This window comes from Apium graveolens, chromosome 4 (assembly GCF_009905375.1).
Source record: "Apium graveolens cultivar Ventura chromosome 4, ASM990537v1, whole genome shotgun sequence".
Classification (NCBI taxonomy): domain Eukaryota; kingdom Viridiplantae; phylum Streptophyta; class Magnoliopsida; order Apiales; family Apiaceae; genus Apium; species Apium graveolens.
This window is the reverse complement of record NC_133650.1, coordinates 302606820-302662664: the sequence shown is the minus strand read 5'-3', so window position 1 is coordinate 302662664 and position 55845 is coordinate 302606820. Positions and strand designations below refer to the sequence as shown.

At 33.1% G+C, this 55845-nt stretch overlaps 2 protein-coding genes and 2 pseudogenes across 2 annotated transcripts; 3 read left to right on the top strand and 1 right to left on the bottom strand.

Moving 5' to 3' along the window:
• Nucleotides 1-5461: 5461 nt before the first annotated feature.
• On the bottom strand, nt 5462-9355 carry LOC141717272 (protein DETOXIFICATION 21-like). The gene is made up of 9 exons (XM_074519363.1): nt 9265-9355; nt 8382-8661; nt 7226-7767; nt 6990-7076; nt 6851-6907; nt 6531-6769; nt 6252-6370; nt 5908-5994; nt 5462-5820 (listed from the first exon to the last, which is right to left on the bottom strand). Exons 2-9 carry the CDS (start codon nt 8643-8645, stop codon nt 5743-5745), a joined length of 1473 nt encoding a protein of 490 aa, XP_074375464.1. The 5' UTR covers nt 8646-8661; nt 9265-9355; the 3' UTR covers nt 5462-5742.
• A 16001-nt stretch (nt 9356-25356) lies between these two features.
• Nucleotides 25357-27427, top strand: LOC141717271 (3,9-dihydroxypterocarpan 6A-monooxygenase-like; annotated as a pseudogene).
• Nucleotides 27428-30738: 3311 nt separating this feature from the next.
• Nucleotides 30739-32986, top strand: LOC141717270 (cytochrome P450 93A3-like; annotated as a pseudogene).
• Nucleotides 32987-37376: 4390 nt separating this feature from the next.
• On the top strand, nt 37377-53964 carry LOC141719977 (uncharacterized). Its single transcript, XM_074522339.1, has 4 exons — nt 37377-37434; nt 41364-41533; nt 41610-41909; nt 53893-53964. Exons 1-4 carry the CDS (start codon nt 37377-37379, stop codon nt 53962-53964), a joined length of 600 nt encoding a protein of 199 aa, XP_074378440.1.
• Nucleotides 53965-55845: the final 1881 nt, after the last annotated feature.

The window sequence follows — 55845 nt, the reverse complement described above, 5'->3', positions numbered from 1 at the left end:
GTGCCTTGGAGTGAAACTCCTGCAGGACAGGAGTGGACTAAGGAATGGAACTCAGTTTCCTGTGTTCCAAATGCACAGCATCTTGCTGAGCACTTGACAAAAGCTGATGAAATATTAAATACTGATGATTTCAAAACACAGCTTAGAGTCACTGTATTGAGTACTAAACATCTTCAAGGTCTCCATTCAACTACTCATGCAGAGCTACACAAGATTCAGGAAGAATTCATCAAACAGGAACAAGTTCAAAAGATTGATAAGAAAAAGTTCTTTGACATGATTGCTTATATTGAGAAGACTCAAGAGACACAACAAGCTCAGATTGATGATATTCTGAAAAATCAAGCTTCTCAGCAATCTCAACTTACTGAAATCCAAGCCTCAGTGGAATTGCTTGTCTCTCTTCTACTACCTGTTGATGCCAAAAAGGGGGAGAAAGTAATTAAGTCCAAATGAAAGACTAGCAAGATACTGAAAGGGAAGGATGATGAAAAGGATGATCAAGGAAACCCTGGAATGGGTAGAGGTCATAGTCAAGGTAGAGGTTTCTCATCAAGAACAGCTGAAATTACAAGTCAAAGGACAAGTTCTGATACTGGGAAAAGAATTAGTTCTTCTACTGGTAAAAGGATAAGTTCTGATGAACTTTTAGATCTTGATGAAGAAATGTCAAGACAGTTATTTCTTCAGGAAAATCCAGGAATGGACTTGGAGAGTTTAATGGAAGAAGAAGCCAGACTTAAATCAGAAAAAGTCACATCTAAATTTGAAGCTTCTAATAAAAAGACACTTCCAAAACTCAAAGGCATTGTGATAAAAGAAAGGGAAAATACTGAAGCAACATTGGCTAAATCACAACCGCAGATAGATCCAAGATTCAAGGGTAAAGAAAAGGTTGGTAAACCTATCAAGGTTTATGTGCCTCCTCAGAATGAAGAAATCACTGATGAAAAGGATGATCTTGCTCTGACTTCGAGAAAAGTTCTTAAAACAACCTCTGACATGGCTCAAGTTGTTCAGAGTCAAGAGACTGTAAGTTCTGATATTCCAAAGAAGCAAGTAACCTCTGACATGGCTCAAGTTAACTTGATATCAGAAGACAGACCAAAGACACTCTTACCAGGATTCACTAAAGCAAAACAGACTCAACCTTTGAAGACTGCTGCAAGTGGCTTTGAAGTAAGAGTAGTTACAGGAAAGGAAGCAAGAGATAAAACTGGATTGGGAAGTGCTGATGAAAGAAGAATACAAAACACTACCAATGATCCAACTTCCTTGATTGAACCAGGTATTGGAGCAACTCCTGAGAGATTGAATCAACTGGAATCTGTACAAATGGTTTACCATACCTACTTGAAAGAACACATCTTGTTGTACTTTATGACAGATGGTAGGGTTTATCATATAAGGCAAAATGTCATTCCTTTGAAAGTATTTTGAAGAATTGGAGCATGTACTATTCTTACTTCAAGTGGATGACAGATTGACAGGAAGTGCTGCAAACTATTTGAAGGATCAGATTCTGAGACAGAAAATGCTTTATTCTGTTAAGTCTGACAGCACATATGTTCCAAAGTACAGAGATCATAAGGGTGATATAGTTGAAATGTAGCCCAACACTGCTCAAATTATAATTACCTTTCTGGGTTACAGGGCTGTGGAATTCAATCTTGAGTCTGATAAAGCTTATTTGATCAGACTGGATCAGGATATAAGAAAAGCAAAGATTAATGATCTCAGGGCTGCAATCTTTCAAATTGGTGAAGATGATGCAGAGCTTAAAGATGCTAAAATGAGAATGATTGATGAACTTAGATATGCTGAGAGATGTTTGTTGAAGAACTATCTCAGAACAACTCCTGACATCAGAGAGATCAGAAGATGAAGCCCAGTCAAGATCTACAACTACTTAAATTCTGATATTTGTACAGACTGAAGTTTTTATCAGAAAAGGACTGTAAGTTGTAGTTATCTAGTCTAATTCTCATGCATTTGTACTTAATGTTTTTGACATCATCAAATATCTGTTAAATTTGTATATTTTGCTAATTTACAAGTTGGGGGAGATTGTTAGATATATTTGATAATGTCATGGCTAATATGATTTATGTTTAGTTTTCAGATCTTACTTAAACAGGATAAATCAGTACTTACTGAAAGTCAGGACTTAAAGGATATCAGTACTTAAATTATCAGGAGATAATCATCAGAAGATGGATATCAGAACTTAAGTGCTGAAGGACGTTCAGATAAGGATAATAGCTGATTAAAGGAAAGAAGATCGAGATAAACATAAGAAGAGATATGCATGAAGAAGGAGTTCTATGAAGAATAGAATACTTGGAAGAAAAGATATCTGATTGATATATTTTAGGAAGCAGAATTATATTCCATATCAATTAGCGATTATCTTGTAACTGTGTAGTATATAAACACAGACATAGGGTTTACACTAAAAGTGTTATCATATTCGAGAAGATTATTCATTGTAACCCTAGCAGCTCTCGTGATAATTATTCATCACTGAGAGGTAACAGTTCCATACTGTAACAGAGTTTATTGTTTCAATAAAGTTTGTTTTCTGTTACTTGAAATATTAAAAGTTCGATTTGATTGTATTTATACATTGTATTCACCCCCTCTACAGTGTGTGTGACCTAACATTATCAAACATATCTCTATCAAGACCATTGAACATAATGTTCATAGCCTTTTTATCGTTGTGCACTTGCTCAATGTCTTCATCTGTCCATTTTTTATTGTGGCTTTGGAATGCTTTGCTCATTGCATACAGCTCCTTCAGCATCTGTAGCAGTTATTCGAGGAACATGAGGGTCTTTCTCAATGCAATCAACATACCTTTCATCTTGAGAGAAAAAGAGAGATATAGGTGCATTTTCACCTTCCAATGGTGATAGTTGTCTTTATCCAGAAATGGGATCTTCACTCCAACGTCCTTCCTACTCATATTGTTAGTTGTTTTGATTTTTAAACTCTTAGTGTGTCAAGAGCTTGCTCTGATACCAACTGTTATTCCCAAACAATCTAATAATAGAATTACAGAAGAGGGAGGGGTTGAATGTAATTCTTGGTTTCTTTTGGAAATTAAGAAAATTCTTTTCCAAAAAGATATCATTGTTTGAATATGCAAGTGTGCGGAATAATGAAATATAAATGTATTCAAAACACAAAGTAATTAAACACAAAGATTTAAAAACTTTCTGGAGGATTGATCTTTTCCACCAGAGATATATATTGATTGAGAACTCTGTGATGCAAGAATGCACACAACTGCTTACAAGTAAAATTACAAAGAACAGAGAAATTCCTAACAAATGTTGCTTTTTCAATTTCTCGGCTCAATTGATTGATAATCTACTTGTTACTCTTATTTTATATATGACCAAGTTACGTATGAAAAAGACAAACATATAAACAAAGTGTCTAGGTCTTCATCCCATGTTTCTTCATTTCTCTATCCAACATTTTTGAATTTCTTCAAGTAAGCATGGAAATGGAAATGCTTCCTTGTTATCAAAAACCTGCAAATAGGCTGCCACATTCCTTTTGTATACAATCAACCCACGTGACTGTCAATTCACTATCAACTCCTATTTGAATTTGTTATCCGTCGAGACTTTGTAGATTATTCGTTGAGTCTCTATTGGATCATATGTTGAGAGTAACTTGGGTCATCCGTCGAAGCCTTGTAGAATCATCCGTTGAAAGTATTTCTATAGCAGTTGACTCCATTTCATTTATGCAAAATTACAAGGCATCTAATATTTACAATTAACCAACCTATTTTACATATCATTCTAATAGTCAACATGATTTAGAATATCCTACAACCTCTAATTCTCTAAGGCATTACATTATACAGGAATGTGCTACAAAAACTTATTCAACCAAAAGCTACTCTTTCAATGAATGACAAAGTAAAATTATCCGTTGAAAATTACAAACACACTTAACTAAATCTACTAAGTTGTTTTGGTGAAATATCATCAAGCCTAGAACATATTCCTAACATATATAATATGTGGGCCCATTCATGTGCTATTGTATATGATTACTTACACTCATAACACATTTCTATTTATTAATTATTATTTTAATATTTAAAAGTTTATGATTGCATCTCAACCCGTTAATATCGTTACATTTTTGCTTATAACTAAAAACCCAACACGCTCTATGATTTTAGAGTGCCATAATTAAAAATTATTTTGACCTTTTACATTTATTTTGTGTTATTATTTGAAAAAACTTCTCATGTAATAACTGATATTGTTTTTAGGCCCAACTGCTACAAGTTCTCACAATAGTCATATAATTATATTGTGAAATTTTGTAATATATGATAACAAATGTGCATACAACGTATAAAATTACGACAAACATTTAAATGTACAAATTTTATAATTACTTCACTAGCCAATTTATTTTATTTTACGTGGATGTACTATCCAGTTAGTTATATGTATTAATTTTAATTTTTTTTATATAAACACATATTCAATTACATGACACATACATGATTTGTCAAGTTTATATTAATGTCTTTTTTTTTTGTCACATTATATTAATGTCTTTGATTGTTAATCGATTTATATTAGGTATTCTTATAATCAAAAAATATAATTATGTGCTGCACAAAAAAATCTAGAAAATGATATGTGCCTCGCACCAGTTTTTATTATGTAAAACTCTGAAATCAGATCTACTCGATTATGTCTTCAAAATCCGAGTAATTACAGCTTAAATCCGAATCAGTTTAACTCCGATTTCCGAGTACTCACCCGAATACTCGTCCGAATTGACTGATTTTTAGAAAACTGATTTTATGTAGTCACTGTTCTTGATTGGTGTTTAGAATTGATCCGTTATTTCCCACATTGTGGAGCTTGTTGCTAATGGAGGTATTTCTAGTTAAAACTCCTCTCCGAAAAAGACCAACATAGCCTGCTCCTTTAAGTTGTACAGTATGAGATTATGAGTAATTTTGACATTTGATGTCTTATTTTTTTGACAGGGCCATTTGAGGCATATGATATCTAGAATGCTTGTTGCATTCTTTTCTTTTCTGAATTTGAAAACACGGTTTCGTTGCTGCTTACAAAAACTCGGAATCTAACAACTAAGAACAATATATAATCTTCAAGTTGTTGGACATTTGTTTTTCATTGTTTTCCATGATACTCTACAATGTGCAGCGAGCCATGTTTTAAAATTTCCAGTATATCGGATCTCCGCAGAGCTTAGATGTCTCAAGTTCGACTCGCTAATGGCCTTCATCTAACAGTTGAACTTGAGACCCGCCGACCAGAGCTCTAGAGCTCTAATACGACGTTCATTAACCAACTCATCTAAAATTTATAAGGCATTATAAAAAGGGTCGATTGTTCTTATATTATATTTTAACAATATAAAACTGCTTTAGTTTCATAGACAATTGAAATATAAATTGTTCATGTAACAAGAGTTGATCTTAATATTAAAACTAACATTTGATCACATGAGTACTTGATACAAAAAATAAAGGGCCAAATCCCTAGCCCCCGGAAGATTTAGAAGCTATAGTTTACTTATATCTTAGTATCAGATTTACTTGTGTCCCAACTGTTACAATAAAATTAAAACTGCAATCTTGCCGGGTCATTTATACTGCTATATCCAAAACAGCTTTTGTTCTGCCAGGAAAGGCTTGCAGATGCAGCTAGTAAGTGATTATCTTGAGTTTCATGCATTTTGCTCATTTTCAGCTCGCTGGTCAGATTCTACAGACCACTTGCTTAACCTTTGTTTAGCAAGCCATACCTGCGGATACATCAAAGTTGTTAGCGCAGACTTAACAATTAACATCTGAAAACATCATAATAGGATAATAAAGGGCAATCACATAACCTGTTTCTCCCAGTCAGTCTTGTAAGTAATTATCATTAGTACAATAGTTTGAGCGAGTGTACCGATCAACATTCCCACCCAAACACCCTACAAAACAAGTTTTTATATAAACAGTTACGTTTACAGAGTGCCTGTGTTGACTATGATCAATAAATTCCGAAGACATAAGACTCAATTATGGTTGCATCCAAGTTACATGAGAGAGGTTCCTCTATGTTAATGTTATTTACCCACATTTCTTGTAGCTGTATTCAAAAACACATTTAATGGACACTTTCTGAACAAGGGCTAGTTTTCTATTCTCACAAATCAAAGAAACTCAGATAAGAAAGGAAGGCACTCACCTTAACCTGAAACTGGAAAACATAACCAAGCACTATTCCAACTGGAATTCCGATCAAGTAATAGCATGTAATGTTCACATATGCCACCGTGCTTTGCCAGCCAGCCCCAACAGCAACACCTATATAGAAAAATAGCAGCGCGAGAATAATATTTTGAAAGCAGTTTTTTTCCTTTTTATGAATCAGAATTTTCCCTACTTCCCTGATAGCTTTTGTAAAAATTTCATGATTTTAAGTACTTGAAAGTTGAAACGAACACAACACTTAATGCAGATTTACCGGAAAGAACTGGCTGAATGCTATTTAGCAGTATGGAGAACGCCAGTAGAGGTGACAAATCAGCAACAGCTGCGGCAACCTCAGTACTCTTCGTAAATATGTAAGCTAGCCGTCCTCGAAAGAACAAGAAAAATATAAATAGCACAAATCCAATAGCTAATGATGTTAGCACAATCTGCACAATGGAGAATACTGCAGCTCTGGAACTGCCTCTTCCAAGCTCATTCGAGACTCGTACACTGGATGTTTCATGCAGAAACAAGAACATACTGGTGAATAAAAAAAGATGCAAAGGATGACATAAAAGAAGTTAGTTCTACCTAGCCGCGGCCAAGAAGCCTACAGATATCATCAGTTCCCAACCATTGATATTAAGGCTGCCAAAAAAAATTAAATGTTTAGAAGATATAGGATCCTACCAATATAAACTGGGACAGATTGATAGTGTTTAAATTTTACCAGATAGAAAGAGCATCAATAGCAACCTCGGAATTTTTCAAGTTTCCTGTTAAAAGAATTAGTATCGTGGTGTACCAGAGTTCGAGGCTGCAAAATAACAGTACTAGGTTCAGTACCCAGAGTTTATAATAAGATCAAAAAACCCAATAAACTATGGCTATGATTCTTAATAAGTTTGATCAATAACAAAGGCCAAGAGAAGCGAAATAAGTTGCAAAGGGGCAAATTAGAATTACCAAAGCATAACAGCAGATGACAAAGAGAGCTTGACAATAGGCAAGAGATCTTTGAAGGCCAACATTGAGAAACCTTTCCACGTCTCTGGGCACCATCCACCAAGAATATAAACAAGTTGACCGATATTCGGGACCCAATATGCCAAATTTGTAGAGACCATGGCACCGCTAAGTCCAAAATTGTATTTCACCGTCAAGAGCCACGAGAGGAAAACATGGATTGCTAGTGAAAATGCTGCTAAGTATGCAATGATCAGATTCTTGCTCTGTGCTTGGAGGAACATTTGGCAGCTGAAAGATGCAATGAAGGAAAATATAACAGGGATTAACCAGAGTGAAACGGTTCCCGCCACTTCTGCAATGGATTCATCCTGACCTAGAGCTATGAGAATTGGGGTGGTGAATATAAATATTGGTAATAGAACTATTGAGCATATAATCAAGATAAGCCATGATCTTTGAAGATATACACCAAGCATCTCATATTGTTTTGCACCACATGACTGCCCACAAAGTGTTTCCAATCCGCTGGCCATGCCCAACTGCATGTTTGAAACAGAATCATGATTACATATTCTATCTTTATTAGTCAATTATTTACTTGACAGTCTGCAAAAACGTTACACTGTATCAGATAATACCTATCTGGTATTCCTCTAACAAGTCTATTTCATTTAGCACAAAAACAAGTCTATTCCACAAAAATAATCATGAACTAATAAACCAAAATAGATTAGCTTGCCCAGGTACAGAAGAATCACTTTCCTGTCATTATTTTCTTCAATGAAGGTCATTAACCTATCAGAAAGTCATATTATACCATACAGTATCTCTTTGATCAACAGAAGAGGTCCAATGTGTTATTACAACATACCTTGCAGTAAGACCTTGGTGCTATGCTTCACCAATTTGGATATTAAAAAATGTACTAGTTGTAAGTCCTTTACGAGAAAGATATGAACCATTTAAGATACTGAATGTGGTGACCGACAGCTCTAATACCAGATTGACAATTATGTCATCACAAACAATACTTGGTTAACTTTTCAATCATCAAAATGGTTGAAATAACAATCATGAAACAAGATATATTCAACAGCGTCCAAGGTAAAAACCATAGTAAAGAAATAAGAGAAATGGCAAATTAAAATGATACCAGTATGCCGATTGAAAATCTCAGCAAAACAGTGGATACCAGAGCATAAGCAGCAAGCTCTGTGGATCCAATGTGACCAATGAATGCTAGGCTAATAACACTAACTCCAAGTGTTGAAAATCTAGTGAATATTGCAGGACCAGCCACAATCCACATTTTCTTGGACTCCATCCATATTCTCTCTTTGAGTGGCCTTTTACCATCAGCAACCTCTTCTGCTCTTCGAGCTTCTCTCAATAAATTTTCATTCAAAGTATCTTCCATGTCTGCTATAGTGAATCTACAAAGTTCATATACTACAGTCAAGGATACCAATAAAACTACTTATCATATACCAAATTCGCTAGTATATCACTGTTTTGGTTTTCATTCATTAGCTAAGATCAAAACATGCTGAATTACCAATTATGTAGCCTTTAGTAAGTTCAAGCTTTAAAAATATAACATCAAAGGATAGCTCACTCAACTGAATGAAAGGTCTACTACTGTATACTAGACTTTGCTACTGAATAAAGTAATTTAACAATCAGAAAGCATCTTCTCGGTTAAGCTGATATGGATATACTATTAAATTTTATCTCGAAACTCAAGTCAAATGTATAATACAAAATTAACAAGGGCACCAACTCTAAGAACCTTAATGTATGTGTTAAGCAAGTGTTAAGAACCTATTGTCCTAAAACCTCGCGGTGTTTCGACAACTATCTGCAAAAGCTAGATACTAGGCAGCATTTTGAACCCCCTAAAACAAGCATCAACTAGTACACAACTACACATACACCTTTAATATACATTTTCTCCGAAAAAGAACTAGAAATCCAATAACAGGAGACTGTGCAAAAACACAGAGATTAGAGAAAACAGAGAATGCATATGAACTTACCAGTCAAGTCCCATTAAGCTAAAACAAAACTGAATACTAGTTTATGCATGCTTGTGCAATACAGTTCACAAACGATAGTAATAAATATTTCACTTAACTCTTACCAAAAAAGGTACATAATAATGAAGACAAAGATGTATGATATCCTTTTGTAGGGCATTCTTACACTTATAATATATTAAAAACCACGGAAAATTCAAAGTGCAAATAGTTAAGAAAATGAGAAATGATGGAGTTAACAAAAATCTGTCCAAAATAGGTGTAAAATAACAAGTAGCAAAATTTGATTGATAATAATTTATATAAAATGATGGAGGCATCGTGCATTAATATGCGCACACAAATCATAATTAGTCATGACTCATTTTAAGAGTTATTTTGAATCCAAATTTGCTACCACTATCATTATTCTAAAAAAATATGTCCAAAAAATATGTCGAATCACGTAGAATGTTTGTTGAACCACTTTGAAACATATCTCCGAGAATAATTTATTTTTAAGTAAATGAAAATGCTACATAGCCGAAAATTTATTTCTATTTTTTTTTCAAATATTGATATGTCAGCCCACAAAAATTGATTCAGTTGGTTAAAAAGATATAATTATCTTCTTGCTCACAGGTTCGAATCCCACGAAAGGAGAATTTATGATTATGTCTCATGAACCAGAATTTGTCGTTTAAGTGCGGTTTGCCTTGGTTTACGTGGTTTACGTGAACCCGTGACATTTACCCATTACGCATCCTTCGGTAGTACACATCCTTCGGTAGCGGCTGCGGTTTCCTACGACAAAAAAATATTGATATATCATTGTTCAAAAATTATAACCTTGTCACGTCATTGTCAGCGGGAGAAAAAAAGAGATAAACATTTATTTTTGGTACAAAGACTTCTTCACCAAAGGACATTTGGGAGGTAAAATAGAAAGAATGCTCAAAACACACCATTTTTCGGCTCCAACTACCCAAAATGCTGATCGGCGATATGTTCCGCCCAAAACACCTGTTTAATTACGCATCTGGGGAATGTGTATACAGGTTTTTAAAATTTTGTGAAGAACACGCATGCGTGATCTCTTTTTGATTTTCAAAGAATACGCATTCTAAAGATGCGTATTCAAGTGAAAACAAAAAAGAAACACGCATGTCTCATCACATAACATAACATGCGTGTTTTTCACAAAATTTTAATAAACTGTATACGCATTCCCCATATATGCGTAATCAACGGGTATTTTGGTTAACGCATCCCGTCAAACTTTATTTTGGGTATTTATCCCCAAATGGTGGGTATTTTAGTTTTTCACGGGTAAAATATTTTAACTTTTTCTCTGTCATAGCATTCAAAATTTAAATATTTTTTCGGTTATATACTATGGAAATGATTTAGTAAATCAACAATTTATAAAATTTTAAAAACTAAAAAACACACCAAATAGCACCACATAATCACAAGAAGCAATTATAACATAAACGAATCTCTAATTTAAAATTTGATTTAATATGAAAATAAAAAAAAAACCCAATTCATGAATAAAATTGACTCGAGAAAACCCTAATTAAAAATAGAGGGGGTGATTTGACCAAACAGAACAAGCGAACAAATAAGAGTTAATTTAATTGTGTACACACACAATTAAAACAAGCAAACAAAACATAAATTAAAGAATGTGTGCTCTTAAAAAGATGATAAATTAAATGCGTACCATAATTTCGTATTTATTACAACAAAATGTGTAATCCCGTTCCAGAAATAACGGATGTGCTGTAGAGGCAGTGCTGTCAGTTGGGGACAGTGAAGGGATAAACTTAAAAATAGAGTGAAGTGTCTTTTTGAGAAAAATGTTGTTTTGACACGTTTTCAAGTACAAATGCCAAAATAACATGCTTTGCTTCTTGTTGATATGTGCTTTTGTGTTGTTGGGGCTTAGGACGAGAGATTATCAAAAAAAATGATCCGAACAAAATTTAGCTTGGTTTAGCCAGGCTAGCAAGTAGGGTTAAAAATGTGGGCGATTTTGGGATGAGCATCTCAAATTTCATTTTGGACCCGTTTAGTATTGTTGTTGCAGAAAATTATAACAACAGTTTTTTGCTAAAAATCTGTAGAATGGTGTTTCGTAAATTTTAAAAACTGATGTCTGGACAAATATTTTTGGTCTAAAAGCTATTGTTGGAAAAAGTATGTCCCCATGTTTTTGGAAAAAAAACTGTTTTCAGCTTTTGTAAGAAATAACTATCAGTTTTATTATCAAACCTTCTTAAAAACATTATTTTTATATATTATATCTCAAAATACGAATAAATTAAAAAAATTACCGAACAGTCATCTAATTTTCCTGATAGCACTTTTTCCACCGGCACTTTTTCTGACACTACAGCAGTTTTCAATAGCACTCCCAAACGGAGCCTCGGTCTCATATAAAAAATATTTATCTCATTCCCGTCCCTTTATTAATTTTTAATCCCTACCTGGTTCCCGGCCGTCTCACCCTATCCTATCTAATAAATATTTTTCTAAAAATAAATATTTACTAATTTTTTATTAAAATTATAATTTATTTAGTGCATTTATATTTATTAAAAATTTGCACTATAAAAGTAACCGTTAATTTATAATATTAGTTTAGAAAACTTATAGTATTCTTTAAAATATTTACGAAATAATTAAAAATTATAAATAAAGAAATATATAATATACTACATAATGGATGAATATTACTATAATATTATCTATAAATTTTTACTTAAAATACACACTTATATGTAAATATATATAAAATAGCTCGTTAAGAGTTTATCTCTTATCGTTTCAGGTTCTGGTTCGATTCTCGCTCACACCCTAGATTTATTAGGACATATAGTCAATTGTAAAACATATAGTCAAATTAATAAAAAAAATATGTAAATATATATAGGCGGAACGGAATTTTCTCACGGATACCAAATAAATATCAAACATGCCCTATATACATATAGGACGAATATTTATCCCTATTACTACCCAATTCGCCATTTTAGAGCCCACTCGCAAGCCTTAATACGGGTTTTCGTATTCTTAAAAGTCAAGGCCGGTATTTGGGTAAATAATTGAATTTCTAAAAGTCGAGAAAAAAAAAATTTGGATTAAAACTTGCTTTTGCCCATATAAAAGTCCGTCCTTGTAAGATAACTTGAATAAAAACCTAGTTTTCTTATATATAAAATTTATAAATGTACAATAATTGGTTTTCTTAACATACTATTTTTTTCTAGATAATAAATAAAAACTTTCATTAAAATATTAAATTATATGATAATGTCTAATGTCTCCGGCAGAGGAGACATAGGACCTGTTTAGGATTTCTTAAAAAAGTTATTTATAGTTTAAAGTTGAAAAGTGTCATGATATGACCACAATAATTTATAAGTTATTTATGTGTTTGGATAATTTTACGTATTACTTATAAGCTGATACTGTGTTTGATAAGTTATAAGTTATAATTTTTTTAAGAAAATATAAAATATTCTATAAATAAAATTTAGCACGTGAATATAAATAAAAAGGAGAAAATTTAAAACAAAGATATTGATCACGAAATAAAATTATATAATATACTTTATTTATCTCGACAAAAATAAAATTATATTATTGATCCAGTTAAAAATTAAAATTAAATATAATTTGATTGATTTAGTTTGGTCGGTATAATAGTATCTGGATAAAATAAAATTATACGATTGTAACAGGCTGAAATAAAATTAAAATTAAAAGATAGTTGATCACCATTTAAAAATTTTAAATAAACAAATTTCATAATTTAAAATTCTCATCAAAATTTTAAAAAATATATATATTATTAAAAATATTTCTTGCAATCACACGGGTATTAAACTTGTACAAGTTTTTTTAAAAAAAATAAGTAAGAAAACGAAATAAGCTGGTACTGAAAATGAAGAATAAAAATTAAATGTTAATTTAGATGTCAGAAAATTAATTACTCCCCACTTTTGTACTCGTTAATGTTGACAATATAGTGTTAGAAAAAATGGGCTATAAATATTGTTAAGTTACTTCCTTTTTTATTTGATAAATTTATATTTATAATATAAATAAAATATAACACATTTAATTATTTAAAATTATAATTTTAAGTTTTAATTAAATGCATGTTAGGTCTTCAAATTTTAGTTTCACCTAAAATTCCCTAAATCTAGGTAGGGATTAATAATGTATGTCGTGAACTTTTTTGTATGTAAGTAGCACCCCATGTGACAATTGACAACCTCTTCTGTGATGACTTGTATACATGAAAAATTATGTTAGTGGTTCTCTTCGTTAAAAAATTAATAAATAGGAGTATTCTACACATTCTTTTCTCTTACATAACTTCAGTTTGTCAATCGAATTGTAAAAATGCTCAACTTATATATATGTAACGTAAGCGGATCTAATTTCAAGTTTTCTTAATATTTTTTTTGAAAAAATTAAATTAAATTTAATAAAATAATTAAAATATATTTTTATAATCAAAGATCAGAAATGTAAATAAAATTGTTGAAAAGTTTATGTGAAAAAGGTGTTAGAACTTAATAATTAAGTAGCATAATAACCCGTGCTAGACACAGATCATTTTCTAGAATTTTTTTATACGTCATGCAATTATAATGTTTTTAGTTGTAATCTTATTTGTAAATGTTGTACAATAATATCTAATGTATATCAAATTGTTTATAAATGTGTATTATTATCATACAACACATTACCAAATTAAACAACATTTCCAGTATAGCTCATTATGCAAAATATATATTCTTATTTGTGTTGTATAATTTGTATTTAATGAATCAATATAAACACGGTAGTCAGAGTACATTTAAAATGAAACAATTAAACTTAATTTGTAGAATGCCGTTAGTATGTTTACAAAGAAAAAACTAAATATTAACATATATGTTGAATACAGAGTTGACCAAAATTTTTAAATTTTATTTATATAAACTATATGTACTGGTCTAATTATTACTCAGTTCACTACTAACTTACAATTAACTTACTCAATTTAAAAAGATAAAAAACGCATAACTAGAGTCATGACTTGCAATTGTAATATACAATAATGTAAAATTTACATTACTGCTAATATAAAAGTTGATTTTATGAAAAATGTTAGTTTTTGAAATTCAACGTATGTATATATGGAAAATTGTTAGTTTTTTATTTACAGTAGTGTTAACAAAGTAAGATTAAGTTGTATGTGTGTGTCAACAGGTAAATTATCGTATGTTACATTTCTTAGTAAATTACGATGGTTTCAATTATTTATATGTTAAATATCTGATTTATGTATATGTATAATCATTATTAACTTCTGTGAGACAATTGATTACTTAAATAACATGCATCTATAATTATTCAAAAATTAAAATTATGTAATAAATAAATTGCGATAATTTATATATGGTATTCAAATTATCACTGACAAATAATTCATATTTATTTTTTACGCAGCCGAGTATCAATCATGGTTGTAACATAAAAATAAATTATATATTGTAAAAACTTATTATTGATATTCATGATTTTTTTTCAAGAATTCGAAGAAAAATTATAAAATATCGTTATTTAAACCGCTTTTATATTTCTTTCATTACGACTCTAATATTTCTCCATATAATAATTTGATAACATTGTATACTATTCTCATAAAATTAAATATTTTTAAATTCGATAAAATTTTATAAATATCAGTTGAACTAGATAATTTCTTCAAATTATTGAACAATATATATTTTCTTTATATAGTATAGAATGCATTGAATCAAATGTTACAATATAGTATAGATATAACTTTTATTTGAATAATTTAAAATATTAAAAATAATTCAAAATATTTGTAAAATATTATCTTGATCAATGAATATTACTTATCTAAAAAAATTCTTCTGAAAAAGCTATTTTTTTAAAATGAAAAATGAAAAATAAATTGATTTAATATATCATCGTAGTTTTAACAAATCTCGTGAGATCTCATATCAAATTTCGAATATTTTTAAAATCAGGACAAATCCCAAAAACAATAATGCGCAAAGAGTGAAATTAATAATTTTAATACAAATAATCAATTGACTTAATCTTATAAAAACCTCAAACACATTAATTTATATTAACATAAAATATTAAAAAAATTCATATTATTGGTAAGATATTCTCGCAGAGTTTTTAATTTAAATTTACTAAACGTAGAATGTGGCGGTGTTTTTCGAGTATTTTTTGAATAATGGGCCAAGTCTTGGTTTCAAATTCGAAATAAAATAAAATGAATTGACTCATTATAATTTGAACTTATCTAAATATGTAATATCAATATAGATTATTTATATATAAGAGATTCTATTATCAATATTTTATTTAAAAATTATATATGTACATTTTGATTATATTTTATAATAAAAATATGTTTAAAATATATGAGTTATATTTTCAAACTATAAGATAATTAATAAATAAAATAAAAATCCATTTATGTACTATGCCTAACTTTATATCCGGAATTCAATTTTTTAAAATTTACTGGACAAATATTCAAGTAACTATCGATTTTTTGTGTGGAATTCAAGTAATTATCTTTAAAGTTAAATAATATATTAATTTAGCACACTTACATATTTATGTATGATAAAAAATAGAATATGGTGTAGTGGTATGAGATTGTACATGTGAATGAAATATGAGGGCAAAAATAGCCGAATTCATGCTATTTGGAGGGCGAAAATAATGACCGCCTAGGGAGCAAACCTTCAAAAGAGCCCAAAATTAGGAGAACCTTAAAAGAAGAGAGTATATATATATATATATTTCATATAAAAATAAAAATAATATATAAATTAATGTGTCCTTGTACTAGATTGTTCATGGATTTTAATACGTGCTATTTTAAAATTTACAAAGTTGGGTCCTTTTTTTATTTTCAATTGACACACTTTTCTAATTTTATAGGTTAAATTTAATAATTTAGCTTTTTTCCATTATTGATGTATTGTTTCAAATAGAGCTATTTAGTCTACGAATGATATATATTTTTTTTCTCAAACGAGTTTAACTTTTTTTATCTTGATTTCGTTAATATTTATGTAATTATAATATTAAATGGAATCACAATATAAGGGCATAATTTTAGCTTTTCTATTTTATTAAATATTAATTAAGTTAAAATTAATATGATATTGTATTTACTAGTAATCTTCATATTCTTATCAGATAATATAACATATATATCAACGAAGAAAAAATTTAAGGCCCATTTTTTTTCGTTCGGGGCCCTGTATATTATAAAACGGCACTGGCCAGACCTGTAAGTGATGCAAATTGTAATTGTCAAAACAAGTCAAACCAGACTTAATATATTTCAAACTAAATGAATGCACTATATATCAATTAAAGAATAAAATAATAAGATGGAGGGGATGCATATTCGGGCTTTAAAATAACTGAAATTAACCGCTTGTATCGCATGCAAGTCTCTAATTTACGAAGAGAGCAATATATGTGTGAGAGCATATTTTGGTTAGCTAAAATAATATAAAATAATAGTTAGCTAAAATTTAGATGATAAAAAATATATTTTGCTCAAATGCTGTTATTAATAATGGTTAGCTGTTCTTTAAAATAATAATAAAATATTAGTTTTAAAATTTATTATTAGATCTATAAAGAGAATATTATTTTAACTTTTTTAATTGGGATGTGGCAATTAAAAATAATGGCTTCCCAATTAACAAATTTGGAGGATCGTTTTTGCTTTATCTAAAAATTTAGTTGATAAGTTATGCATTGGAGAAGCCAAAATCAAAAACATTAGCTAAAATTCTTTATCTATGTAGGATATAGCTAAGAGGTTATGTAGGATATAGCTAAGAGGTGAGTATGAGTCGGAGATCCTAATCCTCGTCACAATTCACAATTCACAATTCATATAATGCAATACTCTTCAAATGTAATAACTCGATTATTAATTTCACAACCACGGAATCACTACTAAAAAAATGTCAATCGACATCGGTTCTAAGTTGATGTAAATATAACTTGCAATGGAGTACGTTGATGATCAATCAAAAATTCGACAAGATGATGAAATAACACACCAATTTTATTTTAGTCACGCACCCAGAGTACACAACAACATAAAGAAATTCAGTTCCTCATGAGAGCAATAAGAGAGAAAATCAAGGAAGTTCCGACGAACGCAGTGGAGACAGCTACAGAAATCCCAGCTGAATCGACTTTGGGTGATGGAGCAGGAGGCATTCCCTGCCCGGAAACGGCGACAGAGGCCACCAGGGCAACCATAAGAGCCTTGAAAATGAAGCTGCTAATCTGAGCCATTTTGTTGTAAATTGTGGAAATTATAGGATAGAAGTAAACTAAGTAGAAGCTAGTTGGTAATGAAGTAGCTAGAGAAATAAAGTGAATGGTTAAGTAGAGGAACGTGGAGTATTTATAGAATTATAAGCCGGAAAGTTGACAAAGTACATGCATAATTCTACTTGGGTGTCCAGCTGTAATTATGCTATAATTTTTTTATTTGGATAAGTTTAACACTAAAATTTTCTGTGAATTCAAGGATCACTTTTTCGAGATTAATTTATCCTTTCTTTTATGTATTGTAAAAAATTTGCAAATAAATTTAACACTAAAATCTTCTGTGAATTCAGCGGTAACATAACATTATGTAAGAATTTTTCCGATTTCTACCATATTTAACCCGATTTTCAACCGATTTTGACTCAATTGATCAACAAATGTTTTTTCCAACAATTTTTCTTTATCAGATCGGTAAGCCTCCAATTACCGATTATTAGGTCAATTAATCGACAATTTATTCAAATTTTTAGAATCATGCATATCGTAAAAAATTATAACGAACAAATGATTACGGACTCTTCCTCTCCGGTTAGGGTTGATTTTTGCCAGGAAAGTGGGAATTGGGAGCAGGGGCTGCTTTTTCGGTTTTTAAGACTAAATCATAAAAAGATTAATGACTTTATTGCCACATAGTAACGTGTTCATTAATTTCTTAAGTGTAAGTTGACAAGTCTTCTCTAATTTGTGTTTGGGGTCGGAGACTTCCTCTTCATTGTTCTTGGTCCTTTTTTCTCTTATCACAACTTTTTTCTTTTCATTTTAGTTAACAAAGTAATAATATGTTCAGTTTTAATATTTGATTTTTACATAGAAATTAATATTCTATGAGAAAAATATTTCCCTGATTTAATTGTTTTAAGTTTTGGCCAACTTAAACAGACTAGTTTAATTAAATATATTTCATTTTAATTTTTTTTTTCTGAATTTTAAAAAAACAAAGAGAACTAGAAGATACCACTACAGTCTTCGCCAAAAGGTGTTACATCAGCATAAAGAATTGTTGACATAGAATATACATGCTTTCCTAATCTATGTTCACCTAATGCATGCCCAGACTACGGAGAACGAAGAATGTGGGTATGTAAGACTTCTAGATTGGGGGCAAAAGTAATTTACACAATTATTTTTAATATTTATATTCAGAAATAAAATTATATTTCAAATATAATACTCCCTCGATCCGTTCTATAGTAATAGTCTTTTTTGAGAGAATTTTCTTTCAATAATATATGTCCATTTTTATTTTTCAATTCAAATATATAGACATTATTCCAAAATTATCCTTATTGAAAGTTAGCGAGGGAGTTAGAGTTTATATTTATGTATTTATGAGGTGTAAATTAACAAATTAATATTTTATTAATATACATATTTTTTTAAAAAATACTTGTAGTACATGATGGAGGGTGGAGGGCGTATAATAAATGTATTGTTTTTTGGGTTATTATCTGTTCTAAAATCGGTGTTTTTGATGTTTTAGAGAACAATATTTTATGGATCAAATGGTGTTTGTAATGTGATACTAAAGACCTTGTAATATCGAGAGCTTTGATATAAAAGTTCCTAAATGGGAATATCATGGTTTTCCTTGCAATATTTCTAAATTGGCATTGACCAAAAACAAGTAAAGCCTAACTATATTCAAACTTATTTCTTTTCCTCCTAAAATAGCCTAACTGTAAAATTGTTCAAAATAAGAAAGATAAATGTGTTTGGAAAAAATATCCGCAACCGGGAATCGAACCGATAACCAAGATGCCACGGGTTAAATTTGACGAGGTCGTGTTAGGACCGTCAAATTCAATTGCTCAAATTTAATGGCTACTGCGGATGCAAAAAGTTTGTGATTAAAATTATATATACATGCTTGTTTCTCTATACAAAAGTTCCCGCCTTGCTGCTTCTCTTCCCCCTAAAGCGTTTCACAAATTTGTTGTATTTTTTAAATACTAGTCGATAATCCGTGCAAAGTACGGGTCGATATCAAAATATCAATATTATATAATGATTAAAGAAATTTATTCTAAATTATAATTAAAATATATAATAAATAAAATTGTACGATTATTGCAATTTTTCTTTTGCAATGATATGTAGTTTTCATTAATTCAAATTTTATCAGAACAACAAACTCAACGTTATTATGTGTCTGTTGTTCAAAATAAATATAACTAATATTTTACATCGAAACTTTAGCCAAGTAATGAGCAACACGATTGGCGTTTAATTTAACAAAATATGAAATCAACATTACTAAGTAATTGCATATTAGATTTCTTATTATTAGCTGGATTTGTGTTTTATATAGTTTGTAATTGCATATTTTTTAATAAAATAATATTTGTTAAAAACCATAAAGGATATTAGACGAATAAGTTAAAAAACATAAATGTTCATAAAATAATCTAGGGGTGAAATCAAAATAAGGTCTATATTTTGTTAAAAAACAACATAGAACTCTACATGAAAGATAAATCTAGGGGTGAAATCAAAATACGGCGTAACCGTACTAAGATTAAACCAAATACCTAACAAGAAATAATCTAGAGTACTTCTACAAAAATAGAATTGTAATCATCTTACGGTTTGAACTATTTTAATATTTTCAAGGGCTAATACTAAAATACAGTTTCTATAATATCTATATCATTTTATTAAAATGTATTTCCACCTACAAATTAAAAAATTCTAAATTAAAATATTCTAATTCAAACACATGACCTATTTACTTGGTCGTGGTTTATATTTTTCGAAAATTATTTAGTTGGGCCAATTTATGAACCTATTTGTTTTAAAACATAACTAAAAATAGGATTTAAATTTATAAAAATAATAAAAAAGCACGGCTTATAAAATTCAAAAAATGGGTAATAATAATATATATATAGAATTATAAGTCATATAGGAATCACATATCATACAATTAGAGTTATAACATGAATCATAAAAGCTCGTGAAACCAAAAAATAAATGAAACAAAAGTATCACTTAAAAATAGGTTTCGCTTATTAATAAGAAAAAAGGTAAAAATAATACATATAAAATTATAAGTCGTATAGGAATTAAAAAGGAAAAGAAACGGGTAAAAATAATACATATTGAATTATAAGTCATATAGGTGCCATAAAGAATAAAAATAATACAGTTAAAGTTATAACATGAATTAAAAGGTGAAACAAAAGGTGATGGAATCAAAAAATAAGTGAAACCAAAATACCACTTAAAAAGAGGTTTCGCTTATTAATAAAGATTATTAATTTAATGTTTTTCCATTTTTTTTATCTAAATTCAAATACTAAAGGCCTTGTAATACTTGATATAAAAGTTCTTATCATAGGTTTGCTTGCAGAATTTCTAAATAGGCATCTACGGAAAACAAGTAGAGTCGCCCTTGGTGTAGCCTAAATTTTCAAATGTAAGACCCCCAATAAGAAATATCTAGAGCTCTAGGAATTATGGTGAGATGTTATGAAATCCCCGTTACAACTTCTCAGCAATGAGCCTAAGTCTAGGCTTTGTACATTCATCTTCTTCAGTTGCTCACTACAAGAAATTCTATTATTGCTAACGGCATATTCCGTTGGCAAGTTAAGGAAATCCGTTGGCAAAATAGGTTCCCAACCGAAAGCCAACTGAACCCTACGGTGAACCCTACGGTTAGAGGAAACGTCGTTGGGAAGTACGTTGCTAACTGAATTGAGTGTTCTAGTTACTAAGTTAATAACAGAATAGTAACAAATTAATAACATACCACATGTTTCGGAAAGTAACCAAAACAAAATATTTGGTTAGTAATTCTAGCAACAAATTACTAACGACTGGTTAGTAATTATAGCAACAAATTCCTAACGAAAAATCTGGTTACTAATTCTAGCAATAAATTCCTAACGAAAAATCTGGTTAATAATTCTAGCAACAAATTCCTAACGAAAAATCTATTGCTAAATTTAGTAACAGAAAATTATCGGAACTTTCAATTTTTAATACTAACAGTTTATTCGGTTGTTAAATTTACTAACAAAGAACTGGTGTCCCAACGAAATTATGGTTAGTTTTAAAAGTTTCTTTCAAATTATAAGATAGCTTTGCTTTTCATTTTTTGAGATGACAGATTTTCTATATCTATTCAAATGCAAATACAAACGTAACAAAGTCATTTTTTTTATATAAATAACATTTCCTTACAAACCAATCCAAAATGGGGTAAGAGCTAAATTATCACTCTAACCCTGTATAGTAGTAAGCCCAGATAAAATATCCAAAAGCAGTCTTTAATTAGTAATAAGGCTTGAACTGGTCATTATATGACCATAGGTTAATGTCCTTACAGCATTATATATTAGTGTCCTACAACAAAATATAGTCAAGAGCAACCTGAACATACTAAAAATACCAAACATACAGAACTAATTACTCGTTAACATTCTCGCTATTTGAATCCGAATTAGGGGTGGCAGGGACTGAGCTTGTGCAGAAGTAGCCTTGAGATTTTTGGCTATTTGATTCTCCCTTTCTTTCATCTTATCCTTCATCACTTTTGCAACTTTTGGTTTTCAGCATCAACAAAGGTTGAACTGCAAGGAATATGATTCTTCGACTTATAAAATAGACTTTGCGAGGAACCAACTCTATACACTCTCTTTTTCCTGTCAACCCCTCTTGCTGCCTCAAGAAATATAGCATTTTATCAACAGGCTCCCCAGCTTTCTCATGCAGCTCACAAAGTTTGAGAAATGTTTCATTGCACCCACCAACAATATTACCAGCCAAAATCAGTAATATTAGCCAAAATCAGTAATATGCTTTTGAAGAACTGTGATGTTTGATCATAACATGTCTCTGACCAATGATGATCAGATTTCAAACTCAACATTTGGGCCATGGCAGACAACTGAGAAGTTTCACAACCTTCATATAACTCTCTCTCTCTGACGACTTTAAAATACCATACAACTTCCGCGCCTCCGCGTTTGAAATCTCCGGATCAAAACTTGGATCAGCAACATCCATCACCATGCTGTAGATTAAGTTGTCATCATTTTTTCCACCTTGGGTATTGGAGTAATTTGTGGACGACTCTTCACCACGTTGTCTAGCAACATATTGCTCTCCATATCGATCCCACACATAATAATCTCTTACAAACCCTTTTTTCAATAAGTGCAATTTCACGGTTTCCGCATTTCAGAATTTACGACATATTGCATAAAATTTTCCAATCCATTTATAAATTGTGAAGTTAAGAATCCTCTATTATCCACCATTTGATACATCCAAATTCGATAATTGTTCATTTTGAGTTTTTTAGTAACCTGCATCAAAAATAAAATATCGTAACTAAAATACCTCGTGATGAGCTAATATCGTACATAATATTTTAACTTGCAGAAAATAAACAAGTCAGTTAGCAAGAGAGATTACTAACATAATGGCAAAAGCAGATGTCTGCATTATGATTTAATTTTATGATAATTTTTTGCTTCATATCCAGCAAAGGTGTCAACTTTACTCATGACATATACAAAAAGAAATTTTATTGTTATCAACAAATGTTCTGGTGACAAGTCTAGGAATTGGTTAGTAAGACAAGAATACTAACAGAATGACCATGAAATTTGCAAGTTAGGTAACAATGCATCTAGCAAACTTTTCGTTCTTTGAAATTTATCACTTGTCATCATTTTATTGGAACTCATAGTGGATTACATATTGAGTCTCATCATTTCACTAGAATTTAAAAAAATATATAATATAAATATATCATCAATACAAAAATTACAAGCTAAATACATCATGTAAAAAGATAACTAAAATTAACGTACCACGAGTTAATTAGTGAAAATTAAGAAAAACTAACCTTAAAATATAGCAATTAAATCGGCTGTGATCCTTTAATTTGTTAGAAATGTTGATAAGCAAGGGAAGTTGCGGTTTGTATTCTAAGACGAGAAGGGAAGAAGAAAATGAATGGAGAAGTAACAATGCATACAAAGTTTGGAAGTACTGGCAGTATTAAATTTATTTATTGCATTTACTAAGGGAACAACAACGGGTATGTTCTCACCGATCTATGTTTATAACGAACGAATTTGTAACGGAGTACTAACGAAAATAATTTATCATTTCCATTGGTAAAGCGTGGCATATTCGTCACAAATTAGTTGCTATTCCGTTAACAAAAATTTGATTCCAATCCATTACCATTTTATTAGCATTTTCGTTGGTAAGTTAGGGCGGGAACTTTTGGCGCCTATTTTGTCAACAAAAAATTTGTTGGTAAATATTCGTCGCTGTTTCATTAGGTTTCTGTTATTTTTTTTTTGACTTTTCAAAAATATGAGTTTGGTGGGCAATTCGTGGTTAACTTACAAACGGAATGTTATCCGTTATTAAATTTTGTTGATTCTTGTAGTTCCAGCAAGTTGGTATAATTAGAATAAAATAAAGTTTTAATTTTACTATATTTTTATGCTATGTTTTCATATAATCACATGATAATTCATATAACTCTATCTCGAAAAAAGTTGAGAGTAATGGGAAAATAGATTAGTGGAAGAATGGATATTGTACAACTATTCATCACATAAGCAAGTAAACATTGCACTTCTTCAAACTACTAAGAGCATCTCCAATGGTCAAAAACTCTTAGCTAAAAATCTAGGTGGCATACCATATATATAATTATAAAGATTGTGTAAAAATAAATTGCTCTAATGGGGCATTCCCATTAGTTACAATTTTAGCTAAGCTCATCATATTGGCTAAATTTGTTGAACCACTAGGGACTGTAAGAGCATCTCCAATGGTGTTAGGTAAAATGATTGACTAAAATAGTTTAAAATAATTGATATGTAAAATTTGCTGAACTTGTAATGCGATTTTCCTCGATGGAGTTGACTATAATGATTAGCTATATTTCAAAAAAAAACATGTTATTATTATTTGAAGTTATTATAAAAAGAAAGTTCTGGCAAAAAAAAGAAAGAAAAAGAAAGTATTATTTTTAAATGGTAACTGATAACATGGAATATCACTACAGGCTAGCAAGGGTTCAACAAATATAACCAAGATAAAATGGTTGGCTAAAATTATAAATAAGGATTTTGTCCCATTGGAATTATAAATTTTTTAGATATTCTCTATAATTTTTATTTTTGATATGCCACCTAGACTTTTAGCTAAGGGTTTCTTATGGTTGGAGATGCTTTAACATAACTCCACATTATCTATTACCATATTGAAATTAAATATTCTATTTATAATAACATAAATTAATATTAACATACCATTTTTAAAAATATAGCCAATTATTATAGTCACTCTCGTTGAAGTACAATCTCTTACAGGTTGAATAAAATTTAGATAATAAGTATTTTATATTATTTTAGCCAATCATTTTAGCCAAGCTAATTGGAGATGCTGTAAGTACCTAATATCAGCATAGACTTGACTGTGCGTTAATCTCGGGTTTTTGGCGGAGACCAGAACTAGATCAAGAGCAACCCAGTTGTATCAAAATCCAGGTTATCGGTATCTCAGCGTAGAGGAAGCCATGTCACATATACAGGCTGGAACTATTAGCTGATGTAAATTATACAGCTGAAGTTGAATGACAATTAACAAATAAAATGCAAGTGAAGGGTCCTGATTTCCTAACCATTACTCCTTTCAGAGCAGCTTCACCAGTTTTCTTGCTTGTGATTGAGCAATCTTCTTTGTCAAAAATAACTTTGAAACCTTTGTCTCCCTCCTTTCTATGACCCTTATTTCAACTTCATTTAACTGCCATCATCTACAATTTGAATGCCCACTTTCTATGACTATGACCCTTCTCTGTGAAATAAGTACAATGCTTATCACTAGGCAGGCAGCCACTGATCATGAAGTATATTTAACTACATCTTGAGCACTCCTTATTCTCCCTTCTTCTACCTTGATAATTTAAGCAAGCCAGAGTTTCAAGTTTATCTACTTTACTTGATCCTTTTGCGCATCCCCACCATTATACTACGAGGAATTTTAAAAAAGCGAACCACCTCTAGTCTTCCACCTAGCCCTCCTAGAATCCCAATCATCGGTCATCTCCACCTTCTTGCTCCTATACCACACCAGGCTCTTCACAAGCTCTCGACGCGTTATGGACCTATAATTCATATCTTCCTTGGCTCCTTTCCTTGTATTGTTGTCTCCTCTCCTGAAATAGCAAAAGAGTTTCTTAAAACGCATGAAGCATCTTGGTCAGACCGGCCTCAAACGGAGGCCACAGATTACCTAACATATGGTTCCCGAGGCTTTGCTTTTGCTCCATACGGACCATATTGGAAATTTGTCAAGAAACTATGCATGTCTGAGCTTCTTGGTGGTCAAACTCTTGATCTTCTCCAACCTGTTAGGCGCCACGAGATTGAGAGCTTGGTGAATGAAATGTTGAAAAAGTCCAAAAGTGGAAAGGCAGTTGATATCAGAGTTGAGCTTATGAGGCTTACCAATAATATAATTTCGAGAATGGTCACGAGGGAGAGGTGTTCAGAGAATGAGGATGAAGCTGCTGTAGTTCAGAACTTGATCAGAGAGGTGTCTGAAATTTTTGGGATGTTTAATGTGTCCGACTACATATGGTTTTGCAAGAATTTGGATTTGCAGGGAATTAAGAAGAGAGCTGTGGATATAAGTGGAAGGTTTGACAAAATGATGGAGAGGCTTATAGAGGAGCAAATGGATGTGAGGTTGAAGAGGAAAGAGAGCGAAAATAGAGAAGACGTAAATAAACACTTGCTTGATATCTTACTCATATATCAGAAGATGAGAGCCTGGACATTAAATTGAGCCGAGAGAACATCAAGGCTTTCATACTGGTAACTTATATCTAATTTACCACACTGCACATTAGTAGTCTTGCCATTTTGTGGAAACACGAAAACAAATAAATAAAATCCAATTTCATACAAAAATAACTAAAAAGGTAGGGAAAATTATAATTTACATTAGCTACAATGTAAATCATCTGTTTCACTTCTATACACTTATATTAAATTGCAGGATTTATATGTAGCTGGAACAGACACTTCTGCTGTCACAATAGAATGGGCACTTGCAGAGCTAATCAACCATCCAGATACTATAAAAAAAGCTATACAAGAAATAGATAACGTCGTTGGAAAGAACAGACTAGTTGAAGAATCTGATACGTGAATCTACGTGAATCTCCCTTACCTTCAAGCCATCGTAAAAGAAACACACAGACTTCACCCCGCTGCTCCACTTACATTAACAGAAACAAGTGAAGATTGCACAGTTGGAAACTACCACATACCCGCAAAGACTAAACTCTACGTTAACATTTGGGCCATTGGCCGAGACCCAAACCACTGGGAAAATGCACTTAAATTTGAGCCCGAAAGATTTTTTATGAGTAGTGAAAAAATACAGAATGGGGCTTCACTTGCATTGCAAGTTGTCCAGACAACTCTTGCTGTACTGATACAATGTTTTAAATGGAAAGTAGGAGGTGAAGGGCAGAATGGTGCGAATACTGTGAACATGGATGAAGGCTTGGGTATAGTACGTCCTAGAGCTCATCGTATGGTTTGTGTACCAGTTGCTAGGCTTGATCCATTTCCATCTATTAGGAGCTTGTCTTCAAATTACAATGATTAAGAGTGCATTGAAGATATAGTAAAAGTGGTCAAACAGTGTTTTCTAAGTGAATTACACTTGTATTTGTGTTTGGCTTGAACATTAAAAGCCTTATATAATTTCTTTTGAAATAAAAAAGTACCATTAGAGCTACTAATTTTGTTTTTCCCCTATTTCAGAGAAGCCAACAGTTCTTATCAGTGTTTTATGTTTTAAGTGTTCCCAAACACCTCTGCATAAGACTTCGGGTTTATTAACTGTTGTTGGAGGAATTTCGTAACAACACGAAATCGGAGGGTTGCTGGAATAATTGAGCGATTTGTGTATAATTGTGAGATTAGGGTTTATGAAAAAGAGAGGCTGGACTTGGGAGGTGTCTCGATTTGTCTCGTTGTATCGGATCCCTTTGCCAAGATGCCTGCGTACCAATTTATATTGGATCAAGCCTACGCAGTTCTGTGAAATTTGGGCTTATCCCTAAGAGACTTTAGGGATAAGTTTCGTTAATGTGGTAATTACCAATTTTATCTGATTTAATCTGAGCGTTGTGATATTTTCCTGATTTGAAGAATATCGTTGAGAGATATTTTCCGTTATTGATTTATTGAGATTGATTATTTCCTCGTTTCGGAGAGAGGATAACTTGGGGTTTAAGCAATTAATTATTAATCGTAATTAATAATTACCAAATTACGGAATTATTAAAAAGTATTTGCCATGCCAAAACGTGGCATAACAACTACCCCCCAGTTCTTCAGTGTAGCTTGCTGCAGTGAAGAACTAAATATTCTTCGATCGCTGAAATAACTAAAAATCAGAGTTTAGTACATAACATAGAGCACCTTCGTGCTCAAAACAATTATGCGAATGCACGTGCGAGACCATGCAAGATCCGAAAAAGATACATATTTCCCTTGTTTGTGGCTGCGCGAGCACAAGTTTAAAAAAACCATTGCGAATATCATTATTAAGTTGGATCTTGGCGTACACACTTCTAAATAGATATAACAGCCGATTGTAAAATTGTATTACTGAGGTGAACTTCTAGTATTATATGAATGTAACAAGATCAACAAACATGCCTTCAGCAAAAGATAAGGTGAAACTCCCGACCTTCAATCTCTTTCTGTACTTAAGATAAGGTGAGCTCACACCTTGAATCTCTTTCCATACTTGAGATAAGGTGAGTTCGTACCTTCAATCTTTCCGTTTGTAATCTTTCTGCCTATCTAGGCGTAAGGTGTCAACAATACAAGTTCACAATCGGTAGTGTATATCGTTCCATGTGGTTGTCTCAGCTACCCAACATAGCAATTCCCATTCACAAGTTTGAAAATATTTTTCGACATATATGTATTATCGCGACAGTATATGCAAAATATTTTAAAACACAATTCAAAAATAATAAATATGTCAATTTAAAATTGCCGCGATATTTATTTTTCCCAAAAATAATGATCTTTCTTAAATATTTTCCCAAAATTATGCATCTCGCATAGATAATTTATATTTCAGAAAGACGCAGCTCGTACGATCTTCTTATATAAAAATAAATCTCCAAAATAAATATTTCGTACGATATTTTCTAAAAAATATGTGTGTCGTCCAAAATTAGGATCTCACAATAACTTTACAATCATAAAAATACGTGGCTCGCACACAAAAAAAATATATATATTTAAAACATGATTTTTATACGCATACTTGAAACAATATATAATTTGTGAAAAATAAAATAAGAAAATAAAACTTATCTTTTTATGTCCGCGTACGTGGCCTGGCCTCCGTAGTAACTTTGTCTTTATTTTTTCGTTTCCTCCATGGTCCAACGTTTCTCCTTTACGCGCTTCTCCGTTTTTTTTTCCGAGCTGCAAGTCCGTGCATGACTTTGGATTCATGTTCCTTTATTTATTTTTTTCCCTCCTATTCAACATCGCATGCTGAGTTGTTTCTTCGACTTCGATCCGATTTACTCCCTTCCGTTTCATTATTTTCCAGTTGCCGAGTTACCACAATTTTTCTTATTTGGTTTGCTGTACATGTAGCCTTTTGTAATTTCTTCTTTAATTCTTTCGTGGGACCATCACAACATAAGCACACATGCTGCTTTCTTTTTTCTTTCGAAGTCATCAAATTAGTAGTTTAATTTTTTGGTTTCCTCTAGTGGTTGCATAGATCACAAAACGCCTCAAATTATTTATGTCATCTCGTTTTTTCCAAGAACAGCTATCGACCCCCCTTGTATGCCACGAATTTTGTAAAATTATTCGTCCTCCTCGAATAATAAGCCCCCTCCTTCTAGCGCCAAATGTTGTTGGAGGAATTTCGTAACAACACGAAATCGGAGGGTTGCTGGAATAATTGAGCGATTTGTGTATAATTGTGAGATTAGGGTTTATGAAAAAGAGAGGCTGGACTTGGGAGGTGTCTCGATTTGTCTCGTTGTATCGGATCCCTTTGCCAAGATGCCTGCGTACCAATTTATATTGGATCAAGCCTACGCAGTTCTGTGAAATTTGGGCTTATCCCTAAGAGACTTTAGGGATAAGTTTCGTTAATGTGGTAATTACCAATTTTATCTGATTTAATCTGAGCCTTGTGATATTTTCCTGATTTGAAGAATATCGTTGAGAGATATTTTCCGTTATTGATTTATTGAGATTGATTATTTCCTCGTTTCGGAGAGAGGATAACTTGGGGTTTAAGCAATTAATTATTAATCGTAATTAATAATTACCAAATTACGGAATTATTAAAAAGTATTTGCCATGCCAAAACGTGGCATAACATTAACAATTTAGAAAGATGAAGAAACAAAAGATTAGGTTTCAGTGTCTTGCTGCAGATGATAACCACTGACAATGACATGATGATTTAAGAATTAGAATGCGCTCTAGCAGAAGTGGAAAGAGCCAAGACCTTATGTGAGATGATGTTCTGGAGCAAAGGCGACCATCTGTTCCAAAATTGATTCCTCTTATATGCATTGTGGTTTTTGGTGCTGGAGGCCAACACTTGGAGACGATCTTCTGAGTTCATTTGGAACTTTTTCATACTCTAGTTTACTATCTTTATCATAGCTTACATGCATATCATGTCAAGCTTCCATAATATTAATTTGCGATCAAAGACCAAATTCTAACTTCAGTAAAAAAAATTATATAAACGTGAAAGGTACACTTAAGCATACATATTTCGAGTCACTTGTTCCAAAATCGGCATTAGTTGTAAGACTTCGTAACCAGATATTTTTTAAATATTTTCCTGGTTAAAATAATTGTTGCTGTCTAGAACAGCTTTACCAGAAGGGCGCTATATTTTAAACAAAACTTTGCAGTTACACTGATACGGTCAAGAGTAGAGTTTTAGTATATATAATCTGCATTCTGCACAATCAACACTGCATTGCCTCAAGTTCGCTAAGTAAATTTTAACATGGCAGATTTTCAAGTTTACTTCTTCATTTGGCTCATTGCAACCATTATGCTACGAGCCATATTCAAAAGTCGCAAAACCTCTAGCCTTCCACCTAGCCCTCTTAAAATTCCTATCATTGGTCATCTCCACCTTCTTGCTCCTATACCACACCAGGCACTTCACAAGCTCTCCACACGTTATGGACCTTTAATCCATATCTACCTTGGCTCTAATCCTTGTTTAGTTGCATCTTCTCCTGAAATGGCAAAAGAGTTTCTTAAAACACATGAGGCCTCTTGGTTGGACCGGCCTCAAACTGAGGCCACGGATTACTTGACCTATGGTTCACAAAACTTTACTTTTGCTCGGTATGGACCATACTGGAAGTTTGTAAAGAAATTATGCATGTCTGAGCTTCTTGGTGGTCGAACTCTTGATCTTCTTCAACCTGTTAGACGCCAAGAGATTGAGAGTTTGGTGAACGTAATGCTGAAAATGTCTAAAGTTGGAAAGGCTGTTGATATCGGAGTTGAGCATATGAGACATACCAACAATGTGATTTCAAGAATGCTTATGAGGGAGAGGTGTTCTGAGAATGAAGATGAAGCTGCTGAAGTAAAGAACTTGATCAAAGAGGTTGCGGAAATTACAGGGAAGTTTAATTTATCTGACTATTTATGAGGGAGAGGTGTTCTGAGAATGAAGATGAAGCTGCTGAAGTAAAGAACTTGATCAAAGAGGTTGCGGAAATTACAGGGAAGTTTAATTTATCTGACTATTTATGGTTCTGCAAGAATATGGATTTGCAGGGCATCAAGAAGAGACTTGTGGACATCCATGAGAGGTTTGACAAAATTATGGAAAGGATTATAGAGGAGCACAGAGAGCTGAGATCAAAGAGGAAAGAAAATGGCAATGGAGGGGACGTAGAGAAGGACTTGCTTGATATCTTACTTGATATTTCAGAAGATGAGAGCCTTGAGATCAAATTGAGCAGAGAGAACATCAAGGCTTTCATACTGGTAACTTGGTTCTTACCTGATACTACACACTAGTTGCCTTGCTATAATCATTCTTTGCTAATGCCTAATTGTGTATAAATCATTAATATTTATTCATTCATTATATTAATTTCTGCAAAAGCATCTTTAAGAACTTAAAATTTAAGACACTAATTGAATTTCACACCATCATATAGATTGTTCTAAGCACACAAAATGACAGTTATGATATAATTGCTTCTTCTTTTTCTTAAGCTGCAAAAACAGAATGCATATGTAAGATGTTCACTACTAAATCTTTTAATGATATTTCTTATTATTTACTCAATTGGAGAGTAGAAATGAGTATCAATACTATAAAGGTAGACGATAACAGTTCACAGTTCTCATACTTGTGATGAATTTGCAGGATGTATATGTAGCTGGTACAGACACTACTGCCGTAACCACAGAATGGGCACTTGCAGAGCTAATCAACCATCCAAACATTATGAAAAAGGCTGTACAGGAAATAGATAATGTCGTTGGACATAACAGATTAGTTGAGGAGTCTGATATCACGAGTCTCCCGTACCTTCAAGCTATTGTAAAAGAAACACTACGACTTCACCCTGCCGTTCCACTTACAGTCAGAGAAACCAGTAAGGATTGCACAATTGCAAACTACCACATACCAGCAAAGACGAGACTCTTTGTTAATATTTGGGCTATTGGCCGAGGCCCAAACCACTGGGAAAATGCACTTACATTCGAGCCCGAAAGATTTTTAATGAGCAGTGAATAATTGCTGAATGGAAGGAGCCAGTTGGATGTTAGAGGACAGCATTTTCATCTGTTGCCATTTGGAAGCGGGCGGAGAGGATGTCCAGGGACTTCACTAGCATTGCAGGTTGTCCTAACAATTCTTGCTGTATTCATACAATGCTTTGAATGGAAAGTAGGAGGTGAAGGGCAGAACTGTAAGAATACTTTGAACATGGAAGAAGGCTTGGGTTTGACACTTCCTAGGGCTCATCCTATGGTTTGTGTTCCAGTTGCTAGGCTTGATCCATTCCCATCCATTTAGGAGCTGTTTTTAAACCATAATGTTTTATTATCGCATTAAATTTGTCTACTAAAGAGGAGAAGATACATTGTAACAAGAGACCACTGTTATATGAAGACGTATATTGGCTCCTTTAGTACGACAACTTTTCAATATATAGCACTGTTAAATTCAAGATATGTTTCACGAGTAACTTATGTATGATTCTGAATTTACGAGTTGTAGTCCTTTTATGTTCCTTATATCCAGGGGGAATAATTGTGTCAATAACCAAGATAGTATTGTTTTCATAATCGGGGAAAAATCCCTCTAAAGCAAGCTATTTTGAAGCAGTTATCTCGAATTATCTGTACCAGTTTATTGTGAAGGATTAGAGGGTCTTCTTGAAACTAACCGATTGTTTTACCTATAGTGTTGAAAGATCATTACTAAACAAAGATGGATATGAAATCTCGCAATGAATCAAGACTTGATAAAACTTGACAGAGTCGATGGCAGCAATTTTCTGTTCTGTAAAAAAGGATATAATGCCTATATGAACAATTTTAACACATGAAACCGCAGTTTTTGTGTTGCCGGATATCTAAATTTCAAAGTGACTCGTGACAAGAAAAAAAATATCCAAGTGCCTGATACCAGGCCTTTGCTGGTGCAAGTGCATGAATTACAAGTTATTGCAACAAAGATTCTAAATGGTTGCCTTTTTGAAACATGAGATGATCTCCTGGGACTATTGATAAGACAAAAGAAGCGTAATCGCGAACCAAAACAAGAGTTAACAAAAAATTTAACCGAACAAGGGAAAAAAACCATTCATGTGTCATTCAATAACATGTCGAAACAATTTTATAATTCAAAAAAATCTTGACCAACTAAAATATAACCAAACTATGTAAACTGTAACCAACAAAAACAAAAACGAAACTGAAATCAAACCAAAATCGAATCCAAATCCACATTATCCAAAACTTAAATCTAACCAAAACTGAATCCAACTCCAAACTATATCCAAACCTAATATCAAAACAAAACAAAATCCAAATCCAAATTGTATCGTTTAACCAGCATATTCGAAAGCAAAAACCCATAATTAATCCAAACAAAACATCAAATCTAAATTAGCAAATTAGATCCATATATAAATAAATTTGTTCTCTATTACGATAGAAGGGAAAGGACAACTATGTAACCAACCACTGAATAATAGTAGAGGAAATTAAACTAACAAAGAAACTGTTATAATAACGTAAATATCCAATGATAATAATATTGTAGTATATGTTAACACTGTCACAGTGTCACAGTGCACTCTTTCTGCAATCCATTGGCCATGAAGAACTTAATTTGGATGACCGCGGCACCTGTTGATAGGACTACAACCTCGATTGTATGGATTTGCCTCCCCTGGACCAGGTTTGGGAAGATCCACTTTTTTGCGAGTGCCCGCAGCTGCTTTTCGAAGTGGACTGTAGTCTATGGTTTTTGGTTGCGCTTCTGAGGTTGTTATCATTGTTGAACAAATAAGAAGTGCTGCTAGAGCGAATACGAGGAACTTTTGTGCCATGGCCATTGGTAGAGATTTTATTATAATACACTTGTTGTCGATTACAATAAAAGAGGTGTTTATATAGCCAATACCTAAACAACAATAAAGGAAATTATTAGCCTAACAATGGAAACTATTGTGACAACGGAACTATCCGGTAATAATAATATTATATATGTTAACATAAACGGGGCGGTTAGTAACTAAAAGATTGCAGAAGACAATCTGCACTGCACCCTGCCTGAAAATCCTATATAATTGAAAATTTGCTGCCATAAGAAAATTTCTAGGCATGTCACGTTAAGCACTTGATGTTATAATGTGATCAAAGACCAAACAGAATATAGAAAGTGATAGACAAAAGGAAAAGGTTTATCTTGGCATTAATGTATCAATATAACTAGTTGGTAACCCGTACTAAGTACGGGCCCGAAATTAAAAAATAATAGTATCACATTATTATTTACATAAAACTGAAACTCATAATCCGTGTAAAATACAGATCTACATATAATATATAAAATACTTTTAAAATATGTAGTTAAAAAAATCAAAGTTAAGTGTAACTCTAAAATTTTACCGTATAGTTATAGTTATTCATACACTTAATTATTTACTTATATAAATCTAATATGTTAACTTACTAATACGATTATTTTAAAGTAAACTGACGCTTGGATGTTCAGCAACAAATAATATAATATTTTTATTGGGATCTATAATACTCCCTCGGTCCCTTCCAATTGTTTACATTTCCGAGGAAGTGTTCGGCACGCATTTTAAGGTGCATAAAAAGTATAGTTATGTAACTTATTTTTACAATTTTCTTTTTCTAAATAAAAGTTGAATATTTTAATTTTTATTCAGAAAAACAAAATTGTAAAAAAAAATTACAGAACTATACTTTATATGCACCTTAAAATGCGTGTCAGACACTCTCTAAAAAATGTAAACAATTGAAAGGGACGGAGGGAGTATTTATTATTTTATTTTAGCCCGATTCTTCAAATCCAACTAACTATATGTAATTTTTTAAATATTTTATTTAAAATTTGATCAATAGTATAATTTTGTTTAGCCCGGCCGGGTGAATTTTACATTTTATTTTTGTTTTAACGAAAATCATTAGACATATTATAATTTTATAATAAATATTTTTCTATTTATGAAAGTGTTTTATTATAAATAATACTATAATTACGGTGATCAGACCGACTACCAACAAAATTTAGATTGTTTCGTCTTTAATATAATAGTATAGACAATATAGAAGATAGATAGATTAATAGATAGATAATTGGCATATATTTAAAAGAATTGTGCATAATATTTTTAGAGAAAGATTTGTTTTATTTGAAGAAAATAGAAAAGACAACATGTTTTATTTAAAAAATGTATAGATTAAAAAGAATTGTCTAAAATATTTGTAGAGAAAGAGCTGTTTTAGTTGGTGAAAATAAAAAAAAGCAACGCATTTTACTTATAAAGGTCTTTGGTTAGATATTAATTAAGTAAAAGCATTTGAGTAAAATATTAAAAAAAAATTAAAAAAATGGAAAGTATGTAATTGAAGGAAGTACCGTAAAGTTTCGTATTTAATATAATAATATAGATAGATAAATAATTCGACTTCAAAAATCAAAAATATTTTTTTCCTATTTTGTTTATGTAATTGAATTGTAAGATAATACTTACTTTAACTATATTTGTCTTTACATTAATACTAAAAATTATATAAAATAAATATTTTTTAATATGGAACCCGTAAAAAATATATATGCGACAGCTACTGGTTAGAGCTGCAGATGATTTTGACTTTTGCATTGTTTCAAGAAGAGAGGGTTTTGCATTATGAGATGAAAATTGTTATTATTATCGAGTAATAGGGATGATGATGCTAAGTTATTTTTGTAAAGCAGTTAAGAATTTATTGATTGTTAAAGTCAAGGAGCTTAATAAAGTCTTTAAGTAAAATAATAATTAAATAAAATAAACAATTAAGTAGTTGAAAGAGGTAATTTATTTTTGAAAGCAAAAGAGGTAATTTTTTAGTTATTGGTGGTTATAATATTATTATTATATTTTATTAAATAAACTTGTCTGTGATATTTACAAGAAAAATGATTAAATTTGACCGAAAATTTTCTATCATATTTAGCTAAATTTGACCAGCGGCGGTCATATTTAGTTAAATTTGACCGAATTGTGTCGGTCTTTTTTAGACTGGTTAAATTTAGCAAAATCGGTCAAATTTAACATAAATTTGACCGATCAAACTTGACTGCCTAAAATTGACCGATTAAATTTAACCAAATTTTTGAAAATTTTGAAATTTGATTTTTTTTTTAAATTGGCGCCTAAAAATTTGAATTTTTTAAATTTTGCCGCTAAAAATTTTAAAATTTGAAAAATTGTGAATTTGCCGCCTAACGTAAAGCAAATTTGACCGAATTCCGTCAAATTTATAAATTTGACCGAACGCAGTCAAAAATATAAAATTGACCGAAGGAATTCAAATTTAACTGTAACCCATATTTGTCAAATGCAGTAACTTTCCGGTACATTCTGCTAAGTTTCTGCCAAAAATTTGCCACAACACGTAATTTTTGTTATTATGATTTTTTGTCACTAATCAATATACAATTTATGTTATATAAATAATTAACACAACAAAATAATTATATATCATATTTCATAATTATAAATATTATTTTCATTATAAACTTACTTATAGAACTAAACTAAAACTTTCAAACCGAATTCTAAAACACTACTTTTTCTTTATTTAGTTTGACAGAAATGGTCATCGGACATTGATTGGTTGATGAATATGCTCCCGTCATCAGAATAACTTCGATTGTTGAAAATGTTTTTTTCTCCAAATTTTCACAAGTTAGAATTTGTTATTGTTAATGTTAATGTTATATGAAACAAAATTTGTACGGGATTAGTTTAGCATGTATAATTATCTAAGTGTTTGTATATGTATGTATATATATTTGTGTATATTTGTGTTTATGATTTGTGGGAGAAGGTAGAGAGAGGTGGATGTGTGGGAGAGGGTATGAAGAGAGGTGGAGAGGAAAAGATGAAAGAGATAATGGAGGAATTAGAATGTATATGTATGTATATAATGTATTTATATGTAAAAGAGAGTTGCTGTGAAGAATCTGGACCATTGGATTGTAATTTTGGTTAGTTAAATTTGGACTGTTGGATGTGTTTCACATGGATCGCTGACATGGTATCAAATTTGACCGCATTCGGTCAAATTTATAAATATGACTCCCTTCAGTCAAATTAATAATTATGACCGCTTCGGTTATATTTATAAATATGACTGATGCCGGTCAATTTAGTAAATTTGACAAACTAGGATTTGCGGTTAAATATGTACTTAAATTTGACTAACAACGGTGATATTTTTAAATGTGACTGAAAGCAGTCAATTTTATAGATGTGATAAATATGATAAATATGATAAATTTTAATATATATATATATGGAATTGATAAATAAACTTAAAAAATATTATTTAAACTCCAAGTGTATTGCAAATGACATAACTACCTGTTATGGATAAAAAGCTAAGGTTACTACTTGCTGTATTTAATACTAAGATTCGGGAGCTCAAGGCCTTTAATGGCTGCTCTCGTACTTCGTAGCTTAATTCTGCCTTTACGAGATGCCTACGTATCTCTGTGAATTTAGAGAATCAAGCCAAAAAACGTAGTTCTGATTTGTGGGGTGAGGCCCCTTATATAGATGTGGAAGTCCTTGAATTGGACTTGGTATAGGAGACTTGGTGGACAAGCCTATGAATTAGGATAGACTTAGGAGTCCTAGGAAGTAGGAAGCTGATTCCTTATCCTTTTAGGTCCCCTTGAGGCTAATCTATAAGGATTTACATCCTTACCGGGACTCTTCTCAATAGCTGATTTTTCCCTTATTAATTAATTACGAAATTAATTAATAATTAGGGCTTTTGGGCCTTTTTTATTCCATCAGGCCTGATCTGGTCCATCAGGCTTAACCTTTCTGGTCTGAGTTTCATATATCTTTTTATTGGGCCTAGCAGCCCACAGCTTGTACAATTAATGCAGTATTTAATTATACAATCATAATTTATTTATCCCTATCATTTGCCCCCCAACTTTTGGGAAACATTGAATAGGTTTCGCAGAAGTTAAGTCTATTTGTTCCCTTACAGGGTTTCGTTTTTTCGTAAAGTGTGGAGCGACCTACACGTTTACAACGAATTTTTCCTTTTATTTAGGAATTATTTTTCCCTAATTTCTGGAATTTTCCCTAATTTTTCTGGGATTTTCCCTAATTTTTCTGGGATTTTTCCTTATTTTTCTGGGATTTATCCTTAATTTCTGGATTTTTCCCTTAATTTCTGGATTTTTCCCTTAATTTCTGGGATTTATCCTTATTTTTCTGGGATTTATCCTTAATTTCTGGATTTTTCCCTTAATTTCTGGATTTTTCCCTTAATTTCTGGGATTTATCCTTAATTTCTGGGATTTATCCTTAATTTCTGGATTTTTCCCTTAATTTCTGGATTTTTCCCTTAATTTCTGGGATTTATCCTTAATTTCTGGATTTATTCCTTATTTCTGAAAACATTAACATTTTTCAGAAACTATTTAAGGAATTTCCTTATTTTTTGTATTTTTCCAGGATTTTTTCTTCCCTTTTTCTTCCTTTTTTCTCTCTCTTTTTTTTTTTTATACAATTTTCGACCAGGAATCCATTCGACCAGGATCCTGGTCGAATTAGCCTTTGTTGTGCCTTGGTCGAAGGGAATTCGAGGAGGATACATTCGATCTCACTTCCTGGTCGAATTTCGACCAGGATTTTTGCTTTGTTTTTTAATTTTTTTTAATTTTTTTTTTTTTGGCAGAAATTTTCGACTAGGAATTTTCGTCCCTTTCGGTCAGGATTCCTGTGTTTCTGACCGAATTAACCACCCTTCCTGCCTTGGTCGAGGCTATTTCGAGCAGGATTGGTTCGGCCAGGATTCCTTCGTATTTCTTGGTCGAACGGGTCTAAATCCTGATCGAATTAAGTCTGGTTTTGAGCCTTGATCGAATTCTATTCGACCTTAAGCATTTCGATCAGGAATTCTTATGATTTCTGGTTGAGCTGGGTCAAGAAGCAGGGTTAAAAATTATTCCGGTATTTTCGACCAAGAATTTTGGTCAGAATTTTTTCTTGACCGAATTAGCCCCTTTTCTCAGCCCTGGTCGAAGGAAATTCTACCTCAATTCATTCGACTAGGGTTTTAAGGCAAGTCCTGATCGAATTGGGTAAAGGGTACCAACTTTTTATTTCTAACTTTCCTGGGCCTCTATCTTGGGCCATCCCTTTTTCTGATTAGATTTTCTTGGGCCAACCCTTTAGTGGGTTTTAATCCTGGGCCCATTCCCTAATAAATCTGGGTTTTCCCTTTTGGGCCTTTGATTTTTCAACTAAATGGGCCCTTTTCTGGGCTAGTTTTATTGGGCTAATCTTTGGGCCCTCTGTTTTTAACTGGGCTTTTCTTTCACCCCTCTTAAAAAGGTATTTGGGCCTCAAACATGGCTTTTATACCTGGGCCTTAGTTCTGGGCCTTTATCTTTAAGCCCAAATTCCAGGTTCTTCTAAGGTTTTTCTGGATTCTTCTAGAATCTTTTAAAAATTAAAATTTTTCACTTGGTTTTTCCAGGAACTTCTTGGATAGTTCCAGAACCTTCTAAGCTTTGGGCCCAAATGGGCTTTTTAAGGCCCATTATCCCCCTTCCTTGGCTATATAAAGGTGGGGTGAGAGTTTGATTTCTCCACACCTCTCATTTCACCTCCCTACTCATTCTACAACTTCTCCTCATCCTTCCTCCAACTTTCTAACCTTTCCTCTCTCAAATCCCCTCCTTTAGTTTTCCAACCTATCCTTCCTAGCTTTACTAATGGCTGACAAGAGTTCTGAGAGGGCGGCCAAGATAGCCTCGACTTCAAAACGAGGTAAGGATATCGAGATCCGTTCTTCATAAATGTCTTTAATCGATATGATTAACACTAGGGGGGATGAATATCCCTCCACTGCACATCTCGACTCTTTTAATCATTGTAATACTTGGCACAACATAGATTTCAATAAACTAAATGCTCGTTATAACGTCCTTCCTCCCCTTAGATTAGTTCCAGTCTCTGGTGGTGATCGTACTTGCCACTGGAGACCCGATACTCTCTTCATTTACACAGATGCCCTTAATGCTGGGCTTAGGTTTCCTTTTCACCCCTTTATTCCTCATCTTTTGGCTGATTTACAAATCAACCCGTGTCAGCTTCCTCCAAACGCCTGGAGGAACATTCTATGTTTTATGGTCTGCTGTCTTAGGGAGGGCTTTCCTCTTTCTGTAGCTGTTTTTAGGAAAGTCTTTCAGTGTTACAATAGTTCTTCCAGCATCTGCGGCTGGGTCTATGTCAAGCAAAGGCCCAAAAGCAAACATATTTTTAACAGTGCCTCTATTCCTGATAATAATCAAAATTGGAGGAATAGTTTCGTCGGGTTACGTTGGGAGAATGGTGACTGGGGCACACTTTTTCGATCTTCCTTTGGGAAGATCAGTGATGGTAGCCTCAAATCCATTCACTTAACTCCTGAAGAAACTATTATTTATAATGGGCTTACTCAGGATGATGGCACGACCACCAGCTGGACTCTCTTAGAGGAGTTTTCCCTGATTCATGTGGGACTATCCTCTGTTTCTCAACAGGGTATTTTTCTTCCCTTCTCAATTTTACTTCATTTCATGCATTATTAACTTCACTTATTTTGTCCTTTGCTTTGTTTCAGCTGCTAAGGAGATTAACGAGGACAATGTTCCTTTGGTTGAGGAAACAGCTAGGATGAAGAAAGCTCGGCTCGCAGGCCTAGACACCCGGGGAAAGGCCACGGAGCCTATCTTTTTGAAGAAGCACAAAGAGCCTATAGGGGAGGCCTCAACTGAAGGAGCTGGAGGCCATGGTACTCCTATCACTGTTGCTGCCCCTACTGCTGCTGCCACAGGCGCCTTTCAGCCTCTCTGGGGATTCCGCCGAGGGGACACCGTAGTTGGTTCTACGAAACATGCTTGGGATTGGTCTTACCATAGCGTGACCCCCAAGGATTTTACTGATGTGGTGGCCACCCCTGATCTTGAGAGGATCAAGCTCATGGGAGCTCAGTCTCTGGCTTCGGTATGCCTTCTCTTTTTTGAACTTATTTTTCGTTCTTGTAGCATTGCCTTATACTTTGTTAATTGCTTTGTTTCAGTCTAACGCCTATTTTCAAGGCGCTGTGAGGCAAGCCGAATCATGGAAGCGGGCTTCTGATAAGGCCGATAATGCCCTCAGGAGGCAACAGAAGAAGTATGCTACCCTGGAGAAGAAGCTCAAGCGCAAGGAGGAAGAACTCGGAGAGTCTAACGCCGAGCTGGTGGTACTTCGGGCGGAGAAGGATAAAGCTATAGACAACTATCTGGACTCGGAGGAGTTTGCCCAATCCATGAGGATTAGGGATGATTCAGTCTTTCCCGAGTTTTTTAGGACTGGTTGGGACACGGCCCTTGGGACCGTGAATGAGGCTTGTCCTGATATTAACCCGGCGGACTACACCTGCCCTGATGACGAGGCTTTGCTACAGAGGTTTCGTACCCGAGTAGTTGTCTCGGACCATGTTCCTCAGGATCCACTCCTTCCTCCTCCCGAGTCTTCTTCCAGACCTGCTGAGGACGACAGCTCTTCCTCCTCCTCCGAGACGACAGAGACATCCAGCGAGAGTGGAGAGGACGATGATATGGATGCCGAGGGTACTTCAGCTCCTTAGAGCTTTTTCAGCCCTGCGTGGCTTTTTTTATTTTCGAGACTTTATTTATCAAACTTTTGTAACATCTATCAGATCTATTTCATTTATCACCTTTTATGCTTGCATCCATGCATTTGATTTTTATTTGTTAGGCCACAAACATACTTTGAAGAACTTATGAATTTCATAAAATTGTCTGGGATTCGTCCCTTACACAAGTCTTAATAAATTTCGTAATAAAACTAAAACATATAAATCCTAAGCAAGCAAAGCTTCAAGGTGCTTTTCAACCTACTCGCCATCCTGACGAGTGAGAATCGTATCCGGCTTCCCTACACATAGTAAACCTTCAGGTTTTGTGCATGCCAAGTTCTCGGGACTTCAAAACCATCCATAGTCTCTAGCTTGTAGGTTCCTCTACCTTGAACACTCTTGACTCTGTACGGCCCTTCCCAATTCGGGGCAAGCTTCCCTTTTTGTCCTACACCAGATGCTTCTATCTTCCTCAAGATTAGATCGCCTTGTTTAAAAAACCTTTCTTTAACCCTTAGGTTGTAGTAGAATGAAGCTTTTTTCTGATATTCTACTATCTTTGCATGTGCTTTATCTCGCACTTCATCAATTAAATCCAGGGCTAATCTCTGCCCTTCCTCATTTTCTTTCTCATCGAAAGCCTGAATCCTTGGAGAGGAATGTGATATCTCCACGGGAACTACTGCTTCCGCCCCATATGCCAACATGAAAGGAGTTGCATCTGTCGTGACTCTACAAGTAGTCCTGTAGGCCCATAATATTGGAAGTATCTCATCTACCCAATTATTTCTTGACTTCTCGATCCTCTTCTTTAGTCCATCCAGGATTATCCGATTTGCTACCTCTGCTTGTCCATTGGCTTGCGGGTGAGCCACAGAGGTGAATCGTAACTCGATTTCATTTTCTTCACAATACTTCTTGAATTCCTCATTGTTGAATTGTGTTCCATTGTCAGTGACAAGGATACGGGGAATTCCATATCGGCACATAATGTTTTCCCACAGGAATTGTGCAACCTGCTTAGTAGTGATTTTGGCCAAGGGTTTGGCTTCAATCCACTTGGTGAAATAATCAATGGCTACAATCAGAAATTTCCTTTGTGCCGTGGCCATAGGAAAAGGCCCTAGAATATCCATCCCCCACATGGCAAAGGGAATAGGCGAGTTGATAGAGGTCAGCATCTCAGGGGGTTGTCTAACAATTGGTGCATGCTTCTGACAGCGGTCACACTTCTTTACGTATTCTTTGGCATCAGCCATCATTTCTGTCCAATAGAAGCCTAAACGAGTTATCTTATGAGCCAAGGCCCTGCCCCCCAAGTGTTGCCCACAAATACCTCCATGCACTTCCTCAAGAGCTAAGCGTGCCTCATCGGGCCTGAGACACCTCAAGTAAGGAACCACGAAAGATCTTTTATATAGAATCCCATCTATCAAAGAGTACCTTAGTGCTCGAACAGTTAACTTCCGTGCCTCAATTGCATCGCTTGGCAACCAACCGGTCTGAATGTGAGCCTTGATGGGATCAATCCATGACGTCCCCAAGCCTACGGGAGCCACAAGCTTAACATCTATGCTTCGTGTCTTCAAAACACGGAAGTACACACTTCCTGAACTTTCTTCAATCTCAGATGAAGCAAACTTTGATAGCGCATCTGCTTTAGCATTTTCTTCCCTTGGAATGTGTTCAACATGGCATTCATTAAATTGGGTCATTACAGCCCTTACTAGGCGAACATACTTAGCCATCGTATCATCCCTTGCTTCAAATTCTCCCTTTACCTGGGATATGATCAATTTCGAGTCTCCACGGACCTTTAAGTTTTTGACTCTGAGTGTCCCAGCTAGACCAAGGCCAGCAATCAGGGCTTCATACTCTGCCTCATTGTTTGTGGTTGGGAAGTCTAGCTTCATGGCATACTCAATTAAGAATCCATCAGGGCTTTGCAAAACCAACCCTGCTCCACTGGAATTTGTTTTTGATGCTCCATCAAAATAGAGAACCCAATATTCTTTCTCCTTGTCCCCATTGTCGACTCCCTTGTCTTGAGGTATGGTATCTTCCTGCCCCCCGACTTCTTGGTTGGGTATGGTACATTCCACCACGAAGTCAGCTAGTGCCTGGGCTTTTATGGCCATACGTGGCTTATACTTGAGATCAAACTCTCCCAACTCTATTGCCCACTTAATCAGTCTCCCACTTGCCTTGGGACTGTGAATGATATTTCTCAGTGGCTGATTTGTTAGCACTTCAATTTGGTGAGCTTGAAAATAAGGACGCAGCTTTCTTGAAGCCATTACCAAGGCTAAAGCGAATTTCTCAATGGCTGAATAATTCAACTCAGCACCATGCAAAATTTTGCTGACATAGTATACGGGTTTCTGGACTTTCAGTTCCTCCTTAACCAACACCGCGCTCAAGGCGCTTTCTGAAACAGCCAAGTACAAGAATAAAACTTCACCCAGAACTGGCTTGGCTAACAACGGGGCCTGGCCCATATACTTCTTTAACTCTTCAAATGCCTTCTGATTTTCCTCACTCCATACAAAGTCCTTAATATTCTTTAATGACTTGAAGAATGACAAGCACTTGTCTCCTGACTTGGAGATGAATCGTCCTAGCGCAGCAACCCTTCCTGTGAGTTTCTGAACATCCTTGACAGTTTTTGGGGGTTCCATGTCCAGGATTGCCTTTATTTTATCGGGGTTAGCCTCAATTCCCCTCTTTGAGACCATCAATCCCAAGAATTTTCCAGATCCTACTCCGAAAGCACACTTCGTAGGATTCAACATCATCTTGTGGTACCTCAGGACCTCAAAAGCTTCCCTCAAATGGGTTATATGATCAGTCTTTACTAGACTCTTGACTAGCATGTCATCAACATAGACTTCCATAGTCTTCCCAATAAGATCCTTAAAAATTTTATTCACCAACCTTTGATAGGTGGCTCCTGCATTCTTGAGACCAAACGCCATAACAAGATAACAATAAACACCAAAATCAGTGATAAATGATACCTTTGGAATGTCATCCTTATGCATTTTGATCTGGTTGTATCCGCTAAACCCATCCATGAAACTCAGCATCTCATGTCCAGCGGTGGCATCAATCAAAGTATCAATTCTAGGCAGCGGAAAACAGTCTTTGGGGCATGCATCATTCAGATCGGTGAAGTCTATACACATCCTCCACTTTCCATTAGCCTTCTTCACCATTACAGGGTTTGCTAACCACTCCGGAAATTGAATCTCCTCAATGAAACCAGCCTCTAAGAGCTTTTCCACTTCCTGCTTTATAGCCTCTTGTCTTTCCGGGGCAAAATTTCTTTTCTTTTGTTTCACTGTCTTCCGGCTTGGATCCACGTTTAACTTGTGAGTAATTAACTCCGGGTCTATGCCTGGCATATCAGCTGCTGACCATGCAAACACATCACTATTTTCTTGCAAAAATTTCACTAACTTCCCTCTAAGGGGCTCCTCTAATGTGGCTCCAATGAAAGTCATCCTCTCAGGATTCTTGGGATCTAAAGGAACCGAAACCAATTCTTCTGCTGGCCTTCCTCTATTCTCATCATTTTCTCGAACATCCATATCTTCAATAGGAAGAACCTGCCCCCCGACTCCATCTGCCCTCAAAGAGGCCACATAACAGCTTCTAGCCATTTTTTGATCCCCTCTCTCTTCTCCAATCCCGTTTCGGGTGGGAAACTTCATGACTGAATGGTAGGAAGAGGGGACTGCCTTGAAGGCATGTATCCCTGTTCTCCCCATGATAGCATTATAAGTTGAACTAGCCTTTACCACTACGAAATCCAGCATCTGCGTTGCTTGCCTTGGCTCCGTACCTATGGTGGTTGACAACTTGATTATCCCTTCCACAGGACATTCTACTCCAGCAAATCCATATATCGGCATGTCGGTTGGTGTTAACTGGGAGTCGTTATACCCCATCCTTAGAAAGGTGTCGTGGAGCAAGATATCCACAGAAGCACCATTATCCACAAGGACCCTCTTAACCGGGCTATTTCCTATTATCGGCGTTATGACCAGCGGGTCGTCATGGAGAAACTTCACACCCTCTAGGTCGGAATCATCAAAAGCCAATGTTACTTCTGTCCTGGCCCTCTTCGGGGCTTCTCCAACAATATGCATAACCTCTCTAGTATACGCCTTTCTGGAATTTTTGGACAATCCAGCAGCAGTTGGACCTCCAAAGATCGTGTTTATCACAGGCCCTCGAGGTCTCGGCCCTCCATAAATGGTGTTTATAACTGGTCCTCTAGGTTGGGGATTCCGCCCCTGATCATCTTGGTCCCTCCTACGATCTTCAAAGTTCTTCCTTCCATTATTATTTATGTCTCCTCCATCTCCAGCATACTTGTTCAATCTTCCTTTTCGAATCAAAAACTCAATTTCATCTTTCAACTGTCTACACTCATCGGTGTCATGGCCAACATCTTTGTGAAACCTGCAATACTTGCCCTTATCTAGCTTGGCGGGATCAGCCTTCAAGGGCTTAGGCCAGCGAATATCTCTGTCTTTCTCAATCTCCATCAAAATCTGACTTCTGGGAGCATTCAGCTTAGCGTATTCAGTGAACTTTTGCCCAGGTCCTCCCTTCTTGGGGGTTGAATCAGGGTTTTGTTCAGTTCTAGGATATTTATCCTTAGCGATATATTCCAAATCAGTTTTTCGTTTCTTGCCTCCAGTGGGCTCATTACTTACTACGGTCTTCCTCATACTTTCTTCAACCTTGATATACTTCCCTGCCCTCTCTTGGAGCTGCAACATGCTCTCAGGGGGTCGTTTGGCCAAAGACATCTTGAAAAACTCATCCCTAGTTCCTTGTTGCAGTGCTATCATGGCTACCTTATCATCAAGGTCTGGGACTTTTAAAGCCTCCTTTGTAAAACGATTCAGGTAATCTCTTAAGGATTCCTTAGCTCCCTGCACAAGACTCATAAGAGATGCTGAACTTTTCTCATGGACTCTTCCACTGATGAATTGCTTAATAAAAGCCTGACTTAATTCTCTGAATGATCCAATAGAATTTGGGGGTAGGCGACTGTACCATCTTTGAGCCATACCCGACAGGGTTTGAGGAAAGGCCCGACATTTTATAGCATCGTTCACGGGTTGCAGCAGCAGTGCATTAGAGAATGTCCTAACATGATTAGCGGGGTCTCCCGTGCCATCATAGGCTTTGATAGTGGGCATCTTGAATTTCCTTGAGATATGGGCATTCATTATCTCTTCTGTGAAGGGTGGAGTTGGATCATCAGGATCTCCAAGGGGAAGGAGATTGCTTGGATCAGTTCTTGGGACAGCAGCCCTTCTTCTTACCGGACCATCCAGGTCTATGATAGGAGGAGGATTTCTCCCCCTAGGAGGTATGTGGGTTCTGGTGGCTTGGTGAGCCTCCAAGTCACGCCTCAGCCTTTGGATTTCAGCCTCATGAGCCCTGATCTTTTCCTGCACTTCTTGGGGATTCGCCCCTGGGGTGCTTTGGGGGCGTTGCCTTCCATCGGCCATTGGCTCTTTTCCAGGACGCCTCCTTCTCGGGGCCACTTCATCATCCGAAGATTCGGAGTCTCTCTCAGTGTATGGACCAGAAAATTCCCGATCCTCAGGGATAGGATCCAAACCTCGTATATAGGGGGGCGACCGCCCTCGTGCTTCACTTCGCCCAGCATATCCGCTTCCTCCAACCTCAGGGTGAAGGGGCATCCCATAAGGGGGGTTAGTAGTAACAACAGTTGAATATTCATACCCGACGGGTCGAGAATTCACAGGTATATGTACTTGTTGAACTTGAGGATTCGTACCTTGAATAGTCGGGGGAGTTGTCCCTTGTGGCTGAGGTTGAGTTGCCCCTGTCTGGGCTTCCCCCTGAGTAGATGCATAAGTTGAATGGGGAGGAACCTCCACGGTTGATGAAATCACCTGGGTTGTCTCTGATGGTGTTCCTTCCTCTAGAGCTCCAATTGTTCTCCGTGTTCTCGCCATTGTTGTTGTTTTTCCCACAGACGGCGCCAAATGTTATGGATAAAAAGCTAAGGTTACTACTTGCTGTATTTAATACTAAGATTCGGGAGCTCAAGGCCTTTAATGGCTGCTCTCGTACTTCGTAGCTTAATTCTGCCTTTACGAGATGCCTACGTATCTCTGTGAATTTAGAGAATCAAGCCAAAAAACGTAGTTCTGATTTGTGGGGTGAGGCCCCTTATATAGATGTGGAAGTCCTTGAATTGGACTTGGTATAGGAGACTTGGTGGACAAGCCTATGAATTAGGATAGACTTAGGAGTCCTAGGAAGTAGGAAGCTGATTCCTTATCCTTTTAGGTCCCCTTGAGGCTAATCTATAAGGATTTACATCCTTACCGGGACTCTTCTCAATAGCTGATTTTTCCCTTATTAATTAATTACGAAATTAATTAATAATTAGGGCTTTTGGGCCTTTTTTATTCCATCAGGCCTGATCTGGTCCATCAGGCTTAACCTTTCTGGTCTGAGTTTCATATATCTTTTTATTGGGCCTAGCAGCCCACAGCTTGTACAATTAATGCAGTATTTAATTATACAATCATAATTTATTTATCCCTATCACTACCCATAATAGAAACAAATTCCAAGAATTTTACTTTTAAATATCATGGAAAAATGTGTAATAAAATGTCTAAAATTTAAAAGTGGAGTTTATATAGTAAAAAGTGGAGGTTATTTAACAATTTCGTAAATATATATAAATAATGGATTTGCAATTCATATAATCATTTTATTTTTTACATAAACTCTTAAAGTCTAAGAAAGTTAAAATTCATACGGTTGGATTGTTCAAATTCTAATTTAGATAACACAACACTACTAACCATTGTATGTGCAAGCCGTAAATTTAAACTTCAAATTATATATATCAAGGAATAATTTGAATTATGCTTGATTTTCTTCACTCGATCACTGTTATCGTCTCTTAAAATTTTTTTAGTTTATACAATATGTTGTTACACTACATCTTTAAATACATTTATCTTTTCTAAAATTCAAAATTCTTAAATAAATCTAACATCAATGTTTTTTAGTGATTTCTCAATTTGATATGATATGTGCCTAAAATAAATTTATAAATTTTATAAAATGATTAAGCATTTTAATTTTAATTTTTAATTTTTAATTATTTTGTTTTACTAGAATTTGTTCAAGCAACAAGTTGGTATGGCCCACCTATCTTCCGAGTAGGGATGGCAACGAGTCGGGTTCAGATCCAAATCCAAATATTTTTGGGTTATCCAAATCCAAATCCGTCGGGTTTCGGATCGGATCGGGTATTTTGCGGGTATCCAAAATTACGATTAATGTATTCAAATTCAATATCATTGATGCATAGAATCACCATTACCTACTTTATATATTACCTAATATTAAAATAAATATATTATTAAATAGTCAAAAGCATTATACGACACAAGTTGACATGTTGAGTAAAATTTAAAATACGTTAATAGCATAATATTTAGTATTACATCGCAAATGAATTTTTTTTTTATATATATATATATAAAGTACAACTTAAATAATAAAAGTTCAGATTAAAAAAAGAGTTACAATTTAGTAAATAAGTCTTAACAATCTTGATATTAATCAATTACTACTAATATAATAAAATAAAAATATATAATTTATATGTCTTTTCATCTAAAATATTATAAATAATACATTATGGAAACATTGTATACTATTTTATGTATCGGGTTTTTATCAGATTTCGGGCTTGAATCGGGTTTGGATTGAGTTTTGGATTTTGGATCGGTTATCGGTTCGGTATCGTGGAAATCCAAATCCAAATCCAAAACTTCGGGTTCGGTATATCCAAAATCTCGTATTGCGGATCGGGTTTCAGATCGGATTAAATTGCCATCCCTGCTTCCGAGGTCACTAGTTTACACTTTCGCCAACCTTTTCTAAATTTTTTGTCATATAACTAAATTATAGATGTTGACATCCGTACGGTTGGATCATTCATAAAAAAATTTAAAAAAATTGAAACATCAATATGGGACTAAACACTAGTAAGAAGTATTGGTCAAACTATTGGTTGACTGTTTAAATAGCAAACCAAATATGTATATTTTTTTTCTAAAATTGTTATCATATTACTAAAATATATAGATCTTGACATCCGTACGGTCGGATCATTTATAAATATTTTCAAAAAAATCGATGCATTAATATGGGACTAAACACTAGTAAGAGGTATTCGTCAAACTACTAGCTGACTGTTAAAATAGCAAACCAAATATATTTACTTTTTCTAAACATTTATCATATCACTAAAATATATATGTTAACATACGTACGATTAGATCATTCGTAAATAGTTTTAAAAAAAATAAAACATCAATATGAGACTAAACACTAGTAAGAAGTACTTGTTAAACTATTGGTTGACTGTTTAAATAGCAAACCAAATATATATATTTTTTCTAAAATTGTTATCATATTACAAAATATAGAGATCTCGACATCTGTATGATTGGATCATTCATAAATAATTTTTGAAAAATTGAAACATATATATGGGACTAAACACTAGTAAGAAAATACTCGTCAAACTACTGATTGACTGCTAAAATAGCAAATCAAATACATTTATTTTTTTCTAAACTTTTTATCATATTACTAAAATATATCGATCTTGACATCTGTATGGTTCGATCATTCATAAATATTTTTAGAAAAATCGAAACATTAATATGGGACAAAATACTAGTAAAAAATTCTCGTCAAACAACTAGTTGACTGTTAAAATATCAAACCAAATATATTAATTTTTTTCTAAATTTTTTGTTATATTACTAAAATTGACTACTCGCAGTCACATTTATAAACATGACTGTCGTCAGTCAAATTTGATTTTAATAATATTTGTTTATTTTGGGCGGGAAATTTAGCACCAAAATATAAATTTGACCGCCCCTAAATATGACTGTTTGCGGTCAAATTTACAGCTAACAAATTTGTTCACTGGGCGGGAAGTTTTTATTTCTTTTTTTAGGACTCAAAAAATAAAAATGACCGAACAAATTTGACTAGAAAATAAATTTGACTGCTGCTAGTCAAAATTAAATATTGACCATTAGTAAATAAATATTTGACCTCAAATTTGACTGCTTTCGGTCAAATATAAGTGTGACCAGTTATAAATAAAAGTTGACCTTAAATGTGACCGCTCTTGGTCAAATTTAGCTAGTCAAATTTACCCTTGTTTTTTTGTTGGTAACGACTTTTATTTCTTTTTCTATTATAATTCGATTACTAAGGGTGTGATATTTATAGAAATTGTTTTAATTTCGAAAAATAAAAAAGGTAACGTGTTATAATTGAAAACGATTTTTATTTCTTTTTCTATTATAATTCGATTCCTAAGGCTAATAAAACTTTTAAGTAAAATAAGGATAATTCAGCAAATTCAGCGTATACCAAAAAACAGGTACCGTACCGTACCAAAACTTTCAATGTTTCGTCTTTTATATATTAGTAAATTTTATTAAATAAACTTATTTGTGATATTTAGAGAAGTTGTATTAATTGAGAGAAATAAAAAGGTAACGTTTTATAGTTTTTTATTAAATAAACTTGTTTGTGATATTTAGAGAAGTTATTTTAATTGAGAGAAATAAAAAGGTAACGTTTTATAGTTGGTAACGACTTTTATTTCTTTTTCTATTATAATTCAATTACTAAGGGTGTGATATTTAAAGAAATTATTTTAATTTAAAAAAATAAAAAGGGTAACATGTTCTAATTGAAAACAATTTTTATTTATTTTTTTAAGTAAAATAAGGATAATTCAGTAAATTCAGCGTGTACCAAAAAACAGGTACCCTACCGTACCAACACTTTCAATGTTTCGTCTTTTATATAATAGTAATAGATAGTTGATAACCCGTGCGAAACACGAGACCGAGACTAAAAATATTTAATTAATATATGTAGAGAATTATTCATAATCCGTGTGAAACACGAATTAAAATTAATATATTAATATCAAATATTAAATTAATACTTGCAAAAAATAGTTATGTAGTTAAAAAGAATCGAATTAGTTATGAAATTTTCCACTATAATTCTAGTTTTCCATTGTTTTACTTGATATAAAAAATCTAACATATTAGTTTTATTTTTGTGAAACGAATTGTATCTCTATCTTATGAATAAAATATATAATCTTTAGACAATTTAATATTAATTAATATAATTTGATAATTATCTTATAATTAGCCTTTTCAATATAGTTAGTTTAATATTACTTAATTATCGATAAAAATTAATTTATAAAGTAAAAGTAAATAGATGTTATTAAACTTAATTTAATATTACTAAATATAATCTAAATACAGGCCATAAATTTTTTACTGTTAATTTTTTTTTTAATTTAAAGTATATAAACGTTGTGATGGAAAGTAACAAATACGATCGTTAAATCAATAATTTTCAGTTTATAAGTTAATAAATGTTACTAAAATCATTTTCAATTACTTAATTATTTTTAAAATAATACTACTGAAAATAAAGTTTACAGAGAATAGAAGTCAATTCATGTTAATAGTTTACTTTGTAATTAGTAGTTTTTCAAAATAAAAGCAAATATATGTTATTTTACTTAATTTAACGTAACTTAATAAATTTTTAATATAATTTATAAATAAATAAAGTTTACTGAGAATATAAGTCAATTCGTGTTAGTAATTTGTAGTTTTTATAAAATTAAAAATAAATATAAGTTATTTTACTTAATTTAACGTAACTTAATAAATTTTTAATATAATTTACAAATCGTTTAAAAAATATTTTTATTTTATAAATTAAAAAGACGATTGGATGAACACTAACTAAAAATAAAATAAAATTTACAAAGAATAGAAGTCGAGTTGTGTTAAAAACAAAGTTGATAGAGAATAGAATTCAACTTATGTTAGCTAAGTACCAAAATTTGGTATTTTGATACTTTTAGCACAAAATTATAGATAATTTCGCTTATTAATAAAGAATATAGATAGATTGGAAACAGCGTCTTTAAAAGAAAATATAGGACAAACAAAGACAGGAGACTAATTGTGTCAGAGATTCTAAATGGCTGGCTTAATGAATCATGGGATGATCTCCTGGGACTATTAATAAGACAAAACAAGCGTAATCGCAAACCAAAATAAGAGTTAACAAAATATTTAACCGAACAAGGGAAAGAGAACCATTCATGTCATCCAATAACATGTCGAAATAATTTTATAATTCAAAAAAATCTTGACCAACTAAAATATAACCAAACTGATGTAAACTGCAACCAACAAAAACAAAAACGAAACTGGAATCAAACCAAAATCGAATCTAAATCCACATTATCCAAAACTTAAATCTAACCAAAACTGAATCCAACTCCTAACTATATCCAAAACAAAACAAAATCCAAATCCAAATTGTATCGTTTAACCAGCATATTCGAAAGCAAAAACCCATAATTACTCCAAACAAAACATCAAATCTAAATTAGCAAATTAGATCCATATATAAATAAATTTGTTCTCTATTACGATAGAAGGGAAAGGGCAACTATGTAACCAACCACTAAATAATAGTAGAGGAAATTAAACTAACAAAGAAACTGTTATAATAACGTAAATATCCAATGATAATAATATTGTATATGTTAACACTGTCACAGTGTCACAGTGCACTCTTTCAGCAATCCCTTGGCCATGAAGAACTTAATTTGGATGACCGCGGCACCTGTTGATAGGACTACAACCTCGATTGTATGGATTTGCCTCCCCTGGACCAGGTTTGGGAAGATCCACTTTTTTGCGAGTGCCCGCAGCTGCTTTTCGAAGTGGACTGTAGTCTATGGTTTTTGGTTGCGCTTCTGAGATTGTTATCATTGTTGAACAGATGAGAAGTGCTGCTAGAGCGAATACCAGGAAGTTTTGTGCCATGACTGTTGGTAGAGATTTTATTATAATACACGCTTATTATCGTCCATTACAATAAAAGAGGTGTTTATATAGCCAATACCTAAACAACAATAAAGGAAATTATTAACCTAACAATGGAAACTATTGTGACAACGGAACTATCCGGTAATAATAATATTATATATGCTAACATAAACGGGGCGGTTAGTAACTAAAAGATTGCAGAAGACAATCTGCACTGCACCCTGTTCCTGAAAATCCTATATAACTGAAAATTTCTAGGCATGTCACGTTAAACACTTGATGTTATAATGTGATCAAAGACCAAATAGAATATAGAAAGTGATAGACAAAAGGAAAAGGTTTATCTTGGCATTAATGTATCAATATAACTAGTTGGATTTTGTTTTGTTTTTTTAATTTAAAGTATATAAACGTTGTGATGGACAGTAACAAATACGATCGTTAAATCAATAATTTTCAGTTTATAAGTTAATAAATGTTACTAAAATCATTTTCTATTACTTAACTATTTTTAAAATAATACTACGGAAAATAAAGTTTAGAGAGAATAGAAGTCAATTCGTGTTAATAGTTTACTTTGTAATTAGTAGTTTTTCAAAATAAAAGCAAATATATGTTATTTTACTTAATTTAACGAAACTTAATAAATTTTTAATATAATTTATAAATAAATAAAGTTTACAGAGAATATAAGTCAATTCGTGTTAGTAGTTTGTAGTTTTTCTAAAATTAAAAATAAATATAAGTTATTTTACTTAATTTAACATAACTTAATAAATTTTTAATATAACTTACAAATCGTTTAAAAAATATTTTTATTTTATAAATTAAAAAGACTATTGGATGAACACTAACTAAAAAGAAAATAAAATTTACAAAAGTCGAGTTGTGTTAAAAACAAAGTTGATAGAGAATAGAAGTCAGTACTACTTTCGTACTTTTAGCACAAAACTATACATGGATGTTAGAGGACAGCATTTTCATTTGTTGCCATTTGGAAGCCGAAGGAGAGGATGTCCAGGGACTTCACTAGCATTGCAGGTTTTCCAACTAGCATTGCAGGTTTTCCAAACAACTCTTGCTGCAACTAGTTGATAACCTGTGTCGGGCGGAGTTATAGATCAATTTATACTCACGAAACTCAATCCATACCCAAACTATCAGGTGGTGTATAGCTTAGGATATCCATTAAACATGAATGTGGATAATACCTATACTGAATATACATCACGACGAAAATGTATGTTTTTTATATATCTAGGCATAAACATATAGAACTTGCATATTTTTATAATTTTTTTAATATATGATACTCACATTGAACATTTGCATTTAGCAAATTTAAAACTTTAATTGCAGCGATCAAAACAGGTGTATAGTTTAAACAAAATATTAGTATGCATTATTTGGTCGTTTTTTAACCAATATTCCAAGTTAATATGTATTTTCGGGCATTCGGATTTATAATGGGGTAATCAGTGCATTTTCTCATTATACATCACTATAAGTATCTCAATTTATTATTTATTAAAAAAATTATAATTACAATATAATTCTAATAATCATATCGATTTATTGAAAAACAATTCACAACTGTACAAAATATATGAATCTAGAGGTGAAATAAAGGTGAAAACAAATCGGGAATTAAAGTTATTTTTAATTTATTTTTTTTGTTCACA

What these genes read in the sequence shown, in the direction of transcription:
- LOC141717272 (XM_074519363.1), bottom strand. Translation starts at nt 8,645, where the DNA reads ATGGAAGATACTTTGAATGAAAATTTATTGAGAGAAGCTCGAAGAGCA. An exon ending in TCATCTGCTGTTATGCTTTG is followed by an intron (nt 7,077 to 7,225) that starts GTAATTCTAATT and finishes GTTATTTTGCAG; the next exon opens with CCTCGAACTCTGGTACACCA. An exon ending in TTTTCCAGTTTCAGGTTAAG is followed by an intron (nt 5,995 to 6,251) that starts GTGAGTGCCTTC and finishes CTTGTTTTGTAG; the next exon opens with GGTGTTTGGGTGGGAATGTT.
- LOC141719977 (XM_074522339.1), top strand. Translation starts at nt 37,377, where the DNA reads ATGAAGAGAGGTGGAGAGGAAAAGATGAAAGAGATAATGGAGGAATTA. An exon ending in GGAGGAATTAGAATGTATAT is followed by an intron (nt 37,435 to 41,363) that starts GTATGTATATAA and finishes CTGCTGCCACAG; the next exon opens with GCGCCTTTCAGCCTCTCTGG. An exon ending in GGGACACGGCCCTTGGGACC is followed by an intron (nt 41,910 to 53,892) that starts GTGAATGAGGCT and finishes ACACTGTCACAG; the next exon opens with TGTCACAGTGCACTCTTTCA.